At 36.4% G+C, this 72,089-nt stretch overlaps 1 protein-coding gene and 3 pseudogenes across 1 annotated transcript; all 4 read right to left on the reverse strand.

Annotated features, from left to right (window-relative positions):
- Window positions 1-17,638: 17,638 nt before the first annotated feature.
- Window positions 17,639-18,792, reverse strand: LOC124103368 (actin-related protein 2/3 complex subunit 1A-like; annotated as a pseudogene).
- Window positions 18,793-22,197: 3,405 nt separating this feature from the next.
- Window positions 22,198-23,130, reverse strand: LOC124103374 (olfactory receptor 2B6-like). Its single transcript, XM_046459956.1, has one exon. It carries the CDS (start codon window positions 23,128-23,130, stop codon window positions 22,198-22,200), a length of 933 nt encoding a protein of 310 aa, XP_046315912.1.
- Window positions 23,131-37,816: 14,686 nt separating this feature from the next.
- LOC124103382 (olfactory receptor 2B11-like) lies at window positions 37,817-38,721 on the reverse strand (annotated as a pseudogene).
- An 11,322-nt stretch (window positions 38,722-50,043) lies between these two features.
- On the reverse strand, window positions 50,044-50,776 carry LOC124103303 (putative olfactory receptor 13C6; annotated as a pseudogene).
- Between the last annotated feature and the right edge of the window lie 21,313 nt (window positions 50,777-72,089).

Genomic DNA, 72,089 nt, shown 5'->3' on the forward strand with positions numbered 1-72,089 from the left:
AGTTGAGAGGTATCCCAGACTATGGGGTTAATCCCAGCCATAAAAGAACACTCAGGAGGCATAGGGGGTGAGGGGACAAGATCCAGGCCAGAATGTATTAAGAAGATGGTAGTGGACTTTAAAGGAGGAATGATGATTGAGACTTTAATTTGTGGAGGAGATCCTAACCCAGTAGGGGGACAGGGCAACTTGGGATCATGAGAAGGATCCAAATGTGCAAAAAGGGGAATGTCCTTAGTGAATATGTAGGGGTTTCTGAGATTCCCATAATAGGAGTATCTGCCTTAAAAGTGGGGCCATGCCATTGAGTAAAAATGAATAGTCTTGCCCTAGTATCAACCACAAACGAAATTGTGTTATGATCCCTGTAACCTCGGGCTCCTCAGAATTACCACCAGAGGTGGTAAGGGTAGTTGAGCCTAGGCCCTCTCATTCTCACAACTCAGTGAGTGAGACTTGGGAAGTGGGAGGCTGCACCAAGGGGAGGGTTGTCCTTCTCTGGGGACAGTCCACCTTCCAATATGCCTATTGCCCACAGTTGTGAAAGGGTTTGGTAGGGTACTTTGGGTTAAGGCAGCCTCTTGCCCAGTGTCCAGTCTGCCCATATCAGAAGCAGGTCCTGGGAAGTGGATTAGGGGGTCTAGTGGAACCACAAATCATAGGGTCGTTTTTAGGGCTCTGGATAGCTAAGGCCAGAAGCTGATATTTAGCTTTAAGATGCTTATATCTCATTGGCATCATCTTCCATGCTGTTAGAAAGTTTCAAAACAGTGTCTAAAAGCTGTTGTTTGGAGATGGGGTTGTGGCTCAATGGTAGAGCACTTGCCGAGCATGTGTGAGGCACTGGGTTTATTTCTAAGCACTGCATACAGATAAAATAAAGGTCCATTGACACCTCAAAAATATTTTTGAAAAAGCTGTTGTTGGGGGTCTTGGAGCCTTTTTCTAAATAAGTTTTTTTTTTTTTTTTTTTTATGAATATCAGGTGCAACCACTGATAGTTAAAATGGAAAAAGAGAACAGCACCAGGACTATTCAGGTCTAGGTTTGTATATTTGGTAGCAGCCTCAGAAAGCTGGGCCAAAAAGAGGGTAGGGTTTTCATCAGTTCCCTGGCTAATTTCCTTTACCTTCTCCCAATTAACCTGAGTATGAGATTTTTTTGCCATTCTTTCAAGGAGATAAGTAATCCTTCTAACCCCAGTATCTTGAGGCTGATATGTCCAATCAGATTCAGCTGTGGGAATGGAAGCTTATGCTTCAGGGTAAATATGGGGGTTTTGTCCCTGTAGAAGGTCAGCATGTTCTTTAGTCACCTGACAAATATGGATGCATTCATCAGGGGTCAGGGTGGAAGTTAATATGTAGTACATGTCTGCCTAAGTAAAGTGGTAAGCTTGAGTCAGGTGGATGAAATCCTTCCTATACTTAGTAGGCTTTTCAGAAAATGAGCCTAATTTGCCCTCTATATGGAACACATCTCCCATGTGGGAACATTGAGTGGACTGTCTCTTCAGTCCCTCAGAGAAGGAACAGGTGTTTTGCTGGGAAAGTTTTATGTCATGTATGGGGAAGGGATGGCAAAGTAGAGGGGAAACATGAATGTGAGATCTGAGGAGGAAGATCCAATGGGGGAGCAGTGGGGCTTTGGGGAGGCTGTAGGACCCCAAAATCTGTAAGGAGGGGGAACATTTGCTATTTCTGGGGCCTCACAGCTATAAGTCTGTGAGGATTAATTATAAAGAAGGACAAGGCTGACATAATGAGGGCTTTGAGCTGAGGAAAATGAAATCCTGGAGATAAGCTATCTCAGACCACTTGCCATTCTTAGGAGGTAAGTTTTTAAATCTTGGAGATTTTATTGATCAAAGGTCCTATACTTTTGGGCCATTGGTGTAAATCATTTAATTTATATTTAAATATAGTTATATTTAAATATAAACCAAGTGCTGAGCCTAATGAGGCATTTGATTTTGAGGTTAGTTTGGGCATAATGGACTGAGTAATTCCCAAGTTAGAGATGCTTGACTGGAGTATCAGTTCGAGATTAGATCATCCCCCCAAATCTTCCTGATACTGGACTGGATGGTTCCACTGGAGAATGGGTAGAATGTCTTCACCCCAATCTCAATGGTGGGGGAACCCCCTGGGGTCCCAGGGTGCCAAAAGGTGATTTTTGGGGCAGGGTGCCTATCCACTGGAGACTGAATGGGAAGGCAGTTGTTGGATATAGGAACAAAATGGCAAGGAGGTCTCTGAACCAGAGGTCTACAGAAGGGAGAGATTGGAGAGAAGATGGCAAGGATGTGGGAAGGGGGTGAGAAGGGGGATGCTTTCAGCACCAATAAAGGATTTGATACAAATCTTTTCTCCATTTATGTAGCATAAAGCCACAAAAACCTAGCCCAAATTTGAGATTGATAACGGGTTGCCAACTGGCATCTGAGAGTGAAATTGGACTTAGAAAGTGTATCTTTCTGTAGGATGGGGAGACAGTCAATTTGGGGATTCAGCTGTAGCTGTGTGAGTAGTGGCTGGGGGTGCCCCCGAACTCAGAGAACCATAAGGAATGCTAGATGCTCAATGGTCATTTTCCAGGTCTCATTGGATATTTAACTTGACTCTGAGGAAAAGGAGTAGGTATGGGGGAAAAGAAAAGGGCAAATATTACTTCACTCCAGTTTCCTGGTCAGGGAACCAAAATTTAGGCCCCAAAATAACTGAAGCGGGTGCAGACCTTACGAATTTAGCAAAGCCAAAATCAATGAGATTAAAACAAAAAATTCAAAAAAATTAACAAAACAAAAAGTTGATTCTTTACTAAGGTTTTGTCAATTTTATTTATTTATCAAAGTTAAAAAGAAAAAAAAACCCTCAAATTAATAAAATTCATGAAGAGAAATAAAACATTACCATGGACACTATCAAAATAGAGATGATAATTAGAAACTATTTTGAAAATTTATACTCTGGTAAAATAGAAACGTCTGAAGACATTGACAGATTTCTAGAGGCATATGACCTAACCTAACCAAATTGAATAAGGAGGACATAGAAAATTTAAACAGATAATTTTTTTAAATAAGAATGGTGTTTTTTTTCTTTAAATATCTTTATTTATTTTTATGTGGTGCTGAGGATCAAACTTGGTGCCCCACATGTGAGAGGTAAGCGCTCTGCCACTGAGCCAAAACTCCAGCACTAAATAGATCAATTTTAAACAATGAAGTTGAAGATGCCATCGAAATCATAAAAACAAAGAAAAGTCTAGGACCAGGAGGATTCTCAGCTGGATTTTACCAGACTTTGAACAAAGAACTAAAACCAGTTCTCCTCAAATTATTCTATGAAACAGAAAAGGAGTGAACTCTTCTAAACTCATTCTATAATGCTAGTATGACCCTGATAACAAAACTAAACAAAGACACATCAAGGAAAAATAACTTCACACCAAAAACTCTGGTGCATAGGTTTATGCATGTTGACTCAGTAATTTTATATGATAGTACAAAGCATACCTTTGAGAGTTTAATGAAACAGAATATGAAAATAATGTCTTATACCACTAAGATTATAATCTTATAACCCTTGCCACAAAAGGAAAGAAATAGTACTTCATAATTTTGTCAAAGATATGCCCTCTTTAACTCCTCAACTTTCCCCCATCCTACAGAAAGCTGTGGAATTTATGAAATGTACATCACCACTAAAGCAAATAACAATATAAATTAAAATCTCTATTAACTTATTTACTTTTTCTCCAAAGGCTCCTTTACTCAACTAATAAAATTTGTTATTATCAATACAACATTCAACTGCAAAACAAACAAATATGGATGTCCTAAAAATGTCAAATAATTGTTGAATCTGAGTAAGTCTTTGGGCCTATACTGTTATATTGATTTTTCTCCTGATGGAGAAATGTACAGTTATGTACACTTACAAAATATATTTATAACTAAATACAATCAATTGATCACTGATATTTCTCTTATATTGAAATAGTATAATAAGTTCGCTTTTAAATGGAAAATTGCTATGAAAGCATATATTAAAAAAAAACCTTATATTTTTCTGTCCCAAACTACACTTTCAGTTTTGTAAACATTAATTATAGATTTAATCTTTAAGAACATACTTTCTAATTAATTACATCTAACTCCAAGTGAAATAATATCAGTATGCCTTGAGGAAAATTATTAAATTTGTATTTACAACTTTGTTCCTGTCTTTCCCCTTAAATGTAATTTAGCCTGTGAATGGTGATTGCCCATAGTCATTTAATTTCTCTGCATGTTTTCCTAAAGGTATCAGAGAAAGTGTGACTAATAAACTTCATTTACTCAGAAATATATTTGAGATTTTAAAATTTATCCTTAGATTCCCAAGTATTTTATTTTTTTGAGGCTATTGTAAGTGGGGTAGTTTTTCTCATTTTCTTTTCAGAGGATTTGTCGCTGATATACAGAAATGCTTTTAATTTATGGGTGTTGATTTTATATCCTGCTACTTTGCTGAATTCATTTACTAGTTCTAGAAGTTTTCTGGTGGAGCTTTTTGGGTCTTCTAGGTATAGAATCATACCATCAGCAAATAGTGCTAATTTAAGTTCTTCTTTTCCTATACATATTTCTTTAATTTCTTTCATCTATATAATTGCTCTGGCCAGTGTTTCAAGAACTTTTTTGAATAGAAGTGGTGAAAGAGGGCATCCTTGCCTTGTTCCAGTTTTTAAAAGGAATGCCTTTATTTATTTATTTATTTTCATTTAGAATGATTAGCCTGGGGCTTGGTGTAGATAGCCTTTATGATATTGGAGATATGTTCCTGTTATCCCTAGTTTTTCTAGTGTTTTGAACATGAAAGGATGCTATATTTTGTCAAATGCTTTTTCTGAATCTATTGAGATGATCATATTATTCTTATCTTTGAGTCTATTGATGTGATAAATAACAGTTATTGATTTCCTTATGTTGAACCAATCTTGCATCCCTGGGATGAATCCCACTTGATCATGGTGCACAATCTTTTTTATGTTTTTGTATTTGATTTGCTAGAATTCTATTGAGATTTTTGCATCTATGTTTATTAGAAATATTGGTCTAAAGTTTTCTTTCTTTGAAGTGTCTTTGCCTGGTTTGGGGATCAGGAATAAGTTTGGAAGTGCTGCTTCTTTTTCTATTTCTTGAAATAAATTATAGAACTCAGCTGTGTACCCAACTGGCCCTGGGATTTTCTTGGTTGGTGAGCTTCTGTTGGCATCTTCTATTCCCTCACTTGATATTGGTCTGTTTAAATTGTGTATATCTTCCTGACGCAATCTGGGCAAATTGTATGACTTAAGAAATTTGTCAATGCCTTCAATGTCTTCTATTTTATTGGAGTATAAGTTTTGAAAAATAATTTCTAATTATCCTCTATATTTCTGTAGTGTCTATTGTGATATTACTTTTTTCATCACGTATGCTGGTAATTTGAGTTTTCTCTCTCCTTCTCTTTGTTAGCGTCATTGGAGAAGATAATGCTAAGTGAAGTTATCCAACCTCAAAAGACAAATGCTAAATGTTTTCTCTGATATAAGGAGGCTGATTCATAGTGGGGTAGGGAGGGGGAGCATGGAAGGTATAGATGATATCTAGATAGGGCAGAAGGGTGGGAGGGAAAGGGAGGGGTCTGGGGGTTAGCAAGGATGGTGGAATGTGATGGACATCATTATCCAAAGTACATGAAGTGAATTAGTGTCAACATAATTTATATACAATCAGAGATATAAAAATTGTGCTGTATATGTGTAATAAAAATTATAATGCATTCCGCTGTCAAAATCAATAAAAAAAATTATCCTTAGAACTCAAGCTGTCCCTGTCCTGCTGATTGCAAGAAAATAAAATCAGCATGCAAAAGAAAAATCCACACTGCCATGCGTGTTACAATTCTGTTCACTATAGCCATGAGAGGGAATGGGGAATGAATAAAGAAAATGTGGCATGCATTCACATGGTAATTTAATTCATTTATGAAAAAGAAGAAAATCCTCTCATTTGCAGCAATAAAAATGGAAGTTAACGATATCATATTATATAAAATAGCCATCCACCAAAAGACAAATAGTGAATGAGATCCTTCAGTTGTAGAACTTAAACAAAGGTTGATATCAAAAAAGTAGATAGTAAAATGTCAATAGGTGGTATTGTAGAGGTTTTGGAGAAAGAGTGTGAATATGCTGCTCAAAGGTTATAAATTTCAGTTATATTAGGTATTTTCAGAAAATCTCTTATATAACGTGAATATTGTTTAGAACATACTGACTCATGAAAAATGTTAAGATAGTAGATACAGTTGTGATTTTTATGTTAAGAACAATTTATAACAGAGGATCAAAATGGCAGAATAGAGAAGATTACTTTCTTGGTTGTTCATAGTGTGAAACAAAGAAAGCAGACAGGAAGCTTTCAGCAAGGCAGGTGAAGAAACAGAGAGGGGAAGTTTACTGAAAATTAATTCTGGACTTCAAAGCAGATTGGGGACTCAGGAGGTTGGATATAATAAAATAAAGAAGAAATCCATAGTGCTGCTTCAGCTGGTAGTAGTGCCTCGTGGAGAAATCATGTTCACAAAAAAAGTGAATGATAGGTCAATTAAAGGAACATGCATTTTTAGGAGGCCTGAGGTGTGTCTTGGTGTAGAGAGAACAGAGATCAAAGACATTGTCTGACCAATCTGAAATGTGTGCTGATAGTCTTGTGTGGGAAAGAAGCCATTCAGGGGGCTGGGGATTCGGCTCAAGCGGTAGCGCGCTCGCCTGGCATGTGTGCGGCCCGGGTTCGATCCTCAGCACCACATACAAAGATGTTGTGTCAGCCGAAAACTAAAAAATAAACATTAAAAAAAATTCTCTCTCTCACTCTCTCTTTAAAAAAAAAAAAAAAAAGAAGCCATTCAGGGAGGACAGGGAGGATAAAGATAGAAACCATTTTACAGTTTCTGCATGGGGGCCAGAACCTTGAGGGAACTGATTCTTTGCTAACTTATCATGGCCCAATATACAGGCCTGGCAAACCTGCACTACACAAGAATGTGCTAAGTGACCAGGAGAAAATCAAATGTGGAGAGGGATTTAAAGAGGAGGAATACAGATCAAGGAAACCCACCTGGCTCCCCCCTCCCTTCAGACCAGCAGCTTGAATAACTGGCTGAGAGAGATGTTCCCAGCTGGGAATTTGAAAGGGCTGGGATGGGTTTGATTGAGTTTAGAGACTGAATCCAAAAGAACAGAAAACACAGGATACAAATAAACCAATCAATAAATGTGCAAAGAAACTGAACAGATACTCCACACAAGAAGAAATACAAATATGTATTTCAGAAATACATGAAAAAATGTTAACATCTCTGCAATTAGATAAGTGCAAATTAAAACTATTCTGAGGTTTCATCTCACTCCAGTCAGAATGGCAATTATGAAGAATACAAATAATAATAAATCTTGGCAAGGATGTGGAGGAAAAGTACATTTATACATTGCTGGTGGAACTGCAAACTGGTGAACCTCTCTGGAAAGCAGTATGATGATACCTCAGAAAACTTGGAATGAAACCACCATTTGACCCAGTTATCCCACTCCTTAACATATACCACAAAGACCTAAAATCAACATACTAGAGTGATGTAGCCACATCAATGTTCATAACAGCTTAATTCACAATAAGCTGTGGCCCCAACCCAGATGCCCTTCAATAGATGCATAACTAAAGAAAATGTGATACATATACACAATGAAATGCTACTCAGCCATAAGGAAGAATGAAACTATGGCATTTGCCAGTAAATGCATGGAACTGGAGGTTATCATGTTAAGCAAAATAAACTAATCCTCAAAATCCAAAGGCCAAATGTCCTCTTTTATATAGAGATGCTGACTCACAATAGATTGAGGGTGGGGTAGGGAGGAGTGGAGTTTCACCAGATTGAACGGGGGTAATGGGGGAAAGAGAGAGGGGATAGGAATGGGAAAGACAGCAGGCTACATCAGACATAACTTTCCTATGTTCATATATGAATACACATTCATATACACACACCCATACATATGAATACATGTTCATATACATACACGACTAGTGTGACCAGTGTAACTCTATATTATGCACAACCACAAGAATGGGACGTTATTCTCTATGTACGTGTGATATGTCAAAATACATTCTACTGTCATATATAACAAAAAAGAACAAATTAAAAAATAATCCAAGCTTCCCCCCACCTAAAAAAAAATCCAGTATACTACAGTGAAGAGCCACATCAATGTTTATAGCTGCTAAATATATGATAGCTAAGCTATGGAACCAATGTAGATACCCCCAATAGATGAATGCATAAAGAAAATGTGGTATATATACACAATGCAATATTACTCAGCCATAAAGAAGAATGAAATTATGGCATTTGCTGGTAAATGGATGGAACTGGAGACTATCATGCTAAGTGAAGTAAAGCAATTCCCAAATACCAAAGACTGAATGTGCTTTCTGATATGTGAATGCTTACACACAATAAGGGGGCAGAGAGAAGAATAGAAATTCATTGGATTATACAAAGGGGAATGAAGGGAAGGGAGGGGGAATGAGAATAGGAAAGCCAGTAGAATGAATAAGAATAAATTTCCTATATTTATATATGAATATACAACCACTGAAACTCTACATCATATACAACCACAAGAATGGGATCCTAAATTATATTCCAAGTATGTGTAATATGTCAAAAAACATTCTGCTTTCATGTATATCTAAACAGAACAAATTATAAAAAGATTAAAAAATTAAAAAAAAAGAAACATTGGTTGGTAAATGTCTCCTTGCTTCTGGTTAATATTTGGTGCCTGTTAAAAAGAAGAAAACATGGCTATCATGCTGTGTCAGGTAGATTGGAATGCCCTCTTTCAGGAAAATCTTTTCTGTTTGGGGATAGGTCTGCTTACTCAATGTTGTATTCTGATTGGGTGGTAGGTATCATGAGTGACTACATTTTGGTTTGATCTGGTGTATTGGAACTAAGCAGGTGCCCAGTGCAAAGGTAATAGCCTCTCATATATTTTGTACAGTTTGTACTCTGTTGTGCCTTAGGAGGCTGAATCAATATGGCTACTTGATATCTTACTTCTGGTTGGGTTCAAATGATTGGAATTGATATGGATTAGATATGAGGTATTCCCTGAAAATTTATGTGTGAGAAAATTCAGGAATGGTTAAAGGTGAAATGATCAGATTATGAAGGTTTAAACTAATCAGCAGCTTAATCCATTTGATGAATTAATCATTTGAATGGATTAATGGGTGTCAACTATAGGCAGGTTGATTATGAGAGGAGGAAGTAGGTCACTGGGGGTATGTTCTTGGGTATTATATTTTTCTTGGCTCCTTAACACTCAAGGTCTCTACTACGGTGAACTGAGAAGCTCTCCTCCACTATGCCTTCTGCTTATATGTTCTGAGTAGGTATTCTGACCATGGAAATAGACAGGGAAACATTCCCCCATGAGCAAAAGCCCAGGGGGGCAACTGAAACCCTAATTCCCATGATTGGAATACCCAACATCCTCCTTCTGAGGTAATAAGACAACTAGGCAGGCACTATCGGGTTTCCTTAGCAATGTCCTTGGAGAGAAGGAATTGTGTTTGTATTAACCTGGACCTTATCTCAGTTAGATAGCACTTGGGTTAAAGAAATACTAATTAGAATATAGTTATGGTAATGGGAGATATGTGTTCTTTGAGTTAATAAGCTCCCAGCAGGGAGGAGTGAACACTTCACTTCTGCACTTATTCTTCACCACTTCATTTCACTCCTCTCCTTCTCCATCCTGTCTGCTTGCATTATTTGTGTCTGTCTGGTGTTAAGCTATTTGAGTTCTTTATATATTATGGATGTTAATCCTTTTTCAGAGGAGTAGCTGGCCAAGATTTTGTTCCAGTCTTCTTTATCTTTTCTCACATTCAATCATTTCATTTGCTGTGTAGAATCTTTTTAATTTGATGGCATTTTATTTCTTGAGCTTTAGGGGTCTTGTTGAGGAATTTGGTGAGAATGCCAATATGATGGAATTTTAATCATTTATTTTCTTCTAGAAGTTCCAAAGTTCCTAATTGAATTCCCGAGTCTACAAAACACTTTATTTTGACTTTTGTGAAGGGATATTGTTTCATTTTCTACATTTGCACACTCCTTTTCCTGCCACTATTATCAACACATATTTTTGGTAACTTTGTCAAGTATCAGATGACTGTAAGTGCACTGATTTTTCCCTGTATCTTTTATTTTATTTCAGTGATCTTTGTGTTTATTTTGATGCAAATTCCATGCTACTTTTGTTACTATATGTCTGTAATATAATTTGAGGTCAGGTATTGTGATGATTCCAGCATCACTGTTCTTGCTAAGAATAGCTTTGGCTGTTCTGGGTGTCTTATTATTCAAAATGAATTTTAGGACTGCTTTTTTCTAGTTTTGTGAAAAATGTCTCAAAGCTTAAATGTTTAATTCTGGGCATGATTTCTTGTTTTCCTTTTGTTTCTCAGGACTGTATTGCTTGTTTGGAACAATGAGAAAAGAATTTTGTCATCTTTCTTGAAAAAGCAATTTCAGGAATGTCCATGCTTTTTATCAGGTGTAGAGCACACTTTCACATTCAGATAAAAATATGACTTTTTAAAGACAGAGCTTTGATAAAATTAACTAATTCATTTTTCATGTTGGAATATATAGAATACAGACTTGCTATAGATGTGAAAGTCCTCACCCAAATAAACACCTCTGTGGTGTTTCCCCACCAATTCTCAGTATTCTTTATTATGAGATTTTTAAAAATGTAATTTTAGGAGCTTCTGATTTTTTAGAGTGTGAATGACATCCATACTTCCATAAGGAGTAATCTTTTAGAGACTTAGAATGTGGTAATCACATTCACCCAGCACACAAGATAACTAAAGACAGGAGTCAGAAAAAAAAATCTTACCAGTCTCTCTAACTATGATTTTGACAGAAATCTTTGTGTTATTTTCCCCAATCTAAAAACACTATATCTCTCAGTATATAGTCTAAGGTAGACAAATGACACCTTAGCTAATAAAAATGTTTAATAATGTTATTTGATATCAAAGGATTTTAAAAATTTTCCCTAAGTAATTTGTGTACTTCTTCTGACAATGAGCTTGCAACAGCCACAAATCTGGCAATTCAAAAGTTAATAAATTTTTCCCAATTAAATCTACCAATGTTCAAGACTTTTGAGAATTGGTGAGCATTAGCTATCGACATTTTTAATGAGTGTGTCTGAGTTACAATTGATTCTTCTTCATGATAGGATTTAATTTTTCTTCCAGTGATTTGTTTAGATCTTGATCATACCAGAAGACCTGCCAGAAAATTCCAAAAGATCTTTTTGCTCCTCCTTGTAGTATATACAATGCACAGCACGTTGAACAGTAAACAAATGACTACACACTTAATTTGCTGTCACACAACATACCTAGTTCTATGATAATATTTAAGTTTTGTTAGCTTCCTTGTCTGTTTCTGCTACAGTAATAAAATACTCCAGACTATGTAATTTATAAATGATACCTGTCTATTTTATAAAAATACCAGCTTGTTTCTCACAGTCCTGTAAGCAGACTATCCATGAGATAGGCACCAGTAGGTTTGATGTCTATAAGGACTTAGTTTCAGCTTCCAACTCTGCACATTGTTGCTCTAAACTTTTGAGGGTAGAATTACTGTGTTCTCACAGAAAAGAAAAGATGGAAAGGGGCAAAACTCTCTGTCAAGTCTCTGAGAATCTTCAAGGCCAATCAATCACCTTTCATGTATTTCCCATATCAAATGATACTCATATTAACTGTTGAAGTAATCAAATTGCTTTTCGAAATGCAGATTATTTATTTCTCATAGTTTTCACAGATAAAGAAGATCTTCCTGGCTGTTCCAATTTTTGTACAGATATTTTTCCTGGTTGTGATTCTTTGTTAATATGACTTTGGTGTCTTCTCATTCATTAAGAAGACTCATGATTATGATAATGAAAAATCATATTAAACATCTCTTTATTCTATTCATTTCAGTATTAAAATGTAAATATTGTATTCCATTTTAATTTTGAAAAATTATAAGTTTCCATTTTATGTTCTTTATTTAGCTATTGGCCACTCAAGAATATCTGGTACAATTAATTTCTACATATTTGTGAATTTTCTAAATTTTCTTCTGTTATTATTTTCTCATATTGTCCTGTTATTGTCAGAAAAGATACTTGATTTCACTCATCTCAAAAATTTAAGTGCTGTTTTGTGGCCAAACCTAGTTCTGTTCTGCAGAATGTTCAATAGGCAGTTGAGAATCTGTACATGTCAGGTGGAATATTATGCATATTTATCAGATTCATTTGCTCTACAGCATATTCTAAGTTTAAAGTTTTTTTGTGGTTTATTTTCCTCTATGGGTGATATGTTATGGCTAAAAAGTGGATTTTTGAAATCACCTATTATTATTGCATTGCAAGTTATCCCTCTTTCTAGATCTCAATATTTTAGTTATAAAAAGAGGCTCTCTGACATTCAGTTAATATGTATTTACAAGTGTTATATCCTGTATATCTCTTTATCATGATATAGTAGTGTTTCTCATTTCGTTTTACTGTTTTTGAGTTAAAGACTATTTGGTCTTATATAGGTATAGTTATTTCTACTCCTTTTTGTTTTTATTTGCATGAAATATTTTTTTTTCATTACTTCACTTTCAGTATTTTGTGTCTTACATATTTTGGAGGCAACATGTATTTTGGTATTTTTTTAAGTTGATCCAATCACTCTATATCTTTGGAGAATTTAATAGATGTATACTGTAGATTTTGTGTAGAATTTCTGAAGCGATCCTTGATCATTTGCTGTCTACTGCCATTATAACTCCTGGTCTTCGATGGCAGACACCATGCTGGATTGGAATCTTATGGCCCTCAATGTTTGTGCAATTTAGATGTACCTAAAGTACATGACCCCCGAGGCTGTCATTGCACTAGGGTGTGTCTGAAGCCCACAACCACTGAGGCATGCCTATATTTTGGTTTTGCTGGAGCCTAAAATGTCCTATATTCTTCCATCTGTGACTTTTTTTCAGAAGAATAAATCTCTTTCCAAAGGGCTGTTTCCCACCTGGCACTGGGGCAAGACTGAAGTTTTAGTATGTGGGTCCTGGCCTGTGATCAGGCTCTGTAGATGTGTACCTTGTCTAGGATTTTACTTGATGGCCCAGTGTTGGGTTTCAAATAAAATCTATGCTTGCTTTCCCCTCCTCCCTTCAAGTACATGGTAAATGTCTGCACTGTCCTAACCTTGGAATAGATAGTGGCGACTTGGATAATATAAAATTATCTTTCCTATAATCTTAAATTTGTCTCATTATAATTACATAATAACCAAAACCTGATCTCTCACCTGGTTCCTTAGTTCTGTTTTTTTTTTTTTTAGAGAGAGAGAGAGAGAGAGAGAGAGAGAGAGAGAGGAGAGAATTTCTTAATATTTATTTTTTAGTTTTTGGCAGACACAACATCTTTGTATGTGGTGCTGAGGATCAAACCTGGGCCGCACACATGCCAGGCAAGTGCACTACCACTTGAGCCACATCCCCAGCCCTGGTTCCTTAGTTCTTGTGAATAATTTTCATCTTTATATTTCTATGGAAGAATATTTATTGGGAAATCCTCATCTATCATCTTGCTCTACCTCCCTGTCAGAATCTACATTTTTATTGACTCACTGAAATTGTACATAGTAGTACCAAACTTATTATATGCTATGTTTATTATGTACCAAAATTAAGCCATATTTGTACATGCACATAATATAATTTGATCAATATCATTTCCCAATACCTTCCTATTCTTCCTCTCCTCCCTTTCCTGTTCTGCTTTTCATACTCTATTGCTCTCTCTTTTATTATAGTTATTGTTATTTTATTTAGTGCAGTGTGTGTGTGTGTGTGTGTGTATCCAGTTCATTGTGATATATTCATACATAGACATAGCGTAATAAGATTTCACTTGTCAGAACTTCCCCAAAACCTCCTCTTCCCTATGCCCTTGATTGGTCTTCATTCTATTTTCATAAATTTCTCCTCCCTTAAAATATTCCTTTATTTTCTCTTTCTAACTTTTTCATATGAAAGAATATATTATACCTTTGTTTTTTAGAGTGTAACTTATTTTATTTACCATGATTTTCCTCTATACCATTCATTTATGCATGAATGATTTAATTTCATTCTTCTTTATGACTCAGTAAAACTCTGTTGTGTACAAATACCACTTTTGTTATCTATTGCTCTTTTGAAGAATACCTAGGAGATTCCATAACTTGACTAGTGTGAATTGTACTTCTATAAACAATAACATCCATGTATTACTACAGTATACTAATTTTAAATCTTTTGGCTAAACATCAACAAGTGATGTAACAGGTAATATGGTGGAACCTTTCCTAGTCTTTTTAAGAATCTGCATATTGCTTTCTGAAAAGGTTTTTCAGTCTAATTTGCAGTCTAATCAACAGTGTATAAATATACCTTTACCCCCATATTCTTACAACACTGTCTTTTGCATTCTTGATGAATGCCATTCTAACTGTAGTGAAATGAATTATTATGTACTTTTGATTTGCATTTCCCTGATTGCTAAGGATATTAAACATTTTCAAAATATATATTTGGTAGCCATTTGTATTTGTTTGTTTGAGAAATATCTCTTTGCATTTTTTTTCCCCATTAATTGATTGGGTTATTCATTGAAGGGAGTAACTTCTCCAAGGTGGTTGATGCATTGACCAGGATGGTTGTTCACTGTCTATGCACTAATGTCCTTCTTTGCATTTTTTTTCTTGGGCTGTGTACTACTTATTGTTGAGGATTGTTAAACTAGTCCTCTTTGTGTTGCTTACCAATCTGCCTGATGAAGTAGCCTGGAACTGAAGCTCTGTGTAAAAACTCTCAGTTTCCAGTCTCACCATTATAATGTAGGACATAATAGGAAGTACTGACCATTGGAAGGTTGTGTCTCCAGAACAGATTGATGCTCTCCTAGGGCAGGACTGATGCAAAGTTCTAAATGGGAATTCCAGTGATTCACAGCTGGTGTTTAGCTCTGATCAGAAATTCAGAACTAGGGCCAAGCAGAGTCCAATCTCTGCTGGGAATCTGGATCTCACAGCCTCTAGAGAACTTCATTCACAAGGTATGATAACTTATCCTCCACAATTCTCACATACTTCACCATCCATGAATGTGGACATCCATGGATCAAACCCCAAGTACAATTGTGCCTGCCTGACCAGCTTCTGGACTTTCCACAGCTGGTCCTGTGAACTACAAGACCAAAAGGAAAACTGAGTCATAATCCCTTCCATGTCTCCAGCCTGAATTTCTTGGGTACCATTTTTAATATTACATGTAATCTTCAGTTTGAAATATTGAATCATTCATTATTTTTGATGCATGATCTAAAATTTTCATTATCTTTTCAAATAGCTTTTTGTATGTTGGGAAAATCATTTTTTTGTAATTGTATGCATTTCCTTGAATTGACCATTCCAAAAATGAGGATGTACCTCAAATATCATGTTTTTAATAATATTTTATCATTCAACTCAAAGTAAATAAATAACAATTATCTCAATGAAAATGAAATTTATATATGAGGAAAAGGTTGGAAATTCTGACACATGCTATGTTCTGGATGAATCCTGAAAACATTGTGCTAAATCAAGTACTGTGTGATTCTACTTACATGAGTTACTTAGGGTAGACAAATTTGTAGGAATAGAGTAGAACAGTAGTTGCCTGGGGTTGGAGGTGGAAATAATGTGAATTTATTTTTTAATGGTATAGACTGTCAGTGTGTGAACATCAAAAGATTTCTGGAGGGGCTGGGGATGTGGCTCAAGCGGTAGCTCACTCTCCTGGCATGTGCGGGGCTCTATCCTCAGCACCACATAAAAGTAAAATAAAGATGTTGTGTTCACCGAAAACTAAAAAATAAATATTAAAAAATTCTCTCTCTCTCTCTCTCACTAAAAAAAAAAAAAAGATTTCTGGAGAGGGATGGTAGTGATGGTTGCACAATGAGATTCTATTTATAGTACACTGAGGTGTATATCTCCCAAATATAAATGTTATGTTTTGTAAACTTTACCAAAATTGAAACATGAAATGATATTTAAATTTTAAAAGATAGAAGTAACAAAACCCCAAAGAATGATAAAAGAAAGGCTTTCAATTCTAGTTCTAACAAACTATGCACACTTAAGAGTCATTGTGGCACTACTTTATTACTGCCAATGGTGGTTTACTTACCTTGAAGAGTTTTTCAAAAAAATTTTTTTAAAAATTGTACAATATTTATCTAAATGAAAGCAGAGAAGTTTATTCTTTAGTTTGTGGAGCAAATTCTTCAACAGCTATTTGAATACTCTCTACCAATGAAATTGATTTTGTGTTTATGTGTGTTATATATGTATTTCTATTGGATTAAAATTTGACTATTCCTCAAAAATCATGCTATTTTGATTATGTGAAAATGTGTTAGAGTCTGTAAACAAATCAAAATAACACCTGGCATTTTGCCAGGGGAATGTTAGAGTTCTTAAACAAGTCTGGATGGTGCCTGGCAAAATGCCAGAGGGAGTGGTTTGAGAAGTAACAAAAGCAAGCCATTAAGTGTGGAGATTCCTTATTAGTTGACTGATGTATCTAGTTTATGCTAATTAGATAAGCTGTGTGGAATGTATAAATACTGCTCCTGTCCTGCAATAAATGGCTCCCACTCCTGCTGTATCAACTTACACAAGTTATGCGTCACCACCCCCCCCCCCCACCCCCCGTTATTTTGCTGCAGCCAGCCTGGCTGCGGCAAAAATGATGCATGTATATCTCAGATTTGATTAGCACAGTAGTTGTGTTTCTATATGGTATCTTTTCTTCCAATAAAATTAAGCATACATTTCCTTACTGCACCATATCTAATACTTCTCTGGTCAACCATCATGAGTTTTCTCTGGGAATCTTCCAAGACATTGTCATCCTGAGTGTAACAGTTTTGAAAGATTTTGGATTTACATAAATCATAAGGGCATTTTTTAAATCAGAATTTTGGTGTACATTTATCTTAATCATCTTTCTTGAATATGTTAATAGCTTACAGTTTTATTGTATGCAGCTCCGAAGATCTCCCTAGTGTGGGAAACTGCAGTTTTGTTTTTTTTTCACATTTGGGATTTTTATTTAATTTTCTAGCAGACATTTTACATATCTCCTTCACTCTTTCCTTTAAGTTAATGTGACAATTTTCCATAATGAACTACTTGAACAGAAACTTTGGTCAAGAATGGAATGAAGTAGCAAAAAACAAAACAAAACAAACCACTGTTGCCTTTAAAAAAAACCAACATTTTCACCAATTATATTTAAACAAAAACACACAATGTTTGCGCAATATGTGTTTACAGGGTTTCCCGGGGCTGCTCTCCTCACCGTCACGCTGGGGGCAGAGGGGCAGGCAGCCATGTTTCTCCTGCTGGACGCGGGAGGCTCACACAGCTTCACATTATCTGGAGGCCCTGGATCAAAGATTATAAGGTCTTGAAATCCCAAATTGTCATGGTTCCATGATGCCAGTAGTGCAAAATTTGCGACAATCTTGTTTGTCCACCTCATAAATAGACACTTGAGTGATGCTATTCTGGTGCAGCGTTTCCAAGGCCGTATTGCAGTCCTCGGTGGTGGCCCTCTTGTCCATGTTGCAGAAGCGTTCCATGGCAGACATGTTGCATTGGATGCTCTGCTTTAGAATGTCCAGCTTGGAGACAAAGGTCAAACAGCCGTGGTCATTGTATTTAAACAGCATCAGGCAGCAGTCATGGTCAGCAGGCACAACGCTATTCTTCGAGACAAATGATACACTCAGGAGTGGCAGGAACTCCATTTTCAGAGTTGAGACCTGGATATTTTTTGAGGCATCAGCAACAGACATGGTGCTGTCTGGCTGACCCAGGCCAGATAGCTCCCACTGGCAGAGAAGTTGACCCCATGGACCCAGCCGCCAGTGCCACTGCCACCAAACTCTGACATCAACTGACCAAAAGGCATCTTGCTGCTCCAGGGCGCACTGGCTGGCTTTTCATCCACTTCTTTAATGCAGGCAGAAAATACTCTGCATCTGAAGTCGCACGATCCTGCTGCCAGCAAAAGTTGTTGGGATGCCAATCCAAGTTGAGGATCGTGGAGCAGATCAGCTTTTTAATGTGTTTGCTTACCCACCAGTCATTTTCAGACTGGAAGTAGCAAACAGAAATGAGTCGTGCTCCACTTCCCACAGCAAATTTGTTCTCTTGAGGGGACCATTTCACAAAAGTGGCTGCGGGATTGATCCTCAGGATCACCAGGGTCGGCTTCCAGACACCATCTTTCTGACTCCAGACATAGGCATTGCAGTCTGCCCCACAAATGACGATGTGGTCACTCTTGGGAGTACCTAGACAATACCTGTGATGTGTCCATTGTATTCCTTGAGTTCATGAGCTTTCATCCACTGGCTCCCGGTTCTTCTTATAGATGTGCACTTCATGATTACTAGGGCTCAGGGCAATCTGGGTATGATCCCTGTTCCAAGCATGACAGGTGATTGGCTCTAGTAAAAACTGATGCAGGGACATTATTCTTAGTGTGTTCAGAGGATAGAAAGCTGGGGTCGGGGTGGTCCGGAGGGGCTCAGAGTGGAGAATTCGCAGACTCTGATCAGTCGACAGGAACAGGCTCTGGTGGGCGTGGGCGGAGGGGAAACTGCAGTTCTAAAACATTTTCACTTTGCCTGTATGAATTACTTAAATGGTTGTCTGTATCTTAAATTTTTTATTAATTTTTATTTTCCAATGTTTACATTTTTAATTGTTAGTATGATTTTCTGCTTTCCCTTTGTTCTTTAGAAAAGTCTTAATTGCTTGGGACAAGGAGAAAAATATTTGATCATCTCCCTTAGAAAAGCAATCTCAAAGAGTGTTCATGATTTATATCAAGGGAGGAGCACACTTTCACCTTTAGATAAAATATATTCCTTTCTGCTCAAAAACCGAAGTTAACTAAGGTATATTTCATGTTGGAATGAAAGGAATGTATAAACCCTGGAGACATGAAGGCATCAAGTCCAAATAACTCATTTCTGTTGGTTCCACTTCTGTCAGTATTATTTATTCTAAGATTTTAATATATAACTTTTAGGAGGTTCTGATTTCTTACAATAGGAATGACATTTACACATTGGTAATGAGTAGCTTCCACATGTCAAGGAGATAGTAATCACATTCACTCAGGACTGAGGATAATTTAAGAATGTCATCAGACAACAATTACCATTTCTCTAGTTAGGCCTTTGACCAAATTTTTATGAATTATTTTCCCAAAAGTACAACTACTGAATTACACTATATGCATAAGATGAATATCAAACTTTAATTAATAAAACTCTTTTAAAATTTCATTTAACATCAAAGTCTCTGATTTCTTGTATGCCTTCTCCTATAAATAATATGTCTGCCATTCAGTCTCTGCACACTTTATGTGGCCTATTTGCAACCTACCCCACTTTTTTGGCACAAATGGGCTGTGGACGAGACAGTTGTTAAAATAAAGTCACCAGTAAGTTTATTATCCAGTAAAGACTCAGTTTTAGCTTCCAAGTTGACACCTTGTTTTGGAATCCTTTGGTGTCACTGTGTGCTGAGGAAAGGCAGAAGGGCAAAAAGGCCAAACTCTGGGGCTAGGGCTGGGGCTCAGCAGTAAAGCACTTGTCTAATATGCTTGGGGCACTTGGTTTGCTCCCCAGCACCACATTAAAATAAACAAAAACTTAAATAAAGGTATTGTGTCATCTGAAGCCAGAATTAGACAGGTAGTCAGTATAGATAGGTAAATCAATTCAGGTCTGATCAAGGGGGCCAATTTTGAGTGAGTCAGGGAAGTTAGAGACTATTCCCTGAGGGATTGAAATGTTAATTCCTTTAGAGTCCTTCCTTCACCTGCCCCTGCTCCAACCTGTTGGTAAGGTAATTGCCTCTCCCTATAGGGAGCTATAAATTTGTTAATTAATGTATCCTGGGCTGCTCCATCCTGCTCTTCCCCCTTCAGCCCACCTGTTTCCCACCTTTTGTCCTCTCCACTGAGCATTCCTAGGCCTAGTCGCCTATGCAGGAAGGAGAAAGATAAGGGGAAGAGAGCAGGAGAACAAAGGAAGCCTAGGACATAAAAAGGGCAGAACACCTCACTTCTTGGGATACCAGGATACCAGCTATGGTCCCCTTCTCCGTCCTAAGAGAAGTCTATATTACCCCTTTTTAAATAAACCCTGCTATATATGTTTGCCTCGACCTGCTTCTCTAATGTTCAAATTTCAACATGTAAGGGTGCAGAACTCATCAACTATAAGTGGAGTTATCACATCTACAACCTAACAAAATAAAATAATAATAATAATAATAATAATAATAATAGAGGCCAAACTCTGTGGCAAGCTTCTTTCATAAAAGCCTTCATCCCCTTCAGGAGGGAGGGGCCCTCAAGACCTAATCACCTCTCATGTATTTCTCTCTGAATAGACTCACACTGGAAATTAAAACAACAAATGAATTCTGAAAAAAATGCATTAAACAATGAAAACAACATCAAAAGCAGAATGTGAGTACTATAGCTACATTTTTGCACTTTTACTCTTTTGTGATACAAATTTTGAACATCATTTGAACCCCAAACTTAAATATTTAAAGTATATTGGTTGGTGAAGTGGTCAAGTGACTTTTCATTCCAGAAATAAAAAAATATTTTTCTTTTTGATTCTTTGCATCTAAAAAAGACATTCCTGGATGTTCAAATTTATGCATAGAAATATTGCTAGGTTGTAGTTTTCATTAGCACTTTTGTGTTCTCTCTTTTACTAAAGTGATGAGTGCTTATGATATTTAAAAAGAATATTAAGAAACATCTTTATTCTATGCATATTCATATTAAATATGTATATATATATATATATATATATATATATATATATATATTTAATTCAACATACAAAACACTGTGCACTTATTCACTAAGTAAAAATTATAATGCATTTTTAAGAAAGTGTTGACCTAAAGTAATGATTTTTACTTAAAGGATATAAGAAAATAGATTATTATGAGCTAAATATGTCTGATTCTGGCCTAGGAAAATGTATTCAAATTACCTTGAATCAAAAATTCTGTCATGGAAGAGAATACATGAACTTCAATGGCAATTAAAAAATCATAAACACACCAAGAAACTCATTTGTATATGTTTCAGATGTAATAATGAATGGACTGCTAAGCTTAGCAATATATTTCAAGAGCTTTTCCTAATAGTCATGATGACATTAGCTCAGATAACCCCAGATTTGTTTTGTTTGATTCAACCCAGCCTCAGTCAAATAGTCTCCAGGATCAGGATCTTTAAAGCAGAAAAACTCCTTTAGATCCACAGAAACAATAGCATCAATATGAATTGAGATTGACAATTTTTTTTTTTTTTTGTAGTGCTAGGATTTGAACCTAGGGCTTTGTGTATGCAAGGCAAGCACTCTATCAACTAAGCTATATCCCTAGCCCAAGGTTGATAAATTTTTGAGACTCATGATTGTTTGAAAGCATACTGTGTTTCACACACAAGGCAAACAGACATGTACCAATCTCAGAATGATGAAATATTTCTTAGGTGAACTGATAAGAAGTCCATAGAAAAGGAATGGTTTCCATGCTAATGCTGTGAGGATTACTATGAGATAATCCTTAAATCTTATGATTTATCTTGCTACTACTAAACAAAGTTACTATTTCACTATGTATGGACCAAAATATTATTATTTTTAATATATTACCACAAATAGATTGCCTATACAGGAGCATATTAGCTGAGTATCATTCTTGTTTAAAATATTTATGAAGAATTTGAAAAATAGTACATAATTTCCAAGAAGAACATGTAAAATAGTACATGTTTTACAAGAAGATATTGGATTATGATATCAGAATGGGTTATTAAAGACATCCATATCAACTATAACTTTTAAATAATTTTATTTCATGCCTAATAAATATTACTTGGAACTGAAAATGCGGCTCATCAGTTTGCCTAATGCCCCTTTCACATCTTTATTCCTTAGGGTATAGATGAAGGGATTGAGTGTAGGGGTCACTACTCCATAGAATAGAGCCATGAACTTAGGCTGGTCTCTTGAGGTAGAAGAGGGAGGCTGAAGGTACATGCTAATGCCTGGGCCATAAAATAAGAAAACTACAATTAGATGAGAGGAACATGTCCCAAAGGCCTTTTTCCTTCCTTCAGAAGATTTGATTTTAAATATGGCATGCCCAATACTAGCATAGGAGGCAAGAATTAAACACAGAGGAACAGCCCCTATTAAAATGCATACCACAGAGAGTGTGAGCTCATTAGCCTCCTTTTCCCCACAGGCAGCCTTTATCAGAACTGGAATCTCACACAACAAGTGATCCAGTTTATTGATGTCACACAGTGGCAACTTTACTGTAACAGAAGCTTCAGAGATTGCATAGATCATTCCAGTCAGCCACACAATGGATACTAATAGGATGTGCTGATTCATGATGAGAGTGTAGTGTAGAGGTCTGCAGATGGCCACATAGCGATCAAAAGACATGAGAGCCAAGAGCAGACATTCTGTGCCCCCCATCATGCTGAAGAAATAAAGCTGAACTATACACCCCAAATAGCTGATGGTCTTCTTAGAAGTTCCCAAGTTAAACAGCATCTGAGGCACAATGCTTGTGGTGTAACACATGTCTAAGAAGGAGAGGTTGGTGAGGAAGAAATACATGGGACTGTGTAGATGGGGGTCTAACTTGGATACCAGAATAATGGTTAAATTTCCCATCATGGCCATCGGGTATGTTATGAGAAGAATAACAAATAGAGGAAACTGTAGCCAATGACGGTCTGCAAAGCCTAGTAGAATGAACTCTTCAGGGTGACTTTTGTTAATCAGTGCCATCCTCTTTAGTTCATTTCACATATAGTAGGGTAGCAAAAAGTCAGAGTTACAAAAAATGGCAAACTATAATTATATATTAGACATTCAATCATGGAAGATATTTGTGCAATAAGTTGTGGGAGAAATAATATAAATGTTCAGGCAAAAGGTGAACCCATTTTTTTTCATGAAACTAAGTTAAAGACAGTTACCTTTAACAAGTAAACTAGTCCTTCTGAAACTGAACTTTCTGAGAACTGAAAAAATACTATCTTCTTGGGTTTTGATGAGGATAAATTAGAAAAAGAAGTTACTGTGATTTGGAAACTCCAACATAAAGGTTTTCAAATTTTATCTTGCATAGAAATCAACTGAAGAAGCTATCAAAATGAAGTGTTGTGTTAGTAGATGTGACATGGTGCTGAGGAATCACATGATTCATTTTCAGGAGTACTGCTGCAACTCATTACTGAAATATTAAAAAGAAAGTATTAAGCTATCCATAATAGAAGAAGGAGGAGAAAATCTGGAGCTATAAGAACCATCAGGGTAGACTTGTCCACCTGTGTACACAACTGATTATACCACAGTGAATCTCACAATCATGTATATCCACAAGACAGAAAAAAGAGAAGAAAACTAAAAGTAAATAGCAGATAGATCACTAGAGTAAAGGGAGCAAGGGGAGGGAGGAGGGGAGGGGAATAAGAAATACTAGGGACAAGAGCAAATTATATTCTATGCCTTTATAATTATGTCAAAATGAATACCAATATTACACTTAAATAAAAAGAATCAGCAAAAAGGGAAAAAAACCCAAAAGGCTGGACTTGTGCAACCTCAATTAATCAGCATAATAATTATATAATCTCTCCGGGAAGTAAGAAGACTTTGATGTTAAACAATCTTATATATATGTACATTTTTTGGGGGGGTTGGAGTAGTGGGAATTGAACTCAGGGGCACCGGGCCACTGAGCCATATCCCCAGCCCTATTTTGTATTTTATTTAGAGACAGGATCTTACTGAGTTGCTTAGAGCCTCACTTTTGCTGAGGCTGGCTTTGAACTTGTGATCCTTCTGCCTTAGCCTCTGAGCTGCTGGGATTACAGGCATGCACCACCTTGCCTGGTTCAATCTTAGCTGTTTTGATTTGAGGGAAAAAAATTAAATACTTTTTTTGTTTTTCTGCTAGTGTGCCGCAGTCTGGCTGCAGCAAAATAACCGGGGGGTGACGAACAACTTGTGTAGATTGATACAGCAGGAGTAGGAGCCATTTATTGCAGGACAGGAGCAGTACATTCCACACAGCTTATCTAATTAGCATAAACTAGATACATCAGTCAACCAATGAGGAATCTCCACACTTAATGGCTCGCTGGTTTTATTTCTCTGGCAAAATGCCAGGAGCCATCCTGACTTGTTTACAGACTCTAACACTAGTGTTTTCTCATTTTTTTTCTTTTTCACTGGTGCATAATAATTGTATAGACCAGTGAGTTTCATTATGACATTGTGGTACATGCATATAACATAATTTGATCAATTTTATTCCCTAGTACCTTCCACCCCTTAATCTTAACCTCCTCCTTACGATTGATCCTGTTCATTCACTGTATTGTTTTTCATTCTACTTTCATGATGTATTTTTATTTTATATTATTTTATTTATGTTTCCCCAGTAGCTTTCAATATGACAGAAAATGTGGTACTTGTCTTTCTGACTATGGCTTATTTTGCTTAACATGATACTTCCCAGTTCCATTCATTTTTTTCTAAAAATGACATAATTTCATTCTTCTTTGTGACTGAATAAAAGACCACATTTTCTGTATCCATTCATCCACTGATGGACTCCTAGTTTTGTTCTATAACTTGGCTATTGCAAATTGTGTTGCAATAAACACTGGTATGCATGTATCTCCAAAGTATGCTGGCTTGAATTCTTTCAGATAGATACCAAGGAGTGGTATAGTGGGATTATAGGGAAGTTCTATTTTTAGCTTTTTGAGGAAACTCCATACTGATTTTTATTATAATGGCTATACTAATTTATGTTCTCATCAACAGTGTATAAATGTTCCTTTGCTCCCACATCCTCATCAGCATTTAATGTTATTTGCATTTTTGATGATTGCCATTCTGATAGGAGCGAGATGGAGTCTCAGTATAATTTTGTTTTGCAATGAGTTGCTAAAGATGTTGAAGAATTTTTCATATAATTGTTGGCTATTTGTCTATCTTCTTTTGAGAAATGTCTATTCTGTTAATTTGCTCATATATTGATCAGGCTATTTGCTGTTTTGATGTTAATTTTGTTGAGTTCTTTATATATTCTGGATATTAATGCTCTGACAGAAGAGTAGTTGGAAAGATTTTCTCTCTTTCTGTAGGCTGTCTGGTCACACTATTGTTTCCTTTGCTTTGCTGAAACTTTTGAAGTTGATGCTGTCTTGTTTATTGAGTCTTGTTTTTATATCCTGAGCTATAGGAGTCCTATTTAGGAAGACATTGCCTGAGCCTTTATGTTAAAGTGTTTCCCCTATGTTTTCTTCTAATAGTTTCAAAGTTTCTGATTTTTATACATAGATCTTTGATCCATTTTGTGTTGAGTGGTAGAAAGTAAGAGACAGGGATCAAATTTCATTCTTCTATATATGAATATCTATTTTTTTTCTCAGCACAATGTGTTAAAGAGGTTATTTTTTCTCCAATGTATGTTTTTGGCACCTTTATCACAAATAGATACTTTTTTGATGTTAAGGCTCTGTAGTAAAATTTGAAATCAGCTATTACAATGTCTCCAGCTTTACTCTTTTTGATCATGATTTCTTTGGCTATTCTGGGTCTTTTGTTTTTTCATATGAAATTTAGGATTTTAATTCTGTGAAGAATATTATTGATAGATATTGCATTGAATCTGTAGATCACTTTTGGCAATATGGCTCTATAAACAATATTAGTTCTGCCTCTTTATGAACATGAGAGGTCTTTCTATCTTCTAGCAGCTTCTTCTATATCTTTATTCAGTGTTCTGTAATTTTCCTACTGGAAGCCTTTAGCTTCATTTGTTAGATCTATTGTTCAGCATTTCATTTATTTATATACTTTTGGAGCTATTGTGAATAGAACTGTTTTCCTGATGGGAAATACCAATAGATTTGTTATTGGTATGTAGAAAAACTATTGACTTTTGTACATTGGTTTTTGTTTCCCGCTACTTTGCTGCATTTATTTTTCTGTAAGTGTTTTGGTGAAAGCTTTAAGTCTTTCCAAGTATTGTTTGTTATAAACTGCAAATAGGAATAATTGAACTTCTTCCTTTCCTTTTTGTGTCTCTCCCTTTTGTTTCTTTCTCTTGCCTAGTTGCTCTGGTTAAAATTCCAAACACAATATTGAAAAGAAGTTGAGAGAGTGAGTGCACTTTCTTTTCTTGTTCCCAATTTTAAAGAAAATGCTTTCAGCTTTTTCTCATTCAGAAGGCTGTTTACTTTGGGTTCATCATAAATACTTTTAAAATTATCTTTCTCCATTAGAATTTGAGGGAATTGAGCTACAGTGACATGTTTCTCCATGCTTATGATTGTGTGTTTGTGTGTGCTATTTTATTTATTTATTTATCTGCACAGCCGCTTAGCTCACTTTGATCATTTGATATTTTATGCTAAATTTTCTCTATTTTATCCATTTTGTATGAATTTTCCTTTACTGGATTTATTAAAACAAGTTTTTATATAAATTTGGACAGTCATCAGTAACCCAGTGGTTATACAACAGCTGAAATATATTTTTAAACTCCAGGTAATTACTTCATGGAGGAAACTCAATTTCAGGCCAGCGTCTTATTCAAACTCATAAATTATTTCACATTTCCAGGACATACATGTTTGCTTGTTTCCCAGTCACTATGTGCATTGAAAGCAACAACATCAAGTACTTGATTACAGTATCACTTTGAGAAAGATAAGTATGCAATGAGGGGTTTTCAAGTGTGCTTTATGAAATCCACAATCATCTTTAGGGTGGACAATATTTATATAGGAAGCTTAGATAATACACCAGTACAAAGTTTTGAGTCTCCTGTATAGTTAGTTAGTGTTTAAGGATACCACCTACATTCATATGATTATAAAACTACCCTATGGTATGTCACATAAAATTATTGAAAGCAAAGATGTGAATGTTGTCCTTTTATTTTATGTTATTCTAGTGCTGAATTGTGCAATAACAAAACTAAATAATAATTACAACCAATCCTTAGTGACCCCTTTGTGTGAAACACAATAAGCTTTTCATATCCATTAAATCTCTTATCACCCACACCCAAACCTCTGATAAAGAACATTTTAGTATGTGTATTTTAGTATGTTGTTATTCACTCCTATATTCTGTTAGTAACTGGAAAATTTCTTAAGATCAAAAGGCAGTCAATGCCTGAGAAATGAGCTAGTGATATATCAAAACTATAATTTCAGTGTTTGAATATTCCATAGAAAGCACTGGTAATTTAGGGCCTGAAATAGCTGACATTATTAAAATATTATCTTCGTACAATGTGAATTTAGGAACATATCTTACCTTATGTTTTTTTTTTTTTATTTTGGGTGAAAATTCTATGGTATAGAGGGGATAGTACATAAGCATAGTATCAATAAATTAGATTCATAAGATAAACATTATAAAAATAATTATCTCCCCATATTATTAAATAATTGCACTACAAGACACCTATTATCTGTTCAATTAACACTGCTATATTCACCTTTGATATTTTTCTACCATGCACCATCTTTCAATATTTTAAAGAACATTTTAGAGTTGATGTTCTATGAATTCTATAACCAATAACATCTAATTATCTCTCTAATGACACTATTCATTTCAATATGCATTAGCAATTTTATTAAATTTGTATTATTTCAAATTTTATTCATAATATTTACCTCAGTGACATTTTGTTTGTGAATTTTCATCACTCCTGTCAAAAGACAAAATTACAACAAATTTAGTTATAGATCTGGTTGGCTTCTATTTGCAATTCATGAATCAAGGCAGCCTCCATTCTACAAAATAAATTAAATTTCCTACTGGGCAATAATAGGACCATGTTTTGTAAGGTGGAAACAGGGAAACAGAATGACTGAAAAAAACTCACTTTTTAACATCAGGTGTTTTAGGTTACTTTTTGAAAGGATTGAAACAGAGCACCTTGGTAGCTGACTCAAGTAGACCACAATCTCCTTTTTCAGGAAAGCCTTGTCTGCTTGGGGATCTATCTGATTTCTTAATATTTCAGTTCAATTATATGGCATGTAGCATGTGTGACTCCAATTTGGTTTGATCTGATCTGTTGGAGCCTAGTGTAGAAAGTCTGGATATTTCCCTAGAGACACCATTGCAGGTGTGCCTATTCCATGTGATTTAATCTGAAATATATTTTAAGCTCTACGATTATGTTCTTGTATCTCTCATCTTTTCCGTATCATTCTCATGATATTTCATTATTTTTAGTTTTTGAAGTCCATGACTTTTGAATCTTCTACTTCCAGTGTTTTTTCATCACTATTTCACTACCTGGATAAATTGTTTACCCCCCAAATTTTAAATTACTTTAATAAAGGACCAAACTCTATTCCTCTTGACATCTCTTTAGTTTATCTGCTCAGATTTTCATTGTAGTATATCTTGTCCATACTTCATTTTCATCAAACACAGTACTTGACTTATATTCACAGTACTTTTGACCTTTATTTATAATAAAATATAAAGAAATTAATGTTATTTTTATATGACATCAAAACATTTGAATGAAATAAGGACAAGTGAATCCATGAAAATTTGACTATACAATAAAAAGTATTTCATGTGACTTATTCCCTTGATCTAAGGAAATCTTTATACTTTATTCAAGTATTTAACATCGCTCTGTTATAGAGTTTATTGATTTTTAAATGCTTTTAAGTTTGGTCTAATTAAGAAGAGAAATCTAGTTATCAGAGTCACTGAAGTGATATTTCTAGTTTAAAATATCTCCCTGAAATTTTGCTTTTCATATGTACATTAGGCAGTATGATCTATATATCTTCATGCCTTTACTGAGAATGTTTGACCTTTAAAGACAAGTATCTTTAAACTTACCTTATTTTGATAAATATTATTTAGTAAAAATAAATTATGAAGAAATTTATCAATATTTTTTAAACTTTCAGAGAAGGATGCAGAAGCTGAAGTACACAGATGAGCATTTAAAAATTTGTTTCAGAATTCAGTTTTTCATTTGACTCAAGGCTGTCAAAGAGAAGACAAGGATGGACTGGGAAGGCAGTAATAGAAAATATTACAAATGCTTTGTAGGCGTGTTATTTGTATGCTGTTCCTGAGACCTCTTGGGCATTGTTTTCACATGGGCCATTCATTTTTATTCATTTATCAACTTCCCGGATAAGTTAACAGAGAACATTCCTTGGGACAGAATTTGTAATTTAAATGCTTCTTGTGTACAATTAGTTACTTAATGAACTGAGGATGAGAGCAGGTCTCTTCTGTTTGTAAATGTGTTCTAAAATAAACTCAGTCAATTTATCAACCCCCAGGACACAAATTTGAACAGCATAAATTATCACTTTGTATCCCTGAGAAATTGTTCCCATGATTCCTAAAGGACACCCAAATCTGTGTATGCTCAAATTCTTTACATGAAATTCCATATTAGTGGGATATAACCCACACAAATCCTCCTGTGTCCTTTAAATTATTCATAGATTACTTATAATACCTAGCAAAGCTTAAATGCTATGTGAATTGTTATACTATTATTTAGGGGATAACAATGAAGGAAAGTCTGTAAATGTTCAGTACAGAAGCAATCATGTTAGGCCTAACTGCATAGCACATGATCTACTATTGGTAGAATCTGCTGATGAGGAACCTGGGGACAGGGAGGGCCTCCTGTATAATTGAATAATTAAATAGGTAACATATCTGAGCTAGACTGAATAAATGATTTGGGGTATTTAAATGAGATTCTTGAATATAGTATTTTATTTATTATTCAATTATGTCAAGCAATATTTGATAACTTCTAATAATAACAATAAAAGGTAGAACAATTAGGAAGAGAAAAAATTATAAAAGTGATCTTTTCAATAGAAAGGAATAGTGATACTTAAAAACTTCAAAATATTTGATGATTTTATAACAAAAAGACTAACACCCACAAAAGTGCATGTTACTCAGATATGTGGGTAAGTATTAAGATTTAAGAAATTAGACACATAATTCATGAATGCATTATTTTGAAAAACAATTTAAATACTTTGAAATCAGGTACAAATGGAAAGGCTTTCTTTTGACAATTGTTCCTGGTCTGTAATCCTTCTAACTCCCTGAAGGTAATCACTTGTAGTGCATGACTGTGTATCTTTCCAAATTACATGTGTGCTAGATATTTCCCACTCCCCCTCTCAATCCCAGATCCATTCTCTATCTCTCTATATGTTTCTACCATGTTTTGTGCTTCTAGGGGTTGACTGAAGAGAATTCCTTTGTATCTGGCTTTACAATTCCTTTGTATTTAGCTAATGGAAAACAACATTAAAGTTAGCATGTGAGAATAAAGAGAGTTTAGGGTATTTTCCCCTTTCTGCTTCTCAGCTGAAACACATGAGGCTGCCTGTAGTTTCAGCCAAAGGTGAAACCTCCTGAAGGTGGCCATGTTAATATAGTTACTCTCTTGTTTACAGTACCACTTCCTCCCTTTGCTTCTTCAGGTTTTTGGTTGATAACAGGCTCTCCACCATTGCTAGCTCCAGGATAGTGCATATGTAATATACAGGTATAAATCCCTTGTTGGTATTTCTAAGTCCTTCCCACAAACACCTTTGTAAATGCTTTTTTTTTTTTGAACCTACCCTCAAAATCCCAGGTGGAGTATACCATCTAATTTATACTGGGACTGTAGCTGACAAAAATCTTGAGAGAAACAGACCAAGGGCATTTAAAAATATTATTATTATTATTATTATTATTATTATTATTATTATTATTATTATTATTTTGGTGCTGGGATTAAACCCAAGGCCTTGTGCATGCAAGGCAAGCACCTACCAACTGAGGTATAAACTTAGGCCTTTTTCATTAGTTTCTTATCTGGTCTTTGTTTTTCCTTATGCTAATTTTGGGTTTGTTCTTGATTTTCTAGTTCCCTGAGATTCAGCCATGTCATTTATTTGAGATCATTCTTCTTTTTTTTTGATATGGATATTAATTGCTATAAATCTTCCTTGTAGTACAGCTTTTACTGTATTCTGTAGGTTTCTGTACATTGTGGTGGCATTTTCTTTTCTTTCAGAAGTTTTTAATTTCCTTCTTGGTTTCTTCCTTGATCCATTGGTTGTTCAATAGTAACTTGTTTAATTTCCATGTATTTGTATAGTTGGAAATTTGTTCTTATTGTTGACTTTCAGTTTTATTTGACTGTTGTCAGAAAAGAAACTCCATATAATTTTAAGATTTTAAAATTTCTTGAGAATGTTTTTGATGTCTATAATGTGATCTATCCTGGATAATATTTATTTGCTGTTGACAAAAATGTGAATTTGCAGTTGTTAAATGGAGTGTTCTGTAGGTATCTGTTGGGTCAATTGGTCTAGTGTGAATTATAACTCTAACTCCATTATTTCCTTATTGATTTTTTGTCCAAATTATCAGTCTGTTGCCAAAAGTAGTGTGATAAAATCTCCAACTCTTATTGTACTGGAGTCTATTATTTCCTATAGTTCTATTAATATTTGTGTTTTATGTATTTGGTGCTCCAGTATTGGATGAACACACACACACACACACACATTATAATCTTGATAAATTGACCCCTTTATCATTATATAAGAGCCTTATTTGTCTCTTTATTGCCTTTGTTCTAATGTCTATTTCATCTAGTGTAAGTGTGGTACTCCTGCTTTGTCTTGGATTCTACTTGCATGAAACATTTTATTCCTTTCCTTCAATCTCAGTCTATATGTGTACATGGAGGTAAAATTACTTTCTAGTAAGCAATATATAGGTGGGGTTTTTTAAAAAAATTTAATCTACTCAGAGTAGTCACTTTCTATCTTTTTTAAAAACAGTCTTTTTAAGCATCTTTTTTTGAAGACTATTTATTTATTTATTTGCATTATAATTCTTAATACACCATTATACAATAATTTATCATATCTCTGATTATATATAAGGTATGTTGACACCACATTCACATCTTCATTTATGTATTTTGTATAATGATTTAAGCATCTTTTATTAATTTTATTTTACTTATTCTTATTAGTTATATATGACAGCAGAGTACAATTCCATTCCATATTACACAAATAGAACACAATTTTTTGTCTCTGATTGAACACAAAGTAGAGTCACACCATTTGTGTTTTTATATATGTACTTAGGGTAATGATGTCCATCTCATTCCACCTGCAAATGCCATGATTTAATTGTCTTTTAATGCTGAGTAGTATTCCATTGTGTATATATACCACAGTTTCTTTATCCATTCATATACTGACATGCATCTAGGTTGTTTTTACAATTAGCAGTTGTGAATTCTGTTGCTATAAACATTGATATTGCTGTGTCCCTGTAGTATGCTGTTTTTAAGTCCTTTGAGTATAAACCAAGGAGTGGGATAGCTGGGTCAAATGGTGATTCTATTCCTAGTTTTCCAAGGAATCTCCATACTGCTTTCCAGATTGGCTGCACCAATTTGCAGTCCCAGCAGCAATGTTAAGAGTGTGCCCTTTTCCCCACATCCTCACCAATACTTATTGTTGTTTGTATTCTTAATAAGTGCCATTCTGACTGGAGTGATATGGAATCTTAGAATAGTTTTGATTTAGTAGTTTTGATTAGCATTTTTTAGTAGTTTTGATTAGCATTTCTCTAATTGCTAGAGATGCTGAACTTTTTTTCATATATTTGTTGATTGATTGTATATCATCTTCTGAGAAATGTCTGTTCAGTTTCTTGCCCCATTTATTGATTGGATTATTTGTTTTTTGGTGTTAAGATTTTTGAGTTTTTTATATATCCTAGAGATTTCTTTTTCATTCTTTATTTCTCTCTCTTTTTTTCCTTCCTTCCTCAATCCAATTCCTTATTTTTCCTTTATTTTCTTTTACAGCGCTTTGAACCAAAATCAGAAACTTGTGCATGCTATAAAGTAACCTTTCACAGAGCTATAACCCTAGCCCTTCTACTATTACTTGTGTAGGTAATCTTTCTCTTCTTTGTCTTTCTTATCTTCTTCTTTAACTCCTATAACTCCAAATTTTTCTTATTTTGTCCCATAAATCTTATAATCCTTTTTTTATACCACATCATCTTCTTTTCTTTTTCTCCTATAAGTATTTTAAAATTATCTGTGTTTGAGTTCAAAGATTTGTCTTCTGGAGAATAATTATGTTGTAGATGTTTTAAATAGTACTCCTCATTTGTGTATTCCAGCTTTGGGCTTCTGTTCAAATTTCTTTATTGTTTTAATCTATTAAATTTCCTGTTCTGGTCACTTACTCTTTCTCATTCTTTGAATTTCATATCATTCTCATTTATTTGTGCTTTCTTGAAGTTCAACCAATTCTCTTAAAGCAGTTATTTTAATTATTTGTCAGGTAATTCATCTCTTTATGGTCAGTTGCTGCCACTTTATTTTGTGATTTTTGGTGATATCATGTTTCTCTGGTTGTTCCTGCATTGATGTTGTTGTAGTTAAAGCAATGTCCCTGGGTTTCATAAATTGATTTCCAGACTACTCACATATAATAGAATCAAGCCTTTATTGAAGCACACTGGTGGCGACTGACCAGAACATAAAGTTATTCTCCTTATTAGCCCCAAACTATTACAAGGGTGCTCTTTATAAACCGGAAAACTGCAAAAGGGACCTTTGGGGGTCTAGTCAATGCAAGCAAGCCAAGTTACAGAAGCAGGAGAGTGCAGCCAGGCGGCGGGAAGCTTAACCAATCACAATAGTTCAGTCATCCCAATTACAGAAACACAGCCCTGTTATCCTAGTTACAGAAACAATGCCCCACTAGGTAGTTCTGTGTTCTTAAGGGTTTCTAGAGCAAAAGGAAAAGAACAACTTGCCCCAGTCATGACCTTTGTATTTGGCATGGCTGTTTTATAAAATGGAGTCACCTTGGCTTGACTATTACAATGTCTAAGCTTTGAAGAAGTAGGTGTTAATTCCAGTCTTGACATACTAGTTTTGTGCAGGAATGTAAATATGTCCATAGATATTTGGCCAGACTCTCTGATATGGTTTTTATATCCTTTGACAATTACCTTTATTATAGTGCTGTAATGGTTAATTTGAATTATCCATTTGATTGGCTTAAAAAATACCAAGGATTGAGAGGATTATGGTTGTATCAGTGAGGGTGTGTCTAGGAATGATTGGCATGTGGGAAAGCCAACTGGAAAGGAGTTTTTCCCTAAGCATGGGCAGCACCAACCAATAGGATGATGGCTTGAATGGAATAAAGTTGGGAATACAAAGAAGCAGCAGCAGATGTAAGCTCAATTCTTCTTGAATGGGTTCTTGATTGCTGCTGTGATTGTCTGAGGATATCAGATTCTTGCTTCTTCACTTTTCCGCAGTGGACTCTGACAGTGATTCTCTAGAAAGCTCAGATCTCAGATTAGAGTAGCACCATTGATCCCTCTTGTTCTGGGGCTTCAGTCTCTTGGACTTTGCTGCTACTGGTTCTCCCAGCTCTCCAGGCTACAGATGGCCATTATGGACTATTCAGCTTCTGGTCACATAAGCCAACCTAATAAATCCCCGTTTTATAATTATACTTCCTGTTCATTCTGTTCCTCTTGAGAACCCTAATACATGCTGGATTGAAATATTTTGGTCCTTGGAGCTGTTGTAACTCAGGGGTGTACCTGAAGGCTATGGCCTCAAGGCTCCCATTGCACTAGAGTATATCTGAGGACCACAACAATTGAGGCCATGGAAATTTCAAAAAAGTCCAAATGTCCTGTATTCTGTCAGCAGGGATTTTACCTAGAGAGTGAATCTCCCTCCCAGTGGCTACATTTCCCACCTGGAGTTGGAGGCAATATGAAGACTGAGCCTGTGGTCAGGGGCTATGATTGTTTGTTTGGTCTAGAATTTTACTTGGTTGGTTCAGTGTTGAGTTTTAAATAAAAGTATATGCTTATTTTCCTTTCCTTTCTTCAAATAGATGGTATCTCTCTCTGCATTCTTCTGTGTGGGGATGAGGAAATAGTGACATGGGTAATGTAAAATAATCTTTCCTGCTATCTTCAATCTAGTGTCTTCTTATTATATAATAATCAGGTACTGTGATCTCTCACCTCTTTTTCTTTGTTCTTGTGAAATTTTACATTAGAATCATCACAAAACTTTATGTTTAAACTTTACATTTCTGCAGAAGGACAATTATTGATAAATCTTATCACTTGTTCTACCTTCCTTTTAGAAAATGCTCTTCTTGATATTTACTTCTTGAAAAAAATTTATATCTTCTATTCATTTCTGTATATATGAAATATAACCACTATCAATGGCTCATATCTTTCTCAGAGTACTTATATTTTATAAAATTTCCAAGTCAACCTACTATACTAATTTCTCACAATTTCTGCTTCTTTTACACTTATTTAATATTTCTTAAGTTGTAGATGAACACAATACCTTTATTTAGGTATTTTTATGTGGTGCTGAGGATCAAACCCAGTGCCTCACACATGCTAGGCAAGTGCTCTACCCCTGAGCCACAACCCCAGCCCTTCTTTTACATTTTTAACACACATCTTAGTGAAGGACCTCATTGCTACTTTAACAAAAAATTTTAGATATTTTTCTATTTTAAACAACTTTTAATTTTACTTCGTATGGTCTTAAATTCAGGGTTGTACATAATGTTAGTATTTAAAGTCCTATAAGTTTTTATCACATATAAGAATACACATTCTTTAACATTACAATTACTTTGGGTACCTGGTGGTTTAACATATATCCCATTTTCAATTTTAAGAATTTGTAATTTTTAGCTTGAAATTTATTGAATTATTTATGATTTTGGAAACATAATTTTAAGTATCTATTGTTTTGTTTTTGTACTGGGGATTGAATTCAGGGTCACTCAACTGCTGAGCTATATCCCCAGCCCTATTTTGTATTTTATTTAGACACAGGGTCTCACTGAGTTTCTACGTATCTAGCTGTTGCTGAGGCTGGCTTTGAACTCACTGTCCTTCTGCCTCAGCCTCCCAAGCACTGGGATTACTGGTATGCACCATCATATCCGGTAATCCATTGTATTTTTAAATAGATTACTATAAATTGAAAAGAGTTGATTTTTTTGGTAATTAATGTAATTCCAAGACATTATGTTGTTATAACAAAATCATACAATATTGTCTTCCTATTTAAAATAAAAAAAATACCAATGATCTAAATAGAAACAAAATTTATGCATGAGGAAAGATTTGGAAATTCTGACACCTACTATGACCTGAATGAATCCAGAAGACACTATACTAAATACGGTATGATTCCACCTGTATGAGTTAACTAAGGCAACCATTCACAGAGATAAAAAGCAAAATAGTGGTTGTCAGAGTTTGGAGGTGGGAATTGGATTTATTGTTTAATTGGTACAGAGATGCAGGTTGTGAAGATCAAAAGATTTCTGGAGATGCATGGTGGTGATGATTGCACAAGGGGAATCTACTTCTGAAGTATACGTCAAAAAAAGCAAAATGATAAATGTTATGTGTACTTTACCACATTAAAAAATGAAATAATATTTAAAGGGGACAAAGTAAAAGGTAAAGTGAGTAAACCTGTACCCCCAAATAATAAAAGAAATGCTTTCAATTTTCAGTTCTAATATAAACTGTAAGAGCTCAAGAATCAATGAGGTACTTCGTTATATATCAACTGTAGTTTATACTTCCTTGAAGATTTTTTGAAACATTAGATAAGGTTTCAAATACAAAATATGGTCAAATATTCACTAACTCACAGCAACCTTTTCCTATTTTTGTGTTGTCTTTCTCATGCGTCTCCTTTTTTAGTTGTTTCCCTAAGATAATGATATATTCTTGTGCAAAGGTAGTATGTATTCCATTTTTTGCCATCTGACCTTGAAAACATAACAGCGATTTTTCATTTGTTGAGTGTATGTCACATCAACATGAACTGAGGTTGAAAAATTTTTGATTGTTGGAAAGCATACAGTGTTTCACACAGAATACAGAGTGCAGACAGGCTGTGCACACAGACCTTGGCTAATCTTACAGAGTGAGGAAAATGTTTCTCAATTGAATGGATGGGAAGCCCACTGATGAATGGTTACCATGGAATTGCTATGATGACTAGTGTGAACTAATCAGTTTATATTCCTAAATTTAAAACTACTAAATGAAATTACTATTTCACCATGTATGTTCCATAATAGAACCATTATAATGTTTCCACAGAGTGCCACAGATGCATATTACACAGATACATATTAGCTAACTTTATTTATTTTTTGACATGATTGTGAAGAATGTGACAAATATTCTTTGGAAGAAGAATATGTAACATGAGCTGGAATTATAAGATAAAATGAACTATTAAAGAGAACCAAGTAAATCAACTCTAATTTTGAAAACGTTTCATTTGATTTACCAAGTATTACCTGGAACTAAAAATGCTTCTCAACAGCTTGCCTGATGCCGGCTTCACATCCTTATTTCTCAGGGTACAGATGAAGGAGTTGAGTGTAGGAGTCAACAATCCATAGAACAGAGCCATGAACTTGGGTTGTTCCCTTGAGATGGAAGAAGCGGGCTGAAGGTACATGATAATTGCTGGATCATAACATAAAAGAACTACAATAAGATGTCCCAAATGCCTTTTTACTTCCTTCAGAAGATTTGATCTTAAATATAATATGCCCAATATTAGCATAGGAGGCAAGAATTAGGCACAGAGGAACAGCTATTACAAAAATGCATGCCACAGAGAGTGCAAGCTCATTATTTTCCTTTTCCCCAGAGGCAGTCTTTATCAGAACTGGAATCTCACAAAACAAGCGATCCAGATTATTGATGCCACACAGTGGCAACTGTAATATAAGAGTGACCTCAAAAACTCCATAAATAATTCCACTCATTCACAAAATTAACCCTAATAGGACACAGATGCGCTAATTCATGATGAGGATGCAATGCAGAGGTCTGCAGAAGGACACATCGTGGTCAAAAGACATAAGAGCCAGAAGAAGAAATTCTGTGTCTCCCACTGTGCTGAAAAAATAAACCTGAACTGCACACTCCACATAGCTGATGGTCGTCTTAGAGCTTCCCAATTAAACAGCAGCTGAGGCACAATGCTTGTGGTTAAACAGATGTCCAGAAAGCAGAGGTTGGTGAGGAAGAAATACATGGGGCTATGAAGTTGAGAGTCTAACTTGGATACCAGAATGATGGCAGTTTCCCACCAATGGGGTATGCTAAGAAAAGAATAACAAATAATGGAAGCACTAGCTATGGATGGTCAGCAAAACCTTTAGGGTGGTTTTCATTAATTAGTGCCATTCTCTTAAAAATGTTTCACCTATAGTAAGTTGATGTATATATATATATAGTAAAGAATGATAAAGCACAATTAGGCATTGACTATACACAAATCTGAGATGGCATGCAAAATCTTGTTAGGCAAATAGTATAAGTATAATAAGTATAAGTGTAAATTAAAAGCAGCTACCTTTAGCAAACATACTTATCATTCTGTAACTGAATTTCTTCTCATATTTAATAAAGTTTACAATAGTTATTTCCCTTAGTTCTGATGAGGATTCAATGGCAAGTCCAAAGCAATAGTTTTCAATCTTCTACTGGCACAAATATCATCAGAATAGTTTGTTTACATTAAGTTTGTAGGTTCTTTTTTCTATTTATTTTTTATTAATTGTTTACTTATATATGACAGCTCAATTAATTACAATTCTTACTACACATATAGAGCACATTTTTTCATATTTCTGGTTGTATAAAAGTTTGTAGGTTCTTATAAACTGATGAAAGAGCTCTGTCATGGGATGCTTGTAAAAGATGGTTTCTTTTCAGATACACTGCTGCAAAGCATTACAGAAATGTTAAGAAAAAGAAAGGTACTGAGGTTTCAGTAGTTGAGGAAGAACAAGGAAAAAATCTGGAGCAATGGAAATTGTCAATATAGTATTTTCCCAATCAAACTAGGTAGTATAATAGTTGCTACAAAGTAACGTGACTACATTGGATAATACAAAGTAGTGTAATTTCCTTGGAATTGTTAGAAGACCTTCTGTTGAACGTAATTGTTAGGTTTTCAGAATTGAGCAAGAAGTCCAAACACTTTTGGCAGTAGTTTCTGTACCTATAAACTGAGATAGTAAAATTACAACATAAGCGTCCTGTTGTTTAAAAATTTAATTTGTCTGTAAAGTTTTCTTCCATAACTCTTTGTGTCAAACATAGGCATTTGATCTCTTGTTTTATTTAATATATCCTTTGTGTGTTTTTTTCATTATAAACTGAGCTTGGCATCGTGTTGTAATATATCAGCATACAATTGATATATTGAATAATTATCAGTGGTTAATTGAATGTATATACAGCTAAAAATATGTTTTTGAGCTAAACACAACTGCTGTCAGGAGAAAATATCAATATCCCACTTTAAGCTCAGATACATTTTCAGATTCTCCAGTTATTTTACATTTTCAGGATATATATATACATATATATATGTATATATATGCATATATATATCTACATATCTACATGTATACATGTATTTGTTCCTCAGCTATATGGCACATAGAAAATAATTGAGTTGATTAGATGAGTAAAGCAATATTTTGAGAAATGTAAATGAGGTAATGAAGGTTTTGTTTGTATATTAATTTTTATATATTTTAATTTGTATATACTTTAAAGTTATATATAAAAACAGACATACATATACATTTATCTATATAGTGTATACTATTAAATCCACTCTATTCTATAAGATGGAGAGCTTTCAGATGGGAATTTAAGACACTGTCCTAGTGACAAAAATCTGAGGTATTTTCCCTTTACCATGCTTTGTAGTATGACACAAAACTATTCAGAGCCAAGACATCAACGTGACCCTTGGATTAAATGCTATCATAGTTCAGAAATATGCAGGAGCAATAATAAAATAATAATAATTCCAGGTGCTCCTTAATGAGACTGGTGGACCAAATCCTCCAATAAGCTTTTTTAAAGGAAATCTCAGTAACCATATTTCTGGGCATTGTTAAAGCTTTATTCTTACAGTGTACTAATAACTAAAAGATTTTAAAGAAAGCATATGTCCAAAAGTATGTTTCTTGAATGTTTTTTTTTAATACCCTTTTGGGTTTTTTTTTTTTTTATATTGGAGATTGAACCCTGGGCCACTCTACCACTGTGTTTTATTCTGAGCTATTATTATTATTATTATTATTATTATTATTTACATGTAATAGGATCTTACTAGATTGCTCATGCTGGCCTTGAATTTGCAATTCTCCTGCCATGGCATCAGAGTAGCTGGGATTATGGCCGGTGCTGCCACCACGCCCAGCTTTCTTTTTACTTTATTTGAATTGACATTCAAGATGTTATTGTCTACAGAGAATTTAGAAATATACTTCATCCCAAATTTTTAGTCAGTTAAAATTTTGTGTCATATTAAATATGAAGTAAACTTGGTTAAATTTTATTGAGTTATGAAATATATTTTTATGAAAATTACTATCTAACCACATTATTAAGTAATTATACTGTTAGAGTCTTCTTGTCTATTTATTGGGCTTAATTTCATAATTTTCTACCCTGAACCACACTTTAATCTTTTAACAAACAATTTTAGATTTTATTCTCCAAAATTTTTATATAACTTAGTACATCTATTTCTAAAGAAAACAATCCATTAATTATGCTTTGAGTGAGTTTATTAAATTTTTATTATTTAAAATCTTGTTCCTGTTATTCACCTTAAATGTAGTTCATAATGAATGAGCATTACCCCATAGTGCCTTCATTTATCTGTTTCCTTGAACATAGTGTAAGTCAATTTCATTTACTATGAAGTATATTTGAGCCCTTTAAATTTCACCTTAGATCATATCTTTTCTATGTTATGCTCACATTTTATTATCACTTGGATTCTATCTACATTAGAAGATTTTTCCATCCCTATCTCATTACACTTGAATGCTTAAAGTAAGATTGGCAAATTGCCAGACCATTCATGTTGACATCTTCTTTGCAACTTCCCACACATTTTCAGGCTAGTATATTATTCATAATTCATTTTCATACACATAGTATCTTATCTATACTTTTAGCACTTTTTGACATCATTGGGAAGAAAAGATCAGAAGAAAGAATCAGTCATCTTCACATCATACCAAAACATCTTATTGAAAGGTGTGGAAAAGTCAATCCATGAAATTTGATCATATAATAAAAAAAAAGAATTCACATTTTATACTCACTTGATTGAATGAAGACTTCATATTTCATTCAAGTATTTCTGTCAGAAAAGCTCTTTATAAAACTTAAATGCTTTCAGTATTGTTTAAAGTGAGAGACTAAGATATACATTACAAAGTGATATCTAGTTGTTTCTCAGCCACTGACCTAGTTTTTTTTTTTTTTTTAATTTAGGAAAGTCTCTCTTGAACTGAAATATACTCTGCCCTTCATATGTATAGTAGGCTTTATTGTCTACACTCATTCCTACCTTCTTTGAGAATGAGTAGTCCATAAGAACAAGTATTTTTACTCAACTTATTTTGATAAATTTCCTACAGTAAAAGAGTAATGAAAAAATGCACTTGAGTTTTTTGCTCTTTCAGAAAAAGCAAGGAATATATCCACACATATTCATTTAGAATTAGCTTCAGAACTGTCAGTGTTTCAGGTGATACAAAAAGCAGAGGTTAGGGAGGTAACAGTGTAAAACTCATAGAATGGTTGCAATCATGTTATTTGTATGCTTTTCTTGAGACTCTTGGGCATTGTTTTCAAATAAGCCATTCATGTACACTTATCCCAGATGAATTTGAAGAGAAAGTTTCTGGGGATAGAATTCTCTATAGAAAAGCTTGTTATGTAAAATTAGCTACCTAATGCACTGGGATTGGGAACAAGTCTCTTTTTACATGTGTTTTACAATAAACTCATTCAATTTCTCAACACACTTAATTTTAATTTTAAATAAGATGCAATAAATAGATAAGTTGATAAATAATATTATATATATACTTATATAATATATAGTATATATATAGTATATAATATATATAGTATATAGTATATATAGTATATAATATATAGTATATAATATATAGTATATTATATATATATATATATATATATATATATATATATATATATATAAAAGTATATTATATACTAATATAATAAGACCAGAGCTTGTTTGAAAGAATGCTTCTGGGAAATTTAAACAAGAGTTCTTTGAACATATTATTTAATTATCAGAATATGTTATTTCTAGTCATAACAATAAAGGCACTCCAAATTGGGTTTAGTCAATACAGAGGAACGGTTCCAGGAATAGAAGTCAAGTGATGCTTAAAAACTTTAAAATATTTAATGTTTTTACAATGAAAAGATTAAATGACAATCTGTCTTTTTATTTTTGTCTCTTCATTTCTTTGCCTCTGCATACACAAACACAAAAACATACACACACTATTAGTTAAATATGCAAGTAACATTAAGATGCAAAAATTAGATACATAATGCATGAGTAGACTGTTTTGTGAAAAATTTAACTATATAAAATTGCAGATAACCACTACTACTATATGTGTATTTTTCCATGTTATGCATTTGTTTGATATTTTTTACTGTCTCCTCTGTTTTAAATCCAATATGTATCCCAATATATATCCTTTATTAGAAAAGAAAATAACAACATGTTTAGTTGTACATCTAATTGTTCTATTTCCTGATTCATTAATCACTACAACTTTAATTACAAAAAGAAAGAATTAAAGGAAAAAAAAGAGAAAAGGAGCTCCTACTGGGCAATGGCAGAATACAGGACTTTGTAAATTGAAGACAAGGAAATAGACAATAGAAAAAGTTGATTGTGTATACCCTAACACTTCAAGTAGCCTTTTCAGTGTTAAAGAGGAGGAATCATATTTATTATACTGACACAGGTAGACTGGAATCACTTCTTTCAGGAAAATCTGGTCTGGTTTATAAATGCTGGAATATGGGCAGACCCAGAAGCTATTGAGCCCAATAATCAGGTACACAAAAAAGTCACAGTTGAGCTGTGCATAGGGAGCATAGACTTAAATACCTCCATGAAAAAGTGGCATAAACTCAGACTTGGAGCTTAGATCTATGAATTCCAGGCTGAAACCAACATATGCATCTGGCAGATGCCAACTGTGAGATTTAAAGTAAGTCTAGCAATTCAGGACAATCTGTGGCATGGAGAATTTCCTGCACAGAGACCATTTGGCTGGGGGCAATACAGATCAGAGAGGCCAGAGAAAGCCAGAACCCCCTTCCCCTCCTTCATTGAACCTGTAGCCAACCAGTGGCATAGAACCAGTGGCAGAGGAAACCGAAAGTGGCAGAGTGACATCAAAATCCCCCTTGAGAAGCAGAAACAAAACAAAACAAAACAACCACTCCCATATCAGTATCCTGAAAAACAGAACCTGAGAAGAACTCCCTCTTCCCATGGAGGTGCCCTGTGGAGAGCAGTGGGATACAGTCATAGAAGCACATTGGCTAATTAACATCCCCAAATCTGCCTCATGAAAAACCCCTGGGGGAAATAACACAGGAAATCTCTGTATCATTGCAGCAACTAAACATGAAGATCCCCAAGACAATACTCAGGGAATTAAGCTGCCAGCCTCTTCCAAAGCTCCTCAAACCATCCTCATCATGCCTAGCTGAATTTATTTTTTAATGGTACAAAGTTTCAGTTTGCGCAGATCAAAAGATTTCTGGAGAGTATAGTGGTAATGCTTGTATAATGAGAATCTACTTAGTGCTGCAGAGGTGTGCATCCTACAAAATGTAAAATGCTAAATGTTTTGTTTTGTATACTTTACCACAATTGACACATGAAATAATTTTAAATTCAAAAAAGTTAAAGAAATAACAACAACAACAACAACAACAAATCCCACAAAAGAATGATAAAGAGAAAGGCTCTCAAATTCCACTTCTGACATAAAATATACATACTCAAGAATCAATGTGCCACATTTTATTACTGCCAATGTTGGTTTATACTTACTTAGATGGGTTTTTGAAAAATGAGATAATATTTCAAATATAAAGTGTGTAAAATATTCACAAATTTGTGGCAACTTTTTCAAATATTATAATTGTCTTTCTAGTATATCTCCTTTAGTTTTGTATTCTCCCAGAAAGTGATATATTTCAGTATAATTCTACCACATGTTCCAGTTTCTGACAAATGTTCTTGGAAGATAACTTTATTTCTTTAGGAAAACATAGTTCTTGTTCCAGAAACATATTCTTGAAGGTGAATTATAGTGCTTTTTGCATTGTGTATTGTATATAACTCACTTTCAGGAGAAATTTAGAAAGATAATAACTTAGAAGAGGCATGATAGACAACAAAAACAAATACACAAAAAGTTAAGAAAAAGGGAAGTGATAAGATATTGTGGTTGGTATGAGATTTGATGATGGTTTTAAGGGAGGTATATAGTGTGTTGTTTGAAAAGGAAGTGTTATGGCAAGTAGTACGTGAAATCAAACAAAACCTCAGCAGTTATTTGAGTTCCCTGTCTGTGCAAAATAAATAAATCTCAGTATGTACAAGAAATTGAGACCTCAAGTTCAATAGTTAAATATTGATATAATGAAAAAAGTTTTAAAAAAATTTATAATGTTGATCTAAATGAAAATAGAGAAGTTTAGATTTTAGTTTGTGGAGTGAATTCTTAAATGGCTATTTAAACATCCTCTACCCAATGAAGTGTGTTTTTGAGTTCATGTGTATTATATACCCAATGAAAATAAAATATTTACCTCTCAGATTAGATCAGGGCAACAGTTATCTATGTTTCTATCTAGTGTCTTTTCTTCCAACAAAATTTGACATTTTCTTACCATTTCTAACATTTCTCCTGCCAACCCAATTGAGTCTTCTCTGGCACTCCTCTAAGGCCTTGGAATTCTGAATGTAACAGTTTGGAAAGAAACAGTTTGGATTTATATTAGTCAAGGACATATTTTGTATCAGAATCTTAGTGCACATTTATTTTAATCATCCCTCTTAGAATAAGATGGACTGCTAATAACTGGCAGTTTTATCCTATGCAGCTGTGATATCTGTAGTGATGAAAAATGTATTTCTAAAACATCTTTGACTTTTACTTATATGAAGCCTCTAAATGGGTATGTGCATTTTAAAATTTTTATTAATTCTTATTTTATTTTTTAATGTTCACATTTTTACCTGTTAACATTATTTCCTGTTTTTTAGGAAAGTCCTGATTTCTTGGGACAATGAGAAAAATATTGGATGATCCTCCTTGTAAAAGCAATCTCAAGAGTGCTCATGCTTTATACCAAGGGTGGAGCACATTTTCAACTTCAGATAACATATATGCTTTTCTGTTGAAAGAAATGAAGTTAACTAAGGTATCCTTCATTCTGGAATAAACTGAATGTAATTAACTCTGGAGATGTGAAGACATGAAGTCCAAATAAAGTATTTCTGTGTGTTGTTGTCACCACTTCTCTAGGTATTATTCATTCTCAGATGGTTATTTTTTTTAAGAGGTCCTGATTTCTCAGAGTAGAAATAATATTCACAATTTTGTCATGAATAATCTCCACAGGCCATGATTACTAAATTGCATTCACCCAGGACAGAGGATAACTTAAGAAAGTAGACAGGACAACCGTTACCAGTCTTTTTTTTTTTAAAGAGAGAGAGAGAGAGAGAGAGAGAGAGAGAGAGAGAGAGAGAGAGAGAGAGAGAGAATATCTTTTTTTGTAGATGTACACAACACAATGCATTTATTTTTATTTTTTTAATGTGGTACTGAGAATCGAACCCAGGTCATGCCCGTGCTAAGCGAGTGCTCTACTGCTAAGCCACAATCCTAGCCCCTGTTAGCAGTCTTTCTAGCTGTGCTTTTGACAAAAATCTTTCTGTATTATTTTCCTTAAAGTAAAAATATTGTATTTTACTGTATGTATGACTAAGTCAGACAAATGATACCTTAACTAATTAAATTGTTAAAAGATATTATTTAACATCAAAGGATACTTATTTCTCTGAGTGCTTTGTGTGCATGCACAAAATTGAAAACCTTTTTCTGACAATGATTCAGCCCCTAGCCAGAAATGGGGCAATATTTAAAATTATTACATTTTTTCCCTATTTAATCTATCAATGTTCAACACTGAATGAGCAATGGTTGTTCTGTTATTTTTAAAGACTATGCCTGAGTTACAATTGATTCTTGCTCATGATAAGATGTGACTTTTCTCTAGTGATTTGTTTCATTTTGATCAGACCAGAAGACAGGCCAGAAAATTCCAAATGATCCCTTAATTTCCCTGCAGTGCACACAATATAACAAAGAGAGTTAAGTCCGATTCATTCCACTTTCTTTCCTCCATAGATTCATTTTGCAATTGCTATATAGAAATATTGTCAAGTTGTAGTTCATTATTAACATTATCTCTCATTCATTAAGAAGATTCATGCTTATAATATTTTAAAATAATTTTAAGAAATTTATCTCTTTATTCTATTCATTTTAATATTAAAATATGAATTCTTAATTTCCACATAGAAAATACAGTGTACTTATTCATTAAGGAAGAACTATAATGCATTTGAAAAGCCTTATGTAAATAACGACTTTGATTTAAAGGAAAAAAAAGCTTGTTTATTCTAATTTAAATATGTGAATGCTAGTCTAATTATGGTCAAATTACCCTAAATGACAAATTCTGGTGAGAAAGAGTTTGCATAAATGTATAGCCATACCAGTGGAATATAATAGAAAACACAAAGCAAGCCCCCACAAATGCCGAAAGGCACCAAAACATACATTGGAGAAAATATAGCCTCTTCAGCAAATGGTGCTGGGAAAGCTGAAAATCCATATGCAGTAAAATAAAATTTAACCCCTATCTCTCACCGTGCACAAAATTCAACTCAAAGTGGATCAAAGACCTAGGTATTTGATCAGAAACTCTGCATCTACTAGAAGGAAATGTAGTCCTAACTCTCCAACATGTCAGCTTAGGAAATGACTTCCTCAACATGACTGCTCCAGTGCAAGGAATAAAATCTAGAATAAGTAAATGGGTTGAGTGTGGTGGTATACACCTGTAATCCCAGTTGCTTCAGAGGTTACAGCAGGAGGATAGTGAGTTCAAAGCCAATTTCAGCAACAGTGTGGTGCTAAGCAAGTCAGTGAGACCCCTTCTCTAAAAGATAAAATATAAAAAAGGGCTGGGGATGTGGCTCAGTGGTTGAGTGTCCCTGAGTTCAATCCCTGTTATGCCTCCCCATGCACACCAAAAAAGAATAAATGGGATGGTATCAAACTAAAAGCCTTCTTCACAGCAAAGGAGACAATCAATAGCATGAAGAGAGAACCTACATAATGGGGAAAAATCTTTGTCATTGGCACCTCAGATATAGCATCAATCTCCAGGATATATAAAGAACACAAAAAAATTAATACCAAAACAAAAAAAAAACACCAAATAAGCAAGCAAAGGAAATAAACAGACACTTTGCAAAAGAAGAAATATGAACAGTCAACAAATATATGAAAAATATTTAATATCTGAAGCAATTAAAGAAGCGCAAAGTAAAACTACACTGAGACTCTACCTCATTCCAACCAGAGTGACAATGATCAAGACTAGAATTTAAGATAAATGTTGGCGAGGATGTGGGAAAAAGGGTATACTCATATATTATTGGTGGGACTGAAAATTAGTGCAATCATTCTGGAAAGCAGTACAGAGATTCCTCAGAAACCTAGAAATGGAACCATCCTTTGATCCAGTTATTCCATTCCTTGGTATATTCCCAAAGGAGTTAAAATCAGCATACTACAGTAAAACAGACAAATCAATGTTTATATAGCAGCATAATTCACAATAGATAAGCTATGGAGCCAACTTAGATGCACACCAAGAGACAAAGGGATAAAGAAATTGTGGTATATATACACAATGGAATATTCCTTAACCATAAAGAATAATGCCTTTATGATATTTGTTGATAAATGGTGAGAGAGCTGGAGACCATGCTAAGTGAAATAAGCCAGTTCCTAAAATCCAGAACTTGAATGTACTTTCTGATATGTGAATGCTAACCCACAACAAGGAAGGGTGGAAAATAGAATTTCATTGGATTAGAGAAAGGAGAATGAAAGAAAGGGAGGTGGGATGGGAATGGGAAAGACAGTGGAATGACTCTGACATAACTTTCTTATGTACATATATGAATACACCACAATGAATCTACCCATAGTGTACATCCACAAGACTGGGAATATAATTAGAATAAAATATATTCCATACTGTGGGAGGCCATCCTCACACTTGATTCGAGTTACCTCCCTGGCTGGGCTAGAGGCGCTTAGACACAACTTTGTGTCTAGAGCTTTCCCCACCCTTCTCGGGTCTGAGGGCTTGTCCATGTGGAGATGTGTCTGGCCACAATCTCTGAAGACCCAATTGTCTCACCTGACCTTGGGACACAGCCCCCCTTAATCTTCATTGGATAGGATTTTCCCCAGAATTTTTTTGTTCCCTAATAAAAGTCCACTCCCTGGCATGTTCTCTCTCTCGCTAGCCTCTTCTGTAAACCTCGTTACTCTAATATGTAGCTTGAGGCTGGGGATGCGAGAAGCTGTCCTGGAGCTGGTTTAAAGGTAATTAGAGTCCGTCTCTTTAATTCAAACTCCCTTTGGATTTCTCACATAGACGAACCTTCACCTAGGAAGCCTGTGCTGGCTGCAGGCTAAACCATACTTTATAAATATACCACAATGGTTTCCACTGTCATGTATAACTAAAAAAATAAAAAGAAAAAGAAACTTTTTTGGCCATAGAACAAAAATCATTTATAAAAATTATTTACAAAATATATTGTTGGAGGCACTAGATAAGCAGTTATAACAAACTAGGGAAATCTTTTCATTAGGTTTCAGATGTTATAGCAATCTTAGTTTTAGGGCTAGTGAAGGCCAGAGCTCTGCTAATTTTAGCAATACATTCCAAAAAGATTTATCTAGTAATCATATATATATATATATATATATATATATATATATATATATAAAATCAGATACAGATTTGAAAGAAATTTGCTGATAAAAGTAATAAGACACTTCCTAAAAATGTTCATTCTTGTCCTACAATATTCTCCTGCTGCACAACATTTCACTCAACCCTAATCAGTGTCCAGAATCTTTATTATATGAGTCTTCTTCAGAGAATTTCAGTTTCACAGAAATAATAGTATCAACATAAATTGAGCTTGATAAATTAATGAGACTCATCATTGTTTGAAGAAATAGAGTCTTTCACAGAGAACTCACAGTGTGCACACAGACATGGCTGAATCTTACAGAGAATGACAAAATATTTCTCAGGTGAAATGATAGGAAGTCCATTAATGAATGGTTGGCATAATGTTGTTATCATGTCTAATCAGTTTATACTACAGTTTATCTTGTTAATTTTAAACTACTAAAAATGTTCTTATTTCACCTTGTATGACTAGAATAGAACCATTTAAAAATGTACTACAGGTAGAGAGACACTATGGTGTCTATTAGATGAATATCATTCTTGCTTAGGAATATGTCCCCAAGGCCTTTTTCCTTCATAAGACTTAACCTTAAGTACGGCATATTCAATACTAGCATAGAAAGAAAGAATTAAACACAGAGGAACAGTTAGTAAAAATGTGCAAACTAAAGATAGTGAGAGTTCAATAGCCTCCTTTTTACCACAGGCAGTCTTCATCAGAACTGGCATCTCTCAAAACAAGTGATCCAGTTTATTGATGCCACACAGAGGCAACTGCAATGTGAGAGTGACCTCTACAACAGAATATGTAATTCCACTCAGCCATACAATGGACATGGATAGGATATGAATATACTGATTAATGATATGATGTAGTGCAGAGGCCTACAGATGGCCATATAGCAGTCAAAAGACATAAGAGCCCCAAGAAGACATTCTGTGGCTCCCACTGTGCTAAAAAAATTAAACCTGAATTGCACACTCCACATAGCTGATGGTCTTCTTAGAACTTCCCAGGTTAAACAGCAACTGAGGCACAATGCTTATGGTTAAACAGATGTTCAGAAAGGAGAGGTTGGTGAGGAAGAAATACATGGGGCTATGAAAATGAGAGTCTAACTTGGACACCAGAATGATGGCAGTTTCCCACCAAGGCCATGGGGTATGCTAAGAGAAGAATAACAAATAGTGGAAGATCTAGCCAAGGATGGTCAGCAAAGCCTAGTAGGATAAAATCTTCAGGGTGGCTTTCATTAATTAGTGCCATTATCTTCAATGTGTTTCCCCTATAGTAAGTGGCTAAAAAAAGTATAGAGTTATAAAAAAATGAAAAAAACATACTTGTGCATTGACTTCTACAAATTGTAGATTGGAAGCAAAAGCTATGTGGCAAATGATATAAATATTCTGGCAGCAGGTGACCAAATTTTCTTTTATGACAGTAGAAAGTAAAAGTATTTACTTTCAACATGTATGATAATTATTCTGGAAATGAGTATCTTCTTCTTAATAAGCCAGACAATAGCTATTTACTTGAATTCTGATAAGGAATAAATAAAAAATAGGAGTGACTGTGTTTTATAATATCCAAGACAATAGTTTTCAGACTTGTACTGGTAAACCAGGTAGTTTGTTTACTTGAGGATTATAGGTTTCTCTCTCCAGGTGTCTGATAGAGTTGATATGGCATCAGGTGATGAAATTAGATGGTTTATTGTCAGACACACTGCTCTTAGACATTACAGGAATGTCAAAAAAGAATCATGTAATTAGGTTATAGTTGTTGGGGAAGAAGGAGATCTAGAGCTATGGAAATTAATATATTCTTGTCCATTGTGAGTAGCTGGTCCAAAAATCATATTACTTTTGTAGATATTAAGTACAATTTGGATTGAAACAATGGTCTATTTACTCTTTAGAATTGAGCAAGAAGTTCAAACACTTTAGCATTAGTTTTTTTGTTTTTTTTTACATTTGAATCAGATGGGATATAATTTCTCTTATTATTGAGTGTACAGGTTGCAGAATCATATTGGTCATGCAGTCACATATATACAGACAGTAATAATAATGTCTGTTTCATTCTACTATCTTTCCTATCCCCCCATCCTCTTTCCTCCCCTCCCATCACTTCTCTCTACCTAATCTAAAATAACACTATTCTTTTTTTTCTTTAACTACAAATTGAAAGCTATTTCAGATTTACAAAGTTTAAGAATCTTTATTCATTTGTACTTTTTTCTTCATAGCTACATTGTTCAAATTTGGGGCATTTGCTCTTTTAATTTAAAGGTCAGTTAGTATATCCATATGTAGGGATTCCCATTATAAATTCAGTATGAGTTTGAACAATTATTAGAAATTGATTGTGTACAACTACAAATACATTTATGAACTACACATAACTTCTATAAGGTAATATGTTGACATTTCTGTTTTGGCCTAAGAAGTTAATTCAAACTTGCTAGTTATTTCCCATTTTAAGTACATACATGTTTAAAAGTCACATGGCCAATAACAAAGTTCTTTTGCTGAGTAATTCAGCATTTTGTGTAAGGTAAATGGGATAATGAATTTTTAAATTCATATTATTCTTTTATTTAGCCATGAGGACATATTTCATAAAATCCACACTCTTCTCTAAAATGAGGAATGTTCAGAAGGCAATGAAGGCAGCATCTCTGTGATAAAGTTTTGAGGTACTCTTTCCATCCCTTTGTTGTAAGGGTATCAGTTTAAATTCTGAGGGTTATAAGTCACAATTTTACCTTCTCAGTTTTATTAAGTCCTCAAAGCCATCCTTTGTACTATTATACAAAACTACTCCGAATCAACATGTGAATGTTGCCCTTTGATTAGATGAGTTTCTAGCAATAATAAAACCATAATAATTCCATCTAATCCTAAACATTGTCTCTATGCTCAAAATTTCAATGTATTTATTACACACATTAAATCATTTAGTATCCACTTTAGGCTTTATAACAAAGGAAATGTTAGCATCCTCATTTCAGGACACTGTTATATGGTATTCATTCTTTTTTTTTTTTTTTTGGTATCAGAAATTGAACTCGGGGGCACTTGACCACTGAGCCACATCCTCAGCTCTATTTTGTATTTTATTTAGAGACAAAGTCTCACTGAGTTGCTTAGTGTCTTGCCATTGCTGAGGCTAGCTTTTGAACCCTCCTGTCTCAGCCTCCAGGTCTGATGGGATTACAGGTGTGGGCCACCTTGCTGGGCCTGTTAGTCATTCTTAAAGTACACAATAACTGGGAGTTCTGAATACTAAAGGGCATTGAATGCCTTAAATGAGGTCGTGATATACTGAGACCATAAACTCAAGAGTTTCAACACTTCAAAGAAAGCATGATTACATTTAGAACATGTATATTTTGGAATATGTTTCCCTACACTTTTGAGTTTGATATTATGCAAGTGTTATATATGCATGGAGAATTTAGAAATTATCTTGGCCCAAATTGTTGGTCAGATAAAACTCTATGTCATATATGAGCATGGTCAGAATTATTTAGACTGTTAAAAATTTCTAAACTAACTGTATTATTAAATAATTATACTATAAGACTCTTTTTACTTATATAGTGACTATATGTACATTCATATTTTTCATAAATGTTGAAAAGAATTAACATTTTTATTGTTAATAGGCATAGTTATTGTACATATACATAGTATACAGTGTGACATTTCAATACCTGCATACAGGGTGTTGTGATCACATTGGAGTAATTGGCATATCATTCACCTCAGGAAAGATTGCAAGATTTACATTTTTATATTTTTTTGCCCTGAATTATATTTGTATTTTATAAACAATGATTCTAGATTTGATCTTCCAGAATATCTTTTATAATTAATTAATCTAACTCTAAGTGAAGTAATACCTCTAGTATACTTTGAGGAAATTTATTAAATCACCTTCAAGGTGAATGATGATTACCCATAGTTCCTGAATTTCTCTGGATATTTCCCTAAAGGTACCAGAAAAATTGTGACTAGTCAATTTTATTTAGTCAGAAATATATTTAAGCTTTTAAAATTTATCCTTAGATATCATGCTGTGCATGTTCTGCTCTTATTCCATTATCTTTTGGATTCCATCTGCCATTTGGATCTTTTACTTCAAGTGATTTTTCTTTCCTATTTCATTACATGGTAATCTATTTACTCATGAATGTTGGAAGTCAGGCTGGTAAATTGCCAGACTCTATGTGTGTTAAAATTTTCTTTTCATTTCCCTTACATTTTCAGGCTACTGTATCTTATTTATACTTTATTTTTATCACATATGTTATCTTATCTACACTTAACACCACTTTTTAGTTTTACAAGGAAGAAAAGAATACAAGCAGAAATTAGTCACTTTCATCTGATGCCAAAATATCTCATTGAAAAGTGTGAAGTGAATTCATGAAATTTTGATCATATAATAGGAAAATATGTTTCATGTTTTATGTGCACATGATTTAATAAAAGCTTTATACTTCATTTGAGAATATCTGTCAAGAATACTCATTATGAAACATAAATGCTATTTTAATGTTGTTTAAAGTGAGACTGAGAGAGATTAATTATAAAGTGAAATCTAGTTGTTCCTAGGGCCACTGACCTAGGTATTTCCAAAGTTTAGAAAAGACTACCAGATATGAAATGCACTGTCTTTCATACGCATATTAGCACTAAGATCTACACACATTCCAACCTTCTCTTGAAAATACATGGGCAATAAAACAAGTGTTTTTACTCACTTTGTTTTATAGATACCCTTCCATAAAAAGAATAGTGAAGCATTTTAAGTTTTCCAACATTTAGATGCAGACCAAAAAACTACAGCCCTCACATGTACATTTAGAGCTAGCTTCAAAACTGTTAGTGTTTCAGTTGAAATAGGGTACAAGAGAGAAAAATAACTAGATTAGAAAGTTAATTCATGTAATGCTTTGTACATGCTATTTGTATGCTTTCCTTGAGACCCTGGGACAGTTTGCAAAGAAGTCATTCATTTTAGGTTTATCCCAGAGGAATTATTATTATTATTTTTTTTATTGTTGGTTGTTCAAAACATTACATAGTACTTGATATATCATATTTCACACTTTGATTCAAGTGGGTTATGAACTCCCATTATTAGCCCATATACAGATTGGAGAATCACATCAAATACACATCCATTGATTTACATATTGCCATACTAGTGTCTGTTGTGTTCTGCTACCTTTCCTATCCTCTACTATCCCCCCTCCCCTCCCCTCTTCTCTCTCTACCCCCTCTACTGTCCTTCATTTCTCCCCCTTGTATTATTTTTCCCTTTCCCCTCATTTCCTCTTGAATGTTCTTTTGTATAACCCTGAGGGTCTCCTTCCATTTCCATGCAATTTCCCTTCTCTCTCCCTTTCCCTCCCACCTCTCATCTCTGTTTAATGTTAATCTTCTTCTCATGCTCTTCGTCCCTACTCTGTTCTTAGTTACTCTCCTTATATCAAAGAAGACATTTGGCATTTGTTTTTTAGGGATTGGCTAGCTTCACTTAGCATAATCTGCTCTAATGCCATCCATTTCCCTGCAAATTCTATGATTTTGTCATTTTTTAATGCAGAGTAGTACTCCATTGTGTATAAATGCCACATTTTTTTTAATCCATTCGTCTATTGAAGGGCATCTAGGTTGGTTCCACAGTCTTGCTATTGTGAATTGAGCTGCTATGAACATCGATGTAGCAGTGTCCCTGTAGAATGCTCTTTTTAGGTCTTTAGGGAATAGACCAAGAAAGGGAATAGCTGGGTCAAATGGTGGCTCCATTCCCAGCTTTCCAAGAAATCTCCATACTGCTTTCCAAATTGGCTGCACCAATTTGCAGTCCCACCAGCAATGTACAAGTGTACCCTTTTCCCCACATCCTCGCCAGCACTTGTTGTTGTTTGACTTCATAATGGCTGCCAATCTTACTGGAGTGAGATGGTATCTTAGGGTGGTTTTGATTTGCATTTGTCTGACTGCTAGAGATGGTGAGCATTTTTTCATGTACTTGTTGATTGATTGTATGTCCTCCTCTGAGAAGTGTCTGTTCAGGTCCTTGGCCCATTTGTTGATTGGGTTGTTTGTTATCTTATTGTCTAATTTTTTGAGTTCTTTGTATACTCTGGATATTAGGGCTCTATCTGAAGTGTGAGGAGTAAAGATTTGTTCCCAGGATGTAGGCTCCCTATTTACCTCTCTTATTGTTTCTTTAGCTGAGAAAAAACTTTTTAGTTTGAGTAAGTCCCATTTGTTGATTCTAGTTATTAAATTTTGTGCTATGGGTGTCCTATTGAGGAATTTGGAGCCCGACCCCTACATCTACCATATGTAGATCGTAGCCAACTTTTTCTTCTATCAGATGGCATGTCTCTGATTTGATATCAAGCTCCTTGATCCATTTTGAATTCACTTTTGTGCATGGCGAGAGAAAGGGATTCAGTTTCATTTTGTTGCATATGGATTTCCAGTTTTCCCAGCACCATTTGTTGAAGATGCTATCCTTCCTCCATTGCATGCTTTTAGCCCCTTTATCAAATATAAGATAGTTGTACTTTTGTGGATTGGTTTCTGTGTCCTCTATCCTGTACCATTGGTCCACCCTCCTGTTTTGGTACCAGTACCATGCTGTTTTTGTTACTATTGCTCTGTAGTTTAGTTTGAAGTCAGGTATCGCTATACCGCCTGATTCACACTTCTTGCTTAGCATTGTTTTTGCTATTCTGGGTCTTTTATTTTTCCATATGAATTTCATGATTGCTTTCTCTATTTCTACAAGAAATGCCATTGGGATTTTGATTGGGATTGCATTAAACCTATAGAGAACTTTTGGTAATATCGCCATTTTGATGCTGTTAGTTCTGCCTATCCATGAACAGGGTATATTTTTCCATCTTCTAAGATCTTCTTCTATTTCTCTCTTTAGGGTTCTGTAGTTTTCATTGTGTAAGTCTTTCACCTCTTTTGTTAGGTTGATTCCCAAGTATTTTATTTTTTTTGAAGATATTGTGAATGGAGTGGTTGTCCTCATTTCCATTTCAGAGGATTTGTCGCTGATATACAGGAATGCCTTTGATTTATGCGTGTTGATTTTACATCCTGCCACTTTGCTGAATTCATTTCTTAGCTCTAATAGTTTCTTTGTAGACCCTTTTGGGTCTGCTAGATATAGAATCATGTCATCAGAAAATAGTGATAATTTAAGTTCTTCTTTTCCTATTTTTATGCCTTTAATTTCTTTCGTCTGTCTAATTGCTCTGGCCAGTGTTTCGAGAACTATGTTGAACAGAAGTGGCAAGAGAGGGCATCCCTGTCTTGTTCCAGATTTTAGAGGGAATGCCTTCAATTTTTCTCCATTCAGAATGATGCTAGCCTGAGGCTTAGCATAGATTGCTTTTACAATATTGAGGTATGTTCCTGTTATCCCTAGTTTTTCTAGAGTTTTGAACATAAATGGATGCTGTACTTTGTCGAATGCTTTTTCCGCATCTATCGAGATGATCATATGGTTCTTATTTTTAAGTCTATTGATGTGGTGAATAACATTTTTTGATTTCCGTATATTGAACCAGCCTTGCATCCCAGGGATGAATCCTACTTGATCATGGTGCACAATTTTTTTGATATGTTTTTGTATCCGATTCGCCAGAATTTTATTGAGGATTTTTGCATCTAGGTTCATTAGAGATATTGGTCTGTAGTTTTCTTTCTTTGAAGTGTCTTTGTCTGGTTTTGGTATCAGGGTGATGTTGGCCTCATAGAATGAATTTGGAAGTTCTCCCTCTTTTTCTATTTCCTGAAGTAGCTTGAAAAGTATTGGTATTAGTTCCTCTTTAAAGGTTTTGTAAAACTCTGCTCTATACCCATCCGGTCCTGGGCTTAGTTGGTAGTCTTTTGATGGTTTCTTCTATTTCCTCAATTGATATTGGTCTGTTTAGGTTGTCTATATCCTCCTGACTCAATCTGGGCAGATCATATGACTTAAGAAATTTATCGATGCCTTCACTGTCTTCTAATTTATTGGAGTATAAGGATTCAAAATAATTTTTGATTTTCTTCTGTATTTCTGAAGTGTCTGTTGTGATATTGCCGTTTTCATCCTGTATGCTAGTAATTTGAGTTCTCTTTCTTCTTCTCTTTGCTAGCATGGCTAAGGGTCTGTCGATTTTGTTTATTTTTTCAAAGAACCAACTTTTAGTTTTGTCAATTTTTTCAATTGTTTCTTTTGTTTCGATTTTATTAATTTCAGCTCTGATTTTAATTATTTCTTGCCTTCTACTTCTTTTGCTGTTGTTTTGCTCTTCTTTTTCTAGGATTTTGAGATGAAGTATGAGATCATTTATTTGTTGGTTTTTTCTTTTTTTAAGGAATGAACTCCAAGCAATGAATTTTCCTCTTAGAACTGCTTTCATTGTGTCCCATAGATTCCGATATGTTGTGTCTGTGTTTTCATTAATCTCTAAGAATTTTTTAATTTCCTCCTTGATGTCTTCTATAACCCATTGATCATTCAGTAACCTATTGTTCATTCTCCAAGTGATGTATGCTTTTTCCTTCCTTCTTTTATCATTGATTTTCAGTTTCATTCCATTATGATCAGATAGGATGCATGGTATTATCTCTACTCCTTTATATTGTCTAAGAGTTGCCCTGTGACATAATATATGATCTATTTTTGAGAAGGATCCATGTGCTGCTGAGAAAAAAGTGTAACTGCTTGATGTTGGGTGGTATATTCTATATATGTCAATTAAGTCTAGGTTATTAATTGTGTTATTGAGTTCTATAGTTTCCTTATTCAACTTTTGTTTGGAAGATCTGTCCAGTGGCGAGAGAGGTGTGTTGAAGTCTCCCATGATTATTGTATGGTGGTCTATTAGACTCTTGAACTTGAGAAGAGTTTGATGAACATAGCTGCACCATTGTTTGGGGCATATATATTTATGATTGTTATGTCTTGTTGGTGTATGGTTCCCTTAAGCAGTATGTAGTGTCCCTCTTTATCCCTTTTGATTAACTTTGGCTTGAAATCTATTTTATTTGATATGAGTATGGACACTCCTGCTTGTTTCCGAAGTCCATATGAGTGATATAATTTTTCCCAACCTTTCACCTCTAGTTTATGTATGTCTTTTCCTATCAAATGCGTCTCCTGTAGGCAGCATATTGTTGGGTCTTGTTTTGTGATCCATTCTACTAGCCTGTGTCTCTTAATTGGTGAGTTTAAGCCATTAACATGTAGAGTTATTATTGAGATATGTGTTGTTCTTCCAGCCATATTTGTTTATTTCTGTTACTAAACATGGTTTGTTTTCCTCTTTGATTATTCCCCCCCCCCCCTTTACTGTCCTACCTCCCACTGTTGGTTTTCATTGTTATTTTCCATTTCCTCTTCCTGTAATGTTTTGGCGAGGATGTTTTGAAGAGATGGTTTTCTAGCTGCATATTCTTTTAACTTTTGTTTTTCGTGGAAGGGTTTAATTTCATCTTCCATCCTGAAGCTTAATTTCGCTGGATACACAATTCTTGGTTGGAACCCATTTTCTTTCATTGTTTGAAATATGTTATTCCAGGATCTTCTAGCTTTCAGAGTCTGTGTTGAAAGATCAGCTGTTATCCTGATTGGCTTACCCCTAAATGTAATCTGCTTCCATTCTCTTGTAGCTTTTAAAATTCTCTCCTTATTCTGTATGTTGGGCATCTTCATTATAATGTGTCTAGGTGTGGATCTCTTATAATTTTGCACATTCAGCATCCTGTAGGCTTCTAGGATTTGGGATTCTGTCTCATTCTTCAGGTCTGGGAAGTTTTCTCGTATTATTTCATTGAATAAATTGCTCATTCCTTTGGTATGGAGCTCTATACCTTCCTGTGTCCCAATGACTCTTAAGTTTGGTCTCTTAATGTTATCCCTTATTTCTTGGATGTTATGCTCATGGTTTCTTAACAGTCTTGCTGAGCTGTCTATGTTCTTTTCCAGTTGAAATACTTTGTCTTCATTGTCTGATGTTCTATCTTCTAAGTGTTCTACTCTGCTGGTAGTATTCTCAATTGAGTTTTTAAGTGGGTTTATTGCTTCCTTCATTTCTAGGATTTCTGTTTGTTTGTTTTTTATAACCTCTATCTCCCTGTATAGTTGATCCTTTGCTTCCTGGATTTGTTTGTGTAATTCATTGTGGAAGTGATCTCTCATTGTCTGATTTTGCTTTCTAATGTCTTCCTTGATACTCCAGATCATCTGAAGCATGTATATCCTGAATTCTTTATCTGACATTCCATCTGCTGCAGCTGTTACCTCTTCTAAAGTTGAGTTGACCTGCATTGCTTGTGGTCCTTTCTTTCCTTGTCTTTTCATACTGCTTGCGTTTCTTTCTGCTTGGTGAAACTGTTTTTTTTTAAATTCCCCCCCCCCCATATATTTATATTGCTCTTGTATATTTGAAAAGTCTCCCTTGCAGGCGTGGGCAGGGGCTCTGCTCTGCCCCTCCTCCAATTGGTGTGAGGTGTCTACCACGCCCACGGACCCCTGGGCCTGATCCGCCGGTCTGTCGCAGGTCTGCCTACCTTGCAGGCGTGGGCGAAGGCTCTGCCCTGCCCCTCCTACCACGCCCGCGGACCGCTGGGCCTGATCTGCAGGTTGGTCGCTGGTCTGACCACCCTGCGGGCACGGGTGGCAGTTCCGCTCCGCCCCCACTCCAATTGGGGTCACGTGACCACCACACAGGCGGGTCGCTGGGCCTGGTCTGGGCGCCGGTGAAGGCTCTGCTCTGCCCCTACTCCAGTTGGGGTGAAGTGTGTACCACGCTGGCAGGCTGCTGGGCCTGATCCGCCGGTCTGTCGCAGGTCTGCTTACCTTGCAGGCGCGGGCGGCGGCTCTGCCCTGCCCCTCCTACCACGCCCGCAGACCGCTGGGCCTGATCTGCACGTTGGTTGCAGGTCTGCCTACCTTGCGGGTGCGGGCGGCGTCCCCGCTCCTCCCCTCTGGCTCGACAACAAAGCGAGAGAGACTCGGGTATCTGTGACTCACCCTCCCTACCAGGAGACCAACTGTTTCCATCGCTGCTAGCACCGATGAAGTTCTCTCCTCGGCTGCTCTCCGATGACATCAGATCTCTGCCATGCTGGCATCCCCTGCGAACAGCGGCATCTCGTTCCCTCCACCGGGCGATCAAAGCAACGGGTGAGTCCCGACTGGCCCCCACAGGCCCCGTCTCAGTCCTGTTGCCACTGCCCACGAAGGCTCGGTTGGCATCCACCTCCACAGTACTCAGCAGGACCCGGACCGAGAAGCAGTCTCCGCGGGCTCCTCAGCCCTGGGCCAGCGCAGTTCCAGGAGCCAGAGCTCGGCCTCTCCATGCTCGGTGTATGCTCTGATAAGAGCAGTCTCCAAGAAGCAGTTTCCACGGATTATTTAGCAATAAGCCTGAGTAATTTGTCTGCTAGCCACAGGTGAATAGCAGCCTGAAATTACCTGTTCTATGGCTGAATCCCATTTTCTTCTCTTCCAGTAGGAGGAGCTGTGCCCTCCGAGCCGAGCTTCTGCCCTCTATGTGCTGACAGAAATCCCTGTAAGGCGGCTCCTAGGAGTCTCTCAATCCTGTTAGTCCAGAGCCCTTTCACTTATCCGGCCCCTCCCCCTGTTCCTCCTGCCAGCCAGCCAGCCAGGTCCTGTTCACCGGAGGCGGTTCCCCAAGGATCTGATTACACTTGCAGCCCCACCGCGTGTCCTATATCCTGAATGATGAACACCCTCTCTGTCATTCATCTAAGCCCCAGTGCTGTGGTGGGGTGATCTGGGAACCAACAGTTGAATTTTTCCGGATCCCTTTGGTGGGCACGCCCCCAGAAACTGGCGGCTAAGATCTTGGGTGTCGCCGCTGGTGTTAAGGGGAGGTGGGGATCGGGAATCCCCTCTGCTTCCCTACAGACATGCCCCCGGAGAGATTCCCGAGGTTTCCTGGCTGCTTGTATCTGGAGGGGGTGGGAGTCACACACCTGCTAACGTGGATTCTGCTGGGAAGGAATTCCGTTGGCGGAACTCCGGTGATGTCACCTCTCTGCTATGGCGGGCCCCAGGCTCCTTGCCGGAGTGTCCGAAGGGAGGGGTGGGACTGGTCTGTCTCTGGTTGGTTTCAGCTCCTGGTTCGCTATTTCATGAAGGCTTGGCGAGAGACCTTTTCCTAGAGTCCCTGCACTGCTCCTGCTGCACTGCGCCTCGGAGGCTATCCGCCCAGGCAGCCGACAGTCGCCGAGTCGCGCGGGCAGCGGCTGGCGGGTCTGGACCTCTGTGCTGCGTGGCGGAGATTCACTCGTCTGGGGTAAACTGTCACCTCCAAAAATCCTATCAATTCCCGGCCGGTCTCTCTTTAGTGGAATTTTGCTATGAGTTTCTCAGCAGGTCCAATCTAAATGTATCAATGCGTCTCTCTGACCCCGTTATTGAGGAGGTACTGAAAGCGCTGCCTCCCCACTCGCCGCCATGTTGGATCCCCCAAATATGTATCTTCATTAAGCTTGTATTTCTGGTGAAAAATTGCTAAGAATTCTATATTGTGCCTATTTCTTTTGTTTCCTTGCATGTAAACTTATAGGATGTGCTAGAATTCCCTCAAGGGACCCTGCTTCCTTCCTCTTTTAAGTAAAATTACCTTAGATTCCTCCATGGAGTTTTTGCTCTGATCTTCAATGTTCTGATCGTACTGTTTACTTCATGCACTCGGGTCCCCAAGGCAGATGGTGACCGGGTCCCGCCAGTCCTGGCCACACGCTCGGCATGACTCGCTGACCTCCTGAGGATCTCCCGGTACCCGAGCTGGTGAGGACTCTGGCTATGCAGGGTCACCTGGGGATCCCGTAAGAAGACTCCAGAGCAGTCTATCCCAGAGGAATTAGCAGAGCAAATTTCTGGGGACAGAGCTCTCTATGAAAATGCTTATTAAATACAGTTAGTTACTATTGAACTGAAGTCAGAGCAAAAGTGTCTTTGTAATATGTGCTCTGAAATAAAAACATATGATTTCCCAATATATGAAACATAAATTTTGAATAAGATGCAATTAATAACAAATGAATTAATAAATGATATAACAGTATATTGTTAGAGTAGAACTTTTTAAAAAAAATATTCTGGGAAATTTAACAAGAAACTATTGAATATTCTACTTCATTAATTCTCAGATATGTCACACATTAATTATTTTTTAATTTAAACAGTAAAGAGGCTCAAAAAAAAAACTTTGGGTAAATAAAAAGCAAATATTCTAATTGTTACCAGGTCATATCACCCCTCAATTCTCATTTTCATGAGAAATATTTTGATATAGAGATCCAATCAAATAAGCAAAATGAGTTTTTAAATTAAAATGGAAGTATGATCCACATAGAGTGAACCACTTCCCAGAGAGAACATGGCTTTGGGTTTTCAATGTTATAGGTTTATATTTGGTCTGCCTACCTCTGTCCTCAAGCCAAATACTTAAAGTATTTGGTATAGTTACTGTGGTCTGTGCCATGTATCAGTGTGCCTGCACTGGTTTTGCAGTATGGTTGGTTCCCATAAACAGTGAGACATCATATTAGGTAAAATAAGCCATCCATAGAAAGACAAGTACTGCAGGAGATCTCTGAGATGTGTGAAGCCTAAAAAGGTTGGTCTCATAAAAGTAGATGGTAAAATTGCAGTTACCATCTACTAGTAAAATGGTAAAATAGATGGTAAAATTGCAGTGTGGTGGTTTGACAGACAGGGTTGTGGGCATGTTGGTCAAAGGATGTGGGGACAAGTGCATGGAGTACTGCATACATGACATATGTTAGGAATGTCTGAGTGGCAGGCCATTCCCCTTGTGCTAGGAGCATGAGCAAAGACTGCTTACCCTGTAGGCATAGCCCTGGGCATGAGGCCATATGTTGCAGTCCCTATGCTTGCTCCATGGCCCACTCCTCAATTGGTCACTACAAAGACAGTTAGCAGACATTGCATTGGTGGCTGCCTGTAATCTGCTTAGCTACTGCCCAAGGATCCATGGTAATTGCACAATAAAATCAGACCTGCTTCCTGCTTGGTCTCTGGAAGTCTTGATTAGCAACTCCACAGCCACACTCTCCTCTACCCTGTTCTGTGGACCTCCTCACTGCATGAGAGAAAGTTCATGCAGCTGGCACCTGAGCAGAGACCTGAGATAAGCCTATAAGACAATGTGTGGCCCCTCACAGAGCATTGAGGAAGGGGAAATGGGGATGGGGAACCTACCGAGTTCCACCAAAGACTCACAGTTGCAAGTACTGTATACTCTCTTAGATACTAGAGGTTTAATCCTGAATAAGAGAGAAACCCAGAAGTTCTGCGATGTTGTGATTGATACCAATCCATGGATAAGTGCTGCTGATGTTTTTGATCTCAGGATATGGGACAAGATAATGGCAAATGCATAGCAAGCTGAAGTGAGACAGGGGTATATTTTACCACTACTTTTTTTTCCTATTGTGATGGCCATTCAGCAACGTTTAGGGGGCCCTGCAACAGACCATTGTCATATAATGATGGTCCTGAGGGAAGATGAGGCTGTGAAAGACAGGCAAAGAAAAAAAGCAGGGATGACAATCTACCCCAAATCAAGCAACTGCAGCAGGCACAGGAAAGTGGGGTTGAGAATCTACTTCAAAGCAAGCAACCACAACAGGTGCAGGAGAGAGAGAGCAGGAAATAATACTGCTAACCTTCATGGTACAGGAAGAGGTGACCACAAATAGTGCAGGTGTGCCTTCTACTGACAGGCAAAGATGTCTTTCCCTGAGTCATTGGCAACTGCTTCCTTATGAGGCAATGCCAAAGCCAGTAAGGGACTATGATAGCTTAGAGATGACCAGGCCACCAGACAGGCCCAAGCCATGGTCTCCCAGAAACCCATTCCAGGAGGCCAGAGATCCTTTTGAAGATCTATGTAAGATATTAGGTGAAAATTGGGGTAAGGGAATACAAGCTTTCCCAGTCAACATGGCCCCCACACCACAGTGCCCTGACACTTGGTATATATATGCATTGGGTACCCTGAGGGAGTTAAAGAAGGCAGTAAAAGAGGATGCCATTTGCAGAGCACTCAGTCGTGAGCTTAATTGCCCTCAAGACTGGAAAGACCTAGCCAAAGTTGCTCTTTATCCCACAACAGTTTTGAAGTGAAAGGCATTTTTATATAATGAATATGAATAGCAGGGGGATGTAACCACACCACAAATGTTAACCTCCCAGCTGAATGCTTACAGGGAAAAGGAATATACAGTTCCCCAGTGGTACAGGATACAGGCTCACCAAATCGTTTTGATCAAATGTGGCTCTGTGCTCTGAGAGCCTGGAGGAAATTACCAGCTGGGGGAGGTATAGTTTCTATACAGAGCTTAAGGCAGAAAGCCACTGAGGACTTGCCACAGATTATTGACAGAGTAAACAAGGTGGTAGAAGGGAAGGTGTCTCATGAAGGAACCAGGATGGCCCTAGCCAAGGAATTGATCTGGTGCAGACTAAATATGGAACACAGAGCAGCAGTGTCACCAGTATGCAATGGCACACTGGATGACTGGAGTTTGGCCACCCAGGATATAGGGACAAAAACAGCTCAAGCCTCTCTGCTGGCCTCAAGCATGGAAGTTGCATAAAAGCAAGACTAAGGAGGCTTGCAGATAGCTAGTCAGGGACTGAAAAAAATGTGTAACTTTTCTCCCCATTGGCCCTTTACAACGTGCTGGATTGAGTCCCCGAGAGTTAAAATCTAATGCTGTATGGCAAATGGATATCACTCACTAGGCAACTTTTGGAAATTTAAAATATATTCATGTAGTCACTGATATCTGTTCAGGCTATGTAATGACCACAGCCTCCACAGGAAAAACCACAAAAAAGGTCATCTCCCATCTACTTAAATGTTTTGGAAATATGGATGTTCCCATGTCTATTTAAACTGACAATGGGTCAGCCTATAATAGCAAGACATTTCAAGTAGTTTGCAATGATTGGGATATATAGCACTTAACTGGGATCCCCTACAATCCTTGGACTCAAAGCATCATAGAAAGAACACACAAGGAATTAAAGACCATGCTACAAAATAGAGGGGGGAAACTATGCCAAGTCCCCTAACTATGCCTTGAACAAAACCTTATTTGCTTTAAATTTTCTTTCAATTTCAAAATTTTCTATAAAAAAGCAGTCCATAAGCATTGGGCCCCTCAACAGAGCCCCCCCACCAACCTATGGTCTCATGGAAGGATCCCAAAACAAATGCATGAGATGGTCAGGGGCCCCTCCTAACCTTGGGAGGAGGGTTTACATATGTTAACAGGAGCCTCACCCCATCAGGGTTACTGCCAGAAAGTCAAGTCCTGGACACCCAGGACCACTAACCAAGAAGATGAAGGAACTAACTCTGGAGGAGAAACCTTATGAGCAAAGGACTCAACAGTGCAAATTGACCTCATGTAAAGTAACCTGGGGTCATCTTAAAAATCTTGTTGACCAAGCCACCATATTGGCTCCTTTGCCTGGTGGCAACCCTATCCCTGGGCCTATGATGATGGTCCTAGTGTGTGCAGTGCTCACTGCTAACAGTGAAGCCTCTCTTCAGGTATATTGGGTTTTGGCCACTATACCATACTTTCTGGCTATTGCTAGTTGAGAAGAGGCTTTACCTAAGCTCTTTTCCAATAATTGCAACCTTATTGATCCTGAGTTATCTATCCAGGAGGCAATGGTACCCTGGAATACCAGAATTTCCATGCCTACTTTGCCCATTTGTTTCGCCATAGTTGATGATGAGACCTACAATCAGGACAGTCCTCTCTGTTTTGCTCTTGTCAATAAAACTATTGTAGATAACTATAATAAGTTATATGTTGGGCTATCTCTCACTATTCTGAGTTATAGTTAATGCTACCTATAGCCATAGAGTCCCACATGGCAAATGCAAGAAACCCTGCTGCCAACATGCCCAACAATGCTTTTTGGAAAGCCCCCCAGATAATGATAGCATCCCATGGAATCAATGTGTCACTGTCATACCTTGTCTTCTTGATAAGAGGAATTTCTCTGGGGAAGAACAACATCTATGGGCCTGGGTGGGTGCAATTCCCTGGAATGTAATGTGCCCCCAAACCACATGGGCTACTGCAGTAACTGCTACACAGAACAAGCCGCTTATGCAAGAAATCAGTATGGCATGATGGATATCATGCCAATATTGCTATCTGTTAGACCCATCAAATGGGCAGGAGCAGGCTAGATGAATGGGTCAATATTAAGTCTAGATCTTGACCATGGATTTGCCTTTGTGCCAAATTATACCCATACCCACCATGCACAAGCTTGTGTTACACCACCCTTTGCCATGCTAATAATCAATGATACTGATAGTATAAGTGTCACTCATACAGAGATCCCCTGTACAGTCAATACATCCTGCTGGCTCACAAATTGTCTAACCCCTGCTATGAAAGATAAATATATATTTATCCTCAGAGTGCCCCCAGCAATCTGACTTCCAGTGAACCTGTCCAGAGAGTGGAGGAGTCCATGGGACATGGAGATGAAGAATCTTCTGAATGAGATCCTCCACTGGACAAGGCATGCAATTAGCCTCATCATCACTGGGATTATTGCCCTCGTAGCCACCATTGCTGCCACAGTCACTGTGGCTGCTTCACTCACTCAGAGTATCCAGACTGCTCAGACTGTAAACAATTTGTCTACTGCCATGGCAGAAGCCTTTGCTGTTCAAAATGACTTAAATAAACTGTCCAAAGCCACTATTTTAGTCATTAAACAAGAACTAGGCCTCCACCAGGAACAACTAGATAAACTGTTTATGTTATCAGGGCTCACTTGTGACCCTGAATTTTATAGTATTTGTGTTACCCAATATGTTGTTCTTCTCCAGTTTTTCTCAGTATATTAAGGGCATTTGGGATGCTAACTATGTTATGACTATTCATAACTTTATGAAGGCAATTGTCAAAATCAATAAGACTAAGGTGTCTATCCTTCTAGGGATTGAGTGAACATTGGAAAAACCTGATAGGCAAATTAACTAATCCTTATAATGCTAAACCCTGGCCCTACTGTTTATAATAGGATACTATTTTCTTGTGTTGTGAGATGCTTATGTAGCCATGTGAAGGCCACCAAACAGAAAACAGCAATGCTGGCTGAAGTCCTTGCAGCACAGTCAGAGGGGGAAGATGTGGGGACAAGTGCATGGAGTATTGCATACATAGCATATGTTAAGTGTGTCTGAGTGGCAAACCACTCCCCTGTGCTAGGCATGTGAGTGGTAAAGCACTTAAGCCAAAGGCACAACCCTCGCCCTGGGTGAGGCTGTGTGTTGCAGTCTTGTGCTTGCTCCACAGCTGCCTCTGTGACTGGTCGCTGCAAGGAAAGTTAGCAGAAATTGCATTGGTGGCTGCCTTTCATCTGCTTAGCTACTGCCTTAATTAATTTCATTTTGTCACATATGGATTTTCAGTTTTCCTAGAACCATTTTTTGAAGAGGCTATCTTTTCTCCAATGCATGTTTTTGACGCCTTTGTCTAATATAATTATAATTTTGTGGATTACTCTCTATGTCCTCTATTCTGTACCATTGGTCTGCACATCTGTTTTGGTGCCAATACCATGCTGTTTTTGTTACTATTGCTCTGTAGTATAGCTTAAGGTCTGGTATAGTGATGCCACCTGCTTCACTCTTCCTGTTAAGAATTCTTCAGCTATTCTGGAAAAATAAGAGTATTTTTCCAGAAAAATTTCATGATTGCTTTTTCTATTTCTATGAGGAATGCCATTGGAATTTTGATCATAATTGCATTAAATCAGTATAGTGCTTTTGGTAGTATGGCCATTTTTATAATATTAATTTTGCCTATCCAAGATCAAGGTAGATCTTTCCATCTTCTAAGGTCTTCTTTGATTTCTTTCTTTAGGGTTCTGTAGTTTTAATTGTATAGATCTTTCACCTCTTTCATTAAGTTGATTCCCAGGTGTTTTTTTTTTTTTTTGAGGCTATTATAAATGGGATAGTTTTCCTCATTTCCCTCTCAGAGGATTTGTCACTGATATATAGAAATGCCTTTGATTTATGGGTGTTGATTTTATATCTTGCTACTTTGCTGAACTTATTTACTAGTTCTAGAATTTTGGTGGAGCTTTTTGGGTCTTCTATGTATAGAATCATATCATCAGCAAACAGTGCTAATTTAAGTTCTTCTTTTCCTATATGTATCCCTTTAATTTCTCTCCTCTAATTGCTCTGGCCAATGTTTCAAGAACTATACTAAAAAGAAGTGGTGAAAGAGGGCAGCCTGTATTTTTCCAGTTTTTAGAGGGAATGCCTTCAATTTTTCTGTTTAGAATGATGTTGACCCAAGGCTTGGAGTATATCTAGCCTTCACAATGTTGAGATATATTCCTGTTATCCCTAGTTTTTCTAGAGTTTTGAACATGAAGCATGGCTGTATTTTGTCAAATGCTTTTTCTGTACCTATTGAGATGATCATATGATTCTTATCTTTGAGTCTATTGATGTGATGAATTAAATTTATTGACTTCTGTATGATGAACCAAACTTGCATCCCTGGTATGAATCCCACTTGATCATGGTGCATGATCTTTGTGATGTGTTTTCATATTCAACTTGCCAGAATTTTATTGAGAATTTTTGCATCTATATTCATTAGAGATATTGGTCTGAGGGTTTCTTTCTTTGATGTGTTTTTGCTTGGTTTTGGAATCAGAGACAGAAAGTAATTTAGGGTAGATAAGTATGTGGGAAGACAGTAGAGTACATAAAACAAACACAATTATGTGTCGCGACCCCTTGCCCGCAAGGAAGACGCAACTCAGGAATCTTCTTTCAGCAGTTTATTCAGGCCCTTGATATTTATTCTTCTCTCTCTTGGATGCCCCTCCCAGCCTTAATAAAGCATCCCAAGCCCCAATGCAAAGCTGCCGCGTGGAGCTTTCTCACAGGGTGGTGAAAAATCATGTGCCAACTTTCCCAGATAAGGAGTTGTTTGTCACAGACCACAGCGGAGCCAGCGTCATCTTGTAATGGCGACCATAATCTGCAGAAACGGCAGAAGCGGCTCACCACAGTTCCCCCTTTCTGTTTTCTTAAAACAATACAGGCAAGAGTAGAGGTCCTATCCCACTGTGCAGAAGTGGCTGCATAGTATGGCTCAGTCCTAAGGAGGGCCCTTCCCCAGATCTGAGGCCATATCAGCCGACGCCTTTTTTCGTGGGGCGGGGCGTGGACGCGTCTAACCCGCATGCAATAGGACATGCTCTCCTTGAGGTCCACGTCAAGGATCACTCAAGTGCAGTGCCTTGCCTCGCATCCTGTATCGTGACGATGGTGGACGAAGGGGGATAGCTGAGGCTGAACTGTGGCTGTTTATAACGACAAACAAGTTGACAGCACCCTGAAAGAAAGGCACGGACTTTAAGGCGATAGAAAAGCACTAGTGTGGAAACCCATCTGCGTGCAATGGCAGTAAGACCGGCAGAGTGCAAGGGCTTTCCAACACTAAGAGAATAACAAGGAAAGTCATGTCGATCCCAGTGCAATGTTATAATAACTTGGGGTGTAACGACCATGACAAAGGTTTACTGCTTAAGATGCGCAAGCCAGACTTGAGGCGAGTTGCCATTTTCTAAAGCTGCAAGAGCTTGTATGATCATAGCCTTTTCTTGTGCATGGCGAGTTTTAAGGCGACAGAGAAGCCACAAACAAAGTACAACACCGAAGCAACACATTGCACCAAAAATGCCTACTCCCACCCACTCTTTGAAGAAGGAAAAAGCAGAAGATATCCAATCGGTGAATTGACCCAAAGTCACGGGATCGACACGGGTACTGTTCAAGACAGCTATCTGGGTTAGTTGAGACTGGATCATGTTTTCTGCTTCCATGGACCAGGTTCCGGATGGATACTCCCCGATGATGTGGGAGGCATTTCTGGAATCATAAAATCTGACAGAGGTTATACATAAATGTGCACGTTGATCAATACAACCCAAATGTACTAGGTCAGACAATTCCTCAACTTGAGCTTGAAGCAGATCTATCCTTTGATTAGCAGCCAGAATCCCAGATAAAATGTGTTGATTAATTCTACTTTGAGATTCAAGTATGGTGGATGTTTGTTGAATAACCTGATTAATAGTGGCAGCAGTTTGTACCTGGCTGGCCATGGCTACTCCAGCTATAACTGCTGCAGCAGCAGATACCGCCACAGCTGTCACTATGGCTGCCGTAATTTCAAAATCTCTACGGGCTCTAATCAGTTCAACAATAGGAAATGACTCTGGATCTGCAGTAACCGGGATCGGGACAAAAGTTGGAATTTTCATAACCATTGCCGTAGTCCAGGAGCCATTCCAACACTCAGACAAATAACAGGTAATATTAGAACAATTAAGCATCCCCTGTAATGTAACATTAGCCAAAAGAAACAGGAACGGAGATTGGAGACAGACTGCTGCGGAGGGTAATGTAGCATTAGATAATTGTGAATTATTTGCAGAAATTTTAAGCCTCCTACCTCGCTCCGAGTCTTGGGTACTGCCAGAAACATTAAACAGCCAACTTTGGACTCCTAATATTTCCCTGGGGAAACACAAGCGCGGACTAGACTAGCCCAATCTGAGGGAGTCATGCAAAATCTAGTAAGTCCCTCCACCTGAGTGAGAGTGAAAGCGGCATCTATGCCATAAGTGCGGACAGATTCTGCCAAGGTTTTAATTATCTTAAAGTCTAAAGGCTCATGATATCTTCCCCTGTTATTGTCCTGAAATACAGGGTATGCAAGTCCCATATCTGTATTAACTGTCCTCCAAACTTGTGCATGAAAAGATCTCCCGGAACCTTGGCTCCCCCCCACATACGGAGGTGGGGCAATCGGCACCATATCTTCTTCTAGATATTCTACCTCCTCCTCCTCAGAGTTTTGTTGACCGATGTTAACTCCCTTCCCCTTCTTACAGTAGGCCTGCGTGCCCTGTGTCTCCTTTTTCTTCTTTTTCATTTTTATCTTATGTAGTTGTTGTAACAATATATCAAGGTCCTCAGAACTCTCTGAGTCGCTTGTGTTCTCAGGCGTTTTTAATTCGGTCAAGTCTGGGTAGAGCCTTCTCCTATTTTTATCTTCAGGCTCTTTTGCCTTCTCACTACTGTTACTTTTAATACTCTCTGCCACTTCACTACATGATCCTTCAGATTTTTCCTCATGCAATTGCTCAAGAATAGCTTGACCCTCACTCACAGCTTCCTGGCATTTACCATCTGTAAGGCAACCACGGACCATTTTCCAAAGGGGTATCACCCCACCCTCTAATATGCCCTGCTCAGAAGCAAAGTCAAGATCTTTGCCTAATTTATCCCAACTAGGCACAGTAAGGCTGCCCGAAAATGCAAACCACAGTGCAGCGATATCTATCTTCTGTAAAAATCTCTGTAAAGTACTATGTTTCACTTCCAGTCCCTTGGAACGTAACAGGCCAT

The sequence above is a fragment of the Marmota monax genome, unplaced genomic scaffold, assembly GCF_021218885.2.
Source record: "Marmota monax isolate L192 unplaced genomic scaffold, Marmota_monax_Labrador192_F-V1.1 WCK01_AAM20220418_F8-fsc00280, whole genome shotgun sequence".
NCBI classification, from domain to species: Eukaryota; Metazoa; Chordata; class Mammalia; order Rodentia; family Sciuridae; genus Marmota; species Marmota monax.

Excerpts from the sequence above, each read along its gene's own strand:
- LOC124103374 (XM_046459956.1), bottom strand. The coding sequence starts at position 23,130 with ATGGCACTGATTAACAAAAGTCACCCTGAAGAGTTCATTCTACTAGGC.